This window comes from Bacillus rossius, chromosome 1 (genome assembly GCF_032445375.1).
Source record: "Bacillus rossius redtenbacheri isolate Brsri chromosome 1, Brsri_v3, whole genome shotgun sequence".
Lineage (NCBI taxonomy): Eukaryota > Metazoa > Arthropoda > Insecta > Phasmatodea > Bacillidae > Bacillus > Bacillus rossius.
Window position 1 is genome coordinate 347,722,979 of NC_086330.1, and position 72,089 is coordinate 347,795,067.

General features: G+C 36.1%; 1 protein-coding gene across 1 annotated transcript; it reads right to left on the bottom strand.

Moving 5' to 3' along the window:
• Positions 1-3,959: 3,959 nt before the first annotated feature.
• On the bottom strand, positions 3,960-37,671 carry LOC134528193 (U-scoloptoxin(01)-Er1a-like). Its single transcript, XM_063361583.1, has 5 exons — positions 37,517-37,671; positions 13,182-13,228; positions 12,475-12,512; positions 9,982-10,205; positions 3,960-6,533 (listed from the first exon to the last, which is right to left on the bottom strand). Exons 2-5 carry the CDS (start codon positions 13,216-13,218, stop codon positions 6,446-6,448), a joined length of 387 nt encoding a protein of 128 aa, XP_063217653.1. The 5' UTR covers positions 13,219-13,228; positions 37,517-37,671; the 3' UTR covers positions 3,960-6,445.
• Positions 37,672-72,089: the final 34,418 nt, after the last annotated feature.

Sequence of the window (72,089 nt, forward strand, 5' to 3'; positions counted from 1 at the left end):
ATCGTTCTTCTGGAGTATTACGAACTATGTCTGGTTTCCAAAGGAATCTTGCGTAAAATTACATGAGGTTTTTATTTTTCCCCCTTCCGTGCGGCAACGGTGATTTCAACAACGTCTCGGCCCGCCATCTGCCAGCAGTTCCCGCAACTCCGCGGGTGAAAGCGCCGCCGCCGACAGAGAGCAGGTCGGTCGTGACCGGGCCGCAACTCCCCCCCCCCCCCCCCCCCCAACTCCCTACAACTTTATACAAAGAACAAACATATCTTCGCGGAAGTGGAGCGTAACGACAGCGCAATTTACATCAGGCGCCGAAAAATGGTGGTCACAGCCATTAAATGACTGTGGATTTTGTGGATTTTGTGATTTATTTTAACAACATTTGTGAACTTTTGGTCTATTAGGGTTATAACAACACTGGTAGGCGATATAAACTCGACCTTACATACACTAACATACTTTAGTAACCTACACCCGATGACGACATCCATCAGATGAAATCAAGATGACGGTCTCCACTAAACAAGATGGCTGCTTACCGCAGACTATAATGGTATTTTTTTATTTTGATAATAACTTTATTTTTAAGATGACGAAGTAACGAAAATTGCAATGGGTAGGAGTGGGGAGCTTTATTATGGCAACGTAACGAAAAGTGCAACGCACAGGAGAGAGGAGCTCGATGACCAAGTAATCAAGTTTTTAAATTAAAATTGTATTAATATTTTTTATAAATTTTTTCCGGATTTTCTAAGTTAATATTTGAGGTTTTCAAGATGGCGGACGTGACATCATAATTCGGTGGAATGTTCTAGAAAAAAAAATGGGAGAATCCAAGATGGCCGCCGGGGTCAAAGGTCAAATTCAAATCCAAGATGGCCGCCGGAAGTGACGTATTATAAGATGGCTGCCGCGGTACCCCCGGATCCCGACCCTCACCCCCTGCCCCAGAACATACTATGATTACCTACTGCCAAACAAACACAAGCGCAGGCTCGAATCAGCACCCTATACCCAGTCATGAGTGGGCGACGCGGCAGCACAATCAAAAATTGCTTGCTGCTTTACAAAGCTCTTATCCGCCCCAACAAAACATGTGCAGCCCCTGTCTGGGCAACCGCAGCTCGCACACACTTGCAGAAACTACAGCGAATTCGAAACAATTGTATTCGAATCGCTACAGACCCCCCTGCATACTGTCCTGTAGAAGCTTTGCATCGCGAAACGGAATCGGAAACTTTGCAAGACTTTTACATTCGTACAACACAAACATTCTACGATAAATGTGTAAACAGTTTAAATCCGCATGTTTCCCCACTCGGAAATTATGATCCCGACATAACACAAAAATACAAAGGCCCGAAATCAATCCTCGCGCATCGCCCCCCGTAGCGATTCGCGATTGGCCGAGCAGCCGGCCAATCACAGCCGCCTGCGACGGCCGAGGCCGGACCCCGACCACGTGGTTGCGGACTGGTGGGTAAATTTCACACATTCACTTCTGTTGCTGGCAGTTCGTCATAAATAGATGAAGTATTTAGCTGTTATAACACTAAAACTTTCGCGTTAAACATGCGAAACTCCTCCCCTCTCCCCCTTAAACTACACACAATCGCCATAAACAAACCATAGTGCAAGATTCAAAATAGTGCGAAACACGCAGGTGTAGGAATTGACCCCTTCGGGTTCTCTGCCTGTCGTGTTAGTACTGACCCTCATGTCTGATGGCATGGCTCGCCTGGCAGGCCTCACCGCCAGTGCCGGCTGTGTGCTGAAAGACATGAGATTTTGAATTACAGCTCAAACAATTAAATAATCAAACTAAATATTTTTCTTTCTTCCTAATTGAAGTGGGCTGGCTGGCAGCCCGGCGGGAAACGACTAAAGTCGCCCCCGAAACAACCAGTGCCACCCAAACCAATGCGGACAGCAATATCCAAGCCGCCAACCCCCCCCCCCCCCCCCTCCCCATCCCCCCGCATAGTAGACTCTTTTCTACTCTGTCCAACTCTTCTTCCAGATCAATCCTTCCGTTTTCCCGTAAGTCTCCTGCTTGATATTAATGCATGAAATTTTGCATCCCGCATGTCAGAGCCCAGGGTTTTCCCTGTGTCTGTGCAGGTTTTACCTGGGCTCAACCTATCTAGTTTTAGTCTAGTATATTCAGTGAGGGGAGTTAGTCATGGCGCCAATCGCTGCCATGGCTGGCCAATCCCCTCCTAGCACATGATGCATGCTACCCCTCCTGCATGGCTTAAACCCTACATGATTAGAGCGTATAGGCATCGGCCTGAGACGCACTTAGTCTCCCTCCCTAACCCAGAACCCTCCCCAACACGCTTAGTTTTAATTTTTAATGTAGGTTAGGAAAAAACATCGTAATAACTTCAGTAGGTAACTCTACCCTGATGATGTCGACTGCAATGTCGACCGAAACGTGATATCGGTGATATATTCGCCTTGGACGCATCTACAACCCAGAAGCCAAGCTAATTCAGACAATGGCCGTGACAGCCTGCGATCTTTATAAATATTTAATAAACCCTTTCTCTTTGGTACATCTTAATATCTTAATATATATAAATCCAGTGTCTTGATGTTTGTTTCCAGTGAACTCTTCACCAAGTCAACCGATTTCGATGAAAATTGGCATTTATGGGTAATTTTTTCCAACTTGAGAGATAGGATAGTTTTTATTTCGATTAATGGTCTTAATAATTTAAAATTTATAATAAACTGATTATCAATGTTGACTGGTATTAATCGTAAGTTTCATAAGTCTCAAACAGATGGCACTTTAAATCAGTTTTTTTACAGACAACTGTTGTACTGTCTGACATAAATATCTCATAGATGGCGCTACGTTTCAATTCAAATTTTATTTTTCTCCATGTTGTGCACATTTTCGTTGATCAATGTACTACGTAACCTCGCTTTTTTTGTAATATTTACGATTTTATTCTCACGTGTTTACAATTATTGATATCTATCTTCAGCTGCCAATCTACAGATATAACAATAAAACAAATAATATTAGCTAGAGAATCAGAGTTCATCAAATTTTATTTCATGTTAAAAAATTTGTAAGTATTAATTAATTCTACCTTTCCTGCAAATTTTATAATCTAAGTTTATAAAAATTACAAAAATATCTATGTATTAAGTGCTTGCTTTTTATATTCTCATTATAAGTAAAGGTAATCAGAGTATTTAATAAAACAAAATAGAATTGAAAACGTTATGTTAATCTGTGTTAAATTTTGTTTTTTAAATGCCTTTCTAAATCACTCAGCCACAGCAACGCGTGGCCGGGTCTGCTAGTATATTAATAAAAAATAACTGTACTCATTTTTTATTTAAATAACTATGAAACTTATTCTGTCCACGCGAACGAATAAAGTCACGGTCTCAGTTTTTAATAATAATTATAATAATTTACCTGCACGGTAAAAAATGTAAGTACATTTTGGAAAATATTTTTTTAACTAAGTTGCCAGAATAATTAATTGTGGTGCTAACAATTAAGTGTTATAATTTTGTGACACATTTCTGTGGAAATTGCTGCATGCATACTGAAATTACATGTTTATAACAATTTGGGGAAATAAAAACCATAAATCTTTTTAGCAATCATTTTTCTAGGGATGAATTTGTAAGGTAACATAACAATTTTTATTGAATTTTTATCATCTCAGTTGAAAGCTATTGCTTTTAAACATTTTTATAAACTAGGAAAATGAGGAAAAATTGTGATTCATATTAATTAATTAATTTTCATGTAGAATACTTATTGATCCAAGAAAACTAATTGACAATTCTCATTGTGACATATATGGTTTATAAAAGAGCGTGGGTATTTTAAAGCTGATAACGTCTAAATTTCCCTAATTTGTGAAGATTTTACCACATTGGAATAAAGACGCATAGGTTTATTATGACAGAAAATAAGTTTAATACAAAAATGATGTTTGATGTCTTTTATTCATTTTAATCATTCTTCATTGGAACTGGGTCGTAATTTTTCCCCTTCTTTCTTGAAGTAACCACACCTAACAAATTTTAATTGTACTTACCATGTTTTTATTTTTAAATGTATTAATTTTCTTAATTTCTAGGCAATTTAAATGAATAAATACTGCAGTATGTTCCATTTGCAAGCACCTTATTGCAATATATATGATTTCTTCAAAATTGTGGTTTATTTCCTTTCACAATTAAGTTAGATAACTCAAATAAAATTATTTTCAAGGTTCATTGTATTAATTGAATTGAAGCACAGTGAGGTCACTTAAAAATGAAATTTATTAACATGCGTAATTTTATGCTAACAAACTATAATACAAAAGTTTTTAAAACAATATTTAAAATATAACATACACTGGCACATTAGAAGACGTTGAAATGTTCTTGTAATTGAATGGTTGTAGTTAAAAAAAATTATATACAGATTATTAGGTCTATCAAATATTTTTTAATCTTGTAAATGCGTACCTGCGCAATTAAAAAAAAATTAAATTGTGCAAGATTTAAATAGGTTTTATTTAACAACATTTATTACTTTGCTTTATTTTGAATTCATCTTATAATTCATTATTACTTTGACCGCATCACAATACCTTGAGAAAGTATCACACGCGTATTTACAAACGATACGTGATATAATATCATATTTACCTTTTAGACAAATTTTTAAATAGATTCAAAATATTTATTCTTCATTACATATCTTTACAAACTACGTTATTAAAAGTGTCGTAATCTTTGTATTTAATCGAGTGAAGCACGAAAAAATGTGTTTAAAAAAGTAAAGGTTTCTCCCACGTCTCAATACAGGAGAAAAATTTTACTACCCTTTTATAAGACACAAAGATTTTGATTTTTACATCATAGGTATGCCAACGACGTTTTTTATCACTTTCTTACACTAAGATTCTCTTACAGTTACATACATCAGTTCAAATGTAGGTAGAAAAGTTCACAGCAAATAGCACTAAACGGAGTATACAGATCAATCGTCATAAACACACTGATACTATTTCCAAACAAAACACACACAACGGCGTGAGTAAAACGAGGGTGAAGTTGTATGTCAATTGCTCTTCTGAAACATTTAAAATTGCCAAATTTACGAACAAGTAAGGAAATAATTTTTTCGTGAAGGGGAAGGCCCAATCAAATCAGACAGGCACAAAATTATTGGACGGTTGAGTTTCCTCACAGTTGGAGAGTAGTGACCAGCGAAATTTGCGTTGTTATTTGGCGAGCCTTTTCATCGGATTATCTGAAGGACTAGAGGCCAATGACAAAACACCTTAAAAACAGCTGATCAAATCATGTGCAGAGAGAAGAACTATCGCGGAATCATTTCGTGATATGCTAAAATTCAGATAATTATAAGTTTGTGATGATTTTTCTATTGGTTAACTTTTTAACTGTAGGACTCGGGGCCAATTAGAAACTCTCGATCAAAGAAGTATCGAATAACAAGAGACCCAGGCTGCATCCGAACACTAGCCTAATGAATCCCTTAGCTAAGAGATCCACTAAGAGTGCATCATACTGGACGTGGCCATATCTCCGTTGCTTCCGAATTCTCACAAGGAATGCCGATGCATCCCTATATGCGTACATCCACAAAAATTGAGATTTCTAGGAATGCGACACTCGCATTACTATAAGTTGTTTTTTTTTTTAATATTTTGGGATTCATAACAAAATTTTAATTTTTATTGCTAATATTTATAACATCCACGCTACATTAAAATATAAGTTTAGTTAAATTTTTGTAGACATCACGACTCAAAATGTCTGTGTGCACATTAGTATGACCAACCGTCAACAGATGAGACAGTTGAGACGCCTCACAAGTCAGCGGCCAATGAACAGGTGACTTTGCCAAAGTTTGAGAGTATTGTAGAATCTACCCTGGATTTCATTTAATCCACGTAAGTTATTTTTTTTTTTTTACCAGTCCCTAATCATGCGTAACCAGGGAAGGTTGGAATGTGGCACACGGCCAATGAACCCGTGCCATCGACATGATCGTGGAAAATAACGCGAATTAAATACTTGCAAAAAAAAAGTTCGACCCAGTCGCGTGCGACCGATACATAATGGTGGCAACTACCAATCAACAAATTTGCAACGTCCTGATTTTCCTTATTGTAAAATGGCGTCCGCCACGGTGTCAGAAAAAAAAATTACCGCGAATTTCGCTTGTCACTAGCCTGCGGAGGGTCGCGTATTTGGCTGTACGCGTCTAGTTCGAAGGATGTGAATTAATGGAAGGACGGGTGCGGAAGAGGAGGGGAGAGTGCTTCGCGGGGGGAGCGCCGGCTCGCACGCTCGCTCCGGGGCCCCGAGGTTCGGGCGGCAGGTACAGTCCGGGGCGCGGAATCTGAGCACGCGGCGAGGCTCTCCGGGACTAGACGATGGGAGGAGGGCGCTCTCACTGGGCGAACGGCACGCTCCTGCTGGGCTCCCGCTCGCGCGGCTTGGGCGGGTCCGTCACGTACGTCAGCTCGTTCAGGTAGTACCTGCGACAACAATCACGCAGTTCCAGCACACCAGTCAATCACACCATACATGCACAAAGGATGAGTAGAGACAGGAAAAATTCCTCGGATTCTTTTCGTGATATCCTAAAATTCAAATAAATACAACTTTCATCTAGTTCTGCTTTTTTACAGTTTATCTGAAGGACTTTGGGCCAATGAGAGACCAAGGCCGCCAACAAAAGAAGCATCGGATCACAAAACTACCCAGTCAGGACGTCACATGAGTCAGCAGCCAATGAGCGAGTAATAGTGGTCTGACAGAGAATTTTTCCATTCCTTAAGGACAAGTAGAGACTGGAAAAATTCGCGCTTTCGATGACCTCCAGGATAGTCTCCACAATCCCCTACACACTTGGGCAAATGCCACCTGCTCATTGGCTACTGACTCGTGACACCTGTCAACTGGGACGTTTGCGATTCGATACTTTTTTGGTTGAAGGTTTTCTATTGGCTCAAAGTCCTTCCGATAAACTGTAAGCCAATCACAGAAGCAATATAAAGGTACAGTTGTTTGGATTCGATCATATCGTGAAATGAATCCGCGAATTTTTAAGGTCTCTAAGGATAAGTAATTTTACGTTTAAGTCGTGTTATTTCGGAAAACTAGTACCGTCCCTTGAGTAGCTTTCCAGTATTAACTGCACATATTAAAAATCAAAAGAAAAGAAAAAAGTAAAATTGCTGTACATGTTTTTATCTTTTCCATGGTTTAAAAAATGTATGCTTGTATAAAATATATACTAAATTTAAAATTTAACGCCATTTTTCGTAAATGCGACAAGAAATAATCGGTATTATTTTAATAAACGTATTTCATATGTGCAAAAATAACCATAGCAATGTGTTGTGAAAATTAACAATATCGATCTTGTATTATTACAAACTATTTCTTGGCAACGTATGTCCACAGATATCTAGGATTTCCTTTGCCTGAGGCAGAAACTGAGATTAGTGCACTTCCCATTTTTCCAACAGCACTAAACTACGGCATGTATTGTTTTGCATCAGTGTACAATTACATTTTAAGTTAAACTAGTTAATTATCTCTATTTAAAACATGTTTAATGATAATGAGTAAAATATTTTACCATGATATTTTCATTAGCATTTCATTTCACACATTTCACACTTTTTGTAGTGAACAGCCATTTTTATAACATATCCAAGACCTTTTCTTCAATTACACGGAAACGTATAAAATGGCAACCAATGAGATTGAATTTCATAGTTACAACAAATATAATTGTTTTTGAAACAAAATTAAAATACGAGAACATAACGCAGTTAGTGTTTACATATGTAATAAAAATAAACCACAAAGTAATTCTAGAACACTAGTTTTTCTTGTATTTGAAAAAATTTAAAATATTGTAAAGTTACATCCCACTAAAAACTAAATATATATTTTTTGTACCATGTCATAGAGTAATAGGTACTTTGTTTAGTAAAGATTTAAATCAGTTATTTTAAACCATCATGCTCTTTGCAATATTTGTATTCATATCCGTGGCATTAAAAGACGAAACATATCTTGTTCCATGTTTTTTTTTAATTCGATATTTTCTATTTGCAAAAAGACTGTTGTTTATTTAAGAACTTTTTGGGTACTGAAAGTTTTATTATGGATTATGTGAAGTAAAGGTTACTATTTTTGTCTGAAGTAATGCTACAGAAAATTAGTGTAATACATATGGATTATATCAAGAATTTACTGCTGACTAATTTGAATCCATTTGAAACATCTGATACAACTTGAATTTGTAAAATAAAAGGATTTACAGTCATTCTACACTTCAACGAACTGATCATGCAGACCATAATTACTTCTACAGCTACAAGTGTTTCATAATTGTGTTTGAGCCCTATAAGAACATTCTACAATTACTGAATCTACGAGTGTGTTTTCGGCTCTACAAGGACTTACAATATATACGGATTCTGTGGTGTGTCGTCCCTGCAATAAATGCTGACTTCAACGATTCATCACTTCATGAATTGGTTCTACATTCTTCGCGAGTATACAAATCTACGAGAATCTGAGAGATTGTCTGACGAATACTGAACAATTTCTAAGTTATTGCTCCTTTGTATGCTCAACGACTCTATGCTCACAACCACGCAGGCTTTGTAGAGTATTTTGAAAATATTGTGTAATAGTCCTTGTAACATTGTCCTTTTTACATTAACTTTCCAATAATAATTTATCATACATATTTTCAACACTATCTTAAATATAATTTATATTATATTAACCTCATTTTCATTGTAAAATATCTACATATATCTGCATATCTAAACAGCTATTAGAGTAGGTACCCTCTTGGTACATAAGAGTTTTAACACACTTCTCTACTGCAATGAATTTTGTTATTTGGTTTGCACTTGATAATTTAAGTGAAACGTGAATTTCATTTACATTATTATTTTAATTGTGATACAATAGTTGCCTTACTTGAAATGTTTACCTATTGAGATGAACTTGGAATGTTAATGTTACTATCTGTAATTTTCTTAAGTCATTAAAATAGAAGTGAGAAATATTTTATTCTGTTTAGGAACTAATCGTTGTATTTGTTGATGTCACATCCATATTTTGTAAGCGATCAAGTTTATTTAACGTAATACAGAGCTTTGTTATAATTCTCGTGTCTATAACGTTTGCTTCCAGTTTCTGTATCATATACAGTTTAAAATCATAGGTAACTATATAAAAATCACATATTGGCGCCCTATTATTTTATTCATTGTAAATATTTTGAAATTTTCCTGAAAGGGGCGCTAAGTGCAGAGTTTCCCCTCAATATTTTAAACGTAATCTTACATGCTACCCCGCGGACTGATACTCGGCTGGCTATTTGTCGCACGGAGCGACGTAAACGGTGGAGCGGAGAATTTCCGATCTAATCTGCACACTGAATGTTTTTTTACTTTGTAAACGGATTCTAAATATTCATATTAAGTTAGAGGCATTTTTGTAAATTTGTACATTTCCACGAAAAAAAAACTGTCTCAAAACAACAAAACAGTGTTTGCGGTAATACCGGTTTCTGATTATTACGCTTTGTGTTTGCCCATTTGTAAGCCTTTCCCTGAATAGCTTTCAGGTATTGATTGCACACATTAATAAGCACAATAAAAAAATTCAATTAATGTGCCAATTCTCTCTAAGAAATGCTCAGTATTATCTTAAAAAAAATGTATTTTTTTTCATATATGCAAAAATAGAGTAGTTTTGGATGCCAATCTTTTCCATCAAAGCCTTGATATTCGCATTGTAATTTATTTGGTAAAATCCGTTTTGCAGGTGCGATGGAATACGTCCACTACGCAAAACGTCTCTCATTGTTTTGGTTACGTGAGGTTCAAATTTGAAACGTGTTTCTTGCAGTGGCAAGTGGGTTGTTGAAGGTTGTCGGGGGAGACGCACCACTGCGGCGCCTGCTGGCAGTCGAAGTTGTACTCCCAGTCGCACACGCGGTACTCCTGGTTGAAGCTGGTGTCGTTGGCGCAGATGTAGGGGATGCGGCGGCCCTCCTCGTCGCACATGTGGAAGATCTGGCAGTGGTGCTCCGTGTCCGCGTAGAAGCCGACGGCGCGCTCCGAGCAGTCGAACGTGAAGGTCAGGTTCGGGAACTCCTCCCAGCGCTTCGCCTGTGCGACACACGTCACGTCGCTTAGCAACCACGCCCTCAGGGGCGGACCCAGGGGGGGGGGGGGGGGTTAGGCGTTCAAAGCCCCCCCCCCCTTAGCTCCAAATCTTTAATTAATTTCTTATTCATCACTCAAACAAATTTCATATTAAAATTAATAAAATTTTTACCATTACAATATTTAAATTTAAGTACCGAAAACTGCTAAAATAGCACTATTTTACACCTTAAAATCCTAATTTTCCCGGGGGAGGACCCCCGGACCCCCCGCTTTAATACGGGGGGGGGGGCCATGCTTCTTAACACCCCCCATACACAAATCCTGGCTACGCCACTGCGCGCCCTCACTTGTCGACTTCGACCAGGGACGTAACTAGAGGGCTCGTGTCCCGTACACCGCCTTTGTCTGGGAGGCGTTAAACTGGCAGAGTGTTTTTTGACGTGACAACGTCTAATAAATTGATGAACGCCGGCTGCACGCACGAAAAAATGTACCGTTACGCACATTGCCCCGTTACACTGTGTCCCGTTACGCTCATTGTCCGCTTTCGCCGCATATATCTCTCTTCCACTAGATTGGAACAACCATCGATTTGACTTTTTCGAGGCACATTAAACTTGAAACACTCCCATTCGTTTCCTACTTTTCTTATCATCGTCTTATCCTTAACAGAATAACACAGATTGGAAGAAGTTAAATAGCAAACCTGTATGAAAGTAATAGTTAAAATAATCTCTTCGTTAAAGTAATAAACATATTTTAATTAATGAGTGCAAATAAAAAGTAAATTTATCAATTAAATTGTAGATTTCATTTCACTCCTTCTTTGCATCCATACATAATAGTGATAATTCAATAAAAATTATTCAATTTTATTCATAAAAGTATGCAATCATTTCATCAATATTTTGTTATGACGTCACGTTAAACTATCGTCCATAAACCGACTTTAAAGACAACAATTTTTTTTACTGTAGAAATTTACTTGAATGTAGCAGTGTTAGAAAACGAAAAAAAAAATTTATTGGAAGACAGATGAACTAAATTATTTGTATTGAAAGATACATACATGCATATCGTCAAATATGGAAGAAGAAAAAAAACGGAATTTGTTCGCGTACATTCCATCTAGAGATGTATTAAAAATTAAATGACTGCAAATAAATCTATTTATTTACCATCTTAGTTGAATTTAAAATATTTGTATGTTAGGAGTTGTGGGGAAAGGTTTTTGTTTGGTTGGTTTGAAAAAATAAAATGGATCACCAAGATGAAATCTTACCCCGGGTTTGAAATTGATCTGGTTACGTTTCTGACTTTTAACACATTCCCTTCATTTACTGCTCGTGTTAAAATTATTTTTACCTTAAATTAACGAAGAACGCTGGTTACAAATTATCCTAGGGATCCTCGTAAATTCACGGCTGGCTATCTTTGCCAGTTTACAGAAACTGGGTTCACTTTCTTTGAACGTGAATCCCATTAAATATATTTGGTTTTTTAACAAATCATTTCAATAACTGGTTTTAAGTCTACAGTAAGAACGTTCTTTTTCTGTCCACGTGTGTGATATACTTTTTCTAAGAATAGGGATGGGTCAATCAAGATCTCAAATACCATCAAATTTTTAGGAAAAATATCTGAAGATAAATATCAGAGGGCATGAAGTAATGTAAAAAAAATTCAAAAATGATAACGTTTGTAATTCACTAGGGTGATTTGGTTTAATACTTATATTGTAATCGTTCCCCAAAATATTGTACGTTTAAAATTGAATCTACAAATATAACACAAAATGCATTGATTCTGAAAACTTAAATTCCTTGTTGAAAAGTACATAAATTTACTTTAATTTCTAACCGTGAACTAGAAAAACCAGTTCACAATCTATAACCGTTTGGAGTGTGGAAGGCAAAATTCTTACGAAAGTGCTCACGCTAAGCATAGTGTCTCCGGCATGAAAAAATATCGTAATTAAAATTGACTCCGCCAAAGCTTATACAAAATTTTACGTTAGAGAATTTATAAATGCATAAACATATTATAGGTGCATAATTATTGGTGTGTGACTGCGTTGTCAGGCCAGAAGTTTTTCGTTAACTACACTTGCTTTTTTTTTAGAAACACATTGTGTTTTTGAATTATTTATTATTCTTATAAAATATTTACTCAGACAAAAACAAAAATATATTTTATATAGTATAACACAATTAATAACCAATTTACAAATATACAAGCACCGTATAGACATTACAAATGAAACACTTACCCTATGTAATACAGGTGACGAATATACATACGCCAAAGCTGAAACACAAAAATTTTAATATCACATAGCTGAACACATGCTACAAATTAAGGTAACTTTCTACAGGTATCAACTGTTTCAAGAAAAATAAATCAATGTTTATTTTGTTATAATTACTTTGAGGTTCTGTAAATGATGTTAATTTCACTAATTGTTAAATTCTTAATAAATATTTTTGCACGTAATTCTTAAACGTTTCTAGGTTAGGTCATGAGATTAAAATTCTGTAAAATGGTGCGTAAGTCTGGTTATTTAAGGTCAGTGAAATCCTAATATTTCAGAATCTAGTAAGAATAAAAAAAAATATTTTGTTAGGATAAGGGAACATTAGAAGATTTGGAAAATTTAATTTCTGGATTTTTTTTTTAAATTTTTTCTTGAAAACTTTGTTACTTAAGGAACCAACCAAAAAGAGTTTAAATATTTTTCTGGCAAATGAATAAGTAATTGGCTAACCAGTTATTCTAAATGGAGTATATTAATAAATCAATACATAACGAATCCTTAGTAAAATAGTTCAACTCATGATGAATTATTAAAAATACTGATGTAATGTTTATTCTATTGGCTATTGGAAAAAAATAGTATTATTCTACATGGTTCTGCAACTTTAAATCATTGTATTTGAAAATTTAAAAAAAAAAAAAAAAAAAAATTAGTTGACTCACCGACTACTGACGCAACCAGGAACGCCTGTCGAATCATCCTTGTAGAGCTGAAAAAAAAAAGTTTTATTAATTTAAGGTATATATATTGCTTGAATTATATAAAATATATATTTATGGTATTTGAGGATTTTAGTAGCTACAAACGTGCAAGGTATGTTTGTTTATGGAGTAGGTACTCGCTTTTAGTCAAATATTTTCCCCACATAAAAATCAATTGAATATTGTTTTCATTTAGACAGTTATATTAAGGTCATTTAAATCGAAATTTCAGTACGGTATTTCAAGTATTGACGTTAAGCTGTCCCTGAGTAATGAAATTGTATACATATATGTACATATACTTATTTTATAGCATAAAGCTATAAGATACCCTTTACGTAATAGAGTAGATTGCATTTGTATTATTTTCCACTGGTGGATCGTTTTTAACTGAAAAGTATCGTGCCTATTCAGTTGTAATACAATCCTTGCAGAGCTTATTTCTAAGCGAAACTTTATCAGCGACTCAAGCGTAGTAAAACTTTGCCGTTTCATAAATTTAAAAGCAGTTTATGAGCTGGTCTTGGGCATAGTCATAACAATTATTCACCTTTGTAAATATAAATCGTAATAGACAGTTTTATGCAAAGCTCTAACCAAACATAAACTGTGTGGCTGAATGTCAACTTGTCTTGTAGTTAGCGTCCATCTTAGTAACAAGATTTAATCTTAAGTACTTTAAGAAAACTAGTTATGCTGTATGCTTTCTCTCTCTATCTCGCTCTCTTGTGGCCCATAAAAATGTTATTGTTCACTTTGCGTCATATGAAACAGCCAGAACAGAGAATTTATTTTTTGTGTTATCTGTGCAATTGAATTTGAAATTTGTAATAATTTGCCTTTTTATATACTGAAATTACAAACGAAAAGATAAAAGTTTTGAAGCATGGCCTTTCTTTGTTTTGATCGTTTAGTTAAATTTAATTATAAAGAAACACAAATTGCTAGAGATCAGAAAAATTCGCGGATTCATTTCGTGACATTCTAACATTGAAATAATTATACATTTGTGTTGATTCTACCATTGGTTCACTGTTAATCAGGAGAACTGTGGGCCAATGAGAGACCCTCAATTTTAGAATTATCGAATCACAGGCTACCCAGTCGAAAGACTCACAATTCAGCAACCAATGAACAGATGGCATTCGCCCGAATGTGCAGAGGATCGTGGAGTCTATCCTGGAGGTCACTGAACCGCGGATTTTTCTGGTCTCTACATATTGCAAATGTACAAGCAGACAAACTTACACGCCCCTTTTTCAAATACGACATTTATACTTGGTATAAATTTTTTAAACTGAAGTAACCCTCTATGAAATAAGTATGCTGAACCGTCATTTTTTTTTGTACGATGACATTGGTTTCCTTTGATTTTCGATGATATGCGTGTCTCCGTGATACAGATATCTCTTTGGAATAGTATTTACTTTCTTTTACGTATTTTAACGTTAAAAATGTACGTTGTGATTTAGGTGGATCGATGTTTCGTCTCTGAAAACAGATATTACGTAAAAAAATATATATATATATTCAAAATTGTTGGAACCGTTTAAGAATAAGCTAGTTAGTGCACAAGTATTTGCCCGTTTGATGTTTGGGATTTAAAGTAGCGTACATATTACTGTAACTTTCAAACTTATTGTTATAAGTGTCATGTCGCCAGCTTAAGAGGCCATTCCAGTGTTTCAGGGGCACTACGCAACCCGCGTTAACCTCATAAGATTCAATGATATTTTCATTTTGCTTATAACTTATTAACTAATATATATTTCGAAATGATGCTTGCTTGATATGTAAGACAACGATGCTCTTATCAAAACCCCTTTCTTCAAAAACGTGCATAAATTATTGTTCAAACCTAGACATTACACTTATGCATATTAGTAAATATTAGTATAAAACCATAATTTAAGCACGTTTTTGAAGAAAGGGGCTTTGATAAGAGCATCGTTGTCTTACATATAAAGCAAGCATCATTTAGAAATCTATATTAGTTAATTAGTTATACGCAAAATGAAAATATCATTGAATCTTATGATGTTAACGCGGGTTGCGTAGTGCCCCTGAACCACTGGAGTGGCCTCTTAAGTACGTTAGGCTATGATTAAGGTCACGAATGTTTCGCGGAACAATCTGAGCACTCGTTAGCCTGCAGAAAAGTATTGCCGTTGTAACTAGCCACTGACAGCTTGGATCAGGTGGGATAAGGTCCGTGGACGGGCATCGGGCGAGAGAAACCATGTCGTAATCATATCGGGAAACGCGGGTGAAAGCACTTTCACTCCGCCGTCTTCTGGTATGACGAATGCCGTGGTTGGAAACCAACGCGAGGTGCGTTCCAGAGGAATGCGTGACGCGATCTCTAAATTGGTGGTCTTTTTTTTTTTACTTCCTCTCAGACAGTGATTACGGACGCTCCCTGGGGAGTGTTATGTCACCATTAGTTCGAATGGATAACTTGTTATTTTACAAAACCGTTGACTTCTCTCTCTCTCTCTCTCTCTCTCTCTCTCTCTCTCTCTCTCTCTCTCCTCGGAGATACAAACAGGTTCCTAACTCCAGTTCCTCTGGCAACAGTAGCTCACAGCGGCTAAAGCAGAGGTGATTTTAGGCTGATAAAATATTTATCTTTTTTTCATTTAAAATAAACCCTTAAAGTTGTTATAGTTTAAAAATAAAAAAACGAATTCAGTTCACATTTGAATGATTTGAACGTTGTTGACAGAGTAATGTTAGGCCTACTTTATTATTTTGATACATTTTAGTGTTGGCAATTTCCATATGTATCAGTTCAATTCGCTTTTAATGAAGTTGACATTCTTTACAACCAAAAGTAAACCAAGTACAAACTGCTAGCTACAAGAGTCCTCTGTTAAGTGGTTGTCAGCGTGTAGAGTACACGAACATATTTGTTAGGGATAACAAAAAAAATATTTTTTGTTAGTAATAGACCTTTTTTTAATGACTAAAAAAAATTATTTTTTTGTGCTTGCTGAAATTTTTGTTCTTGTAGAGCAATGATTGAAATTTTTGATGGGGTTTCAACTCACAGCCTTGATAATTCAAACAATGACTGAAAACACCGCAGAGCGTATGTCTTGCGGCAGCCAAAAAAAGGTTTTTCACTCAGTGCTACTAAATCACGGCACGAGGGGTTGTGGGTATGTATCCTGGGCACTGCGTGGACGTGCGGGCTGATTCAGACAGTTCTTACAGGTAGAGACACCTGTATTTCGCGATTTCATTTCATGTCAAGGTATTCCACAAAATACTGTAGCTTTTCTCCTGTGGTTATTGGCTGAAGTCGGTGAGAGGTGTCGTCCCGCTCTTGACGGGGCCAATGAGAATGTGGTCACCGTACTGCTGCACCCTCACAATTTGCCTTGACTCTTAGAAAAAGCTACAGTGTTTAGTGAAATACCTTGACATGAAATGAAATCGCGAAATACAGTTGTCTCTACTTGTAGGTTTGGTTTGGATCATAAGTTAGATATCGTAGTTTATTAAATTAAAAACTGTAATAAAATATATTTTTTAGAATATTTTTCTTAAATCAATAAAAAAAAGATTTTCCCAAGATCATAGAAATCAGAATTTTTTTAGAGTTTGGAGAAAACCTAACGTTTATTGATTTATGAATTATGTCTGATGTGCTAAAAATTAAGAGTTTCGACAATGGATACAAACGAATGGTTAATCCAAACTTGCATTGCATGATTTCTGGTTTTAGGACATGTTAAGAATAACATTTTAAAAATGCCTTGAATTTATTAAAAATTATTATATGAGTACTTGTTTAGTATAAAAAAATTTTTTAAAAACCTCAAAATTCAGTTTATTTTTAATTTATTTAAAAATGGTGTGCAAAATCCAGAAATATCAAATCAAATTATTTATTTTATATTGCTACCTTAAGGAAATCCAACATGGTGTTGCAGATTGGACTTGAAAGTAACTATACGCAGTATTTTTTTTAAATGGAACGCAAATATTCAAGTAACAACACAGACATTTGCAAATTTTTACATTTACATGCAAAAATCTGTATCACTACAAAATAGTGTTCGCAGTAATACTGGCTTCATATTCTTACCCGGGCATTTAGGCGTGGTTTTGTCCCAGTACCTCCAATATTTAAAGTTATTAAAGTCTGAATAGTTTTTTCAGTATTAACTGCGCACATTAGTAAGCATAATAAAACAAAATAAATGTTAAATATTAGAGTAACTTTTCCATGGTTTAAAATTATAATTGAATGAAATATATATTAAAATATAAAATAATTAAACCATTTTCGTAAGAAATACTCAGTAATAACATATTTCATAAATGCAAAAATAATGCGTTATACAAAGTTACAACATCTTTCTTGTAGTATTACAAACTATTTCTTTGGCAACTGGTTTCCAAAGGAGTTTTTTTGTATAAGTAGAGAAATATTTTTTTCTGCGTGTGGCAATACGGGGACCGTTGTGACCTTCTTGCCCGGCCGGCGCGCCAGACAGCGACGATAACGGGCGAAGATGACACCCGCACTATTAACAGTGTTGCCTCCGCGTTACGTCACAAGACCGCGTCGCGTTCCGGTTGCTGGGTTGATGTTGGAGTGGGGAGGGGGTTGGTGGGGGGTTGGTTGGAGGGGGGGGGAAGGAGGAGGATCGAGGTATCCCCCCCCCACCCCTCCCCGAACACCCTCTCTCGACCAAACATATTTCCTAACCCGCCTTTCTTGCGTTTTGACACTTTCTCCGTCCCCGCGGGACCTGTTACGCAATTCGCGTCGCAACTCCGCGTCGGAGGCGATGTCGTCTTCGTGGCTTCGCGCAGGGAGGAAGAGACGATGATGAGGGGAGGGGGGGGGGGGGAAATCGGTGAGAAATAACTGCGACTGACCCCCAACTGAGAAGCACGTAGGGAATAAATCCCTCACGGCTGTCATCTCGTGAGCTACCGGGTTCCAGACGGTCGTGGAAACGTAATGGTTGTCGAGGATGGGGGGGGGGGGTATTTATAGGAGGAGGGGGGCTTCATCCTCCCCCCCCCCCTAGAAGTTATGAAAAATATTCCAAATATCAGTGAAGACAGCATGTTACTGCGTGAGAATTCATGCCGCTTGCAGCTACTACTGAAGGGCCATATGTCAGTTTTCAATGAAGATTTTTTTTTAAATACATGTGTTCGAATATTAATCATTTTAATTTTTTTCAAAACCCCTTTCCCCCCCCCCCCCCTTGAAAAATTAATCCTGTATACGCCACTGTATAAACGTTCTTCTGTCATCCCGAGCACAAGCAGAAGAATTCGGTTAACGCTTGTTGGTAGGTTATTTCTTTTTCTTCTTATATGACTATTATTTAAGGGGCATTCATAGTAATTTATCACGATACCACCATTGAATTTTGTGCATCAATGCTTGGTAATTATCTGATGATGAAATTTACAAACAAACAACAAATGCACGAGAACTATTGTATTAATAGTATTAATGACAAGAAACCAAATTATTCAACACGGCTCGTGGGAAATGGCCCTAACGCCGGAACCGCGATGGAAGTGGCGCGAATTTTAATCACGTCATACACATCTGCAATGTCCGCGCGACAGGACGTAATTACCGATTAGAAATATGCCTATTTCATTTCCATTGCTTCCGTGAGCGCTGCGATACCGAAATGAGCGTTATAATTTCGTTTTCGAAAAATGGTTAGACTTGAGCACTGGTGACATTTTTATTCGTTTAATATTTTAATATTTATTTTTTTGTGAATATAGCGTTGAAATTTTTGAAATAATACTCAATTATAGCGTTTTTCGTTTTCGAATGAACATATATTAGATTTGAACAGATTTCTTTCAAACATATCGAGTTATAAATACTTTAAAATATTACCTAATGGATTTCATATTTTCAGTGCTCATGAAATGGAAAATAAATATAAGTTATATGAATTTGTATGCGAGTTAGAACAGAATCTTTACATTAACGTGATATTTATCTGTCGATTCGCGTAGCTTTACATTGTGTCGCACCTTATCGTTATTGCAATTCCGGCGTATTGTGGGTAGATTAATTTAGTATATTTTTCTCAGATTTATTTTAAAAGTTAACATAAAAAAATAAAAGCTTACGATGAAAATACAAACACCTCAAACAAATTTTCCGGTATTGACGAAGATTGATTGATATTCGTAATTTATTGTAAGAAATAAGACAAATGTAAGTATGTATATATATATATATATATATATTTTATTATTTTTTTGCTGCGGTAAGAGAAGAGACAAAACGCACTACAGCTAGATTCGATTTTTAAAAGAAAACACTTAAATTTATTTGTGCCCTGAAGAGGCCAGATTTTCAAAACAATTAGTTATAAAATTCAGTTATAAATAAATGTACAAAAATGCATTATGAAATATTCTCTACCCCTTTAAATTTAGTACGGAATGTATAAATTGAGATCGTCGTCATTAGAGGCTGTATTGAGTGACAGGGTTGGAATGAGATACAGGAGTACCCAGAGAAAAGACACTGGCTATCCGCAACGTCCGCCACGTTTCACATCCACGTTTTCTATGAAAAAACACTCAAATTTACATAACGGACAAAATTAAACGCCTGTTCGCGTAGTGACTATGGTGAGTACCAATACTTTTTGCTCTAGCGTTTGATTTTTAACATATGTATTAGCTGTAAATTAATGTAAACCAGCTATATTGCAGTCTAACCTAATACATGAAACAAAATCAGTCGATACAATAGAATTGTAATGATTTGTACCCAAATGTACTTAAATAAGTAAAATGAAGTAGAAAATCATTAAAAAGCATCAAAAGAACCCATTTATAACGAAATAAGTGTACTTTAATATAAACGAATTTCAGTGATTAAATGCAATAAAACGAAATAAATGAATGGAAAGGATTGAAATGTGTGGAAATGTTATCTACTTGAAGATATTATCAAAAACTCCTTACTTTTACAATTAGCCGTTTGTGGTTATGCCCGTCACTGATTGTCAACAAGGGGGGAAAAACTGACTAATATTCATCAAATATGCTCAAAATAGTCCAACTTGTTCGATTCCCAGCCGGGTCTGATATTTCGCATTTGTGGAAAATGTCTTTCCCGCCTCTGGGACTGGGTACTGTTTCGTCGCTTCACCTCTCTACTGCTGAAGGCACTGTACAATCACCCTCCCATAACAGCCACAAATGCGTCGTGGCTTCCACCACCGCAGCATTATCTGGGCAACCACGCTCAGAAATGACTCTCAGAACACGTCACGCACCACGCTCAAAATAAATTAACTCTATTTCATATCATTAAATATGCTTTACATAATATTAATTATTGAACTTTATTTAAAACGAAGCTGATAAAATGCGAGACTTAAATCGATTTTCATCGGGACCCTATTAAAAGACAACTTGTCAGGTTTTTAAGTTTAACTTTAACAGATCACAAGTCATTTTCGAAATTTTACAGTGTGAGCAAAGTAATATAGAACGTAGCCTTGGTGACCAGAGTAAATACTACTTTTTGGCTTTTTTATAATTAATAATTTTCCCGACCTTTCGGAGTACTTAGTTACAGCCATCTTCAATGGGAAATTGACAATTACCCTTTAATACAGCTACAACTTTGCACACCAAAACGCCGTGCACGCCAAAAAAAACTCAGAAACCAATCTGTTGTTACGGGCAAATTAGCTTAAACGGAGTATGTTTGTCATTTATTTTACTAGTTGGTATTTTTTATGTGTAACATCTTGGCCCACGGTTTACGTGAATGCGACGGATGTCAAGGAACGGAAATGTGTAACAACCACGATGCTGTCATCTGTGGCGGATGGCGCAAACAAAAATTCAAAAAGGAAAAGGAAGCTTTTAAAGTAATAACTGTTTAGTGAATTATAGCAAGATGGGCTGTATTTTAATAAATTTCCTGGTCGAAAATCAGGTCCAAACCAGAGGTTTTATATATATTTTTTTTCAATCCATTTTCGATGTTCTCAGACCCGTTCCATTATAAGGTTATAAATTTCTGTCTGTTAATCAAATTATTCGATATTCGACGTAGTTACTCCGGCAGCGAATTCTAGCGGCAGGTGTGGAAACCACGCTCGGCATTATTTTTAAGAATTCTACGTTAAATTCCACTTCCGAGTTTCGTATTATAAGGGTATTTGCAACGTGAAAAACAAACTAAATTGCTCGTTTTCGTGGTTAGATGATACACATCACTGGCGAGTACTGAAAGATTCGCTTATATATATATATATATATATATATATATATATCACACGAATAAACATTTATTATCGTGGTCATTTTATAACATTCCGTGGTTGACTCGTGACGTGAAACGGGCTTAGGATGCTTTGGTAAATGCTCGTTGGCACGCTGTCACTTCAGTCACGCATCCCCCCACCTCTTTGGCTTTGATCCCCGCGACCTTTGAGAGGCGAGAAAAGGTGGCAGGGAAAGGTGGCAGCGCTAAAGAAGCGGGCGTGCTCGCGAGAGACTTGAACGCTTGTACAGAACAGCTTTTCCGTTCGGAGATACACACGGGGGGAAAAAAAAGTGTTTTGTGTACTTTTACAAAAGATTCCTTTGGGAAACCATTTGCCAAGCAATAGATTTTTGATACTACAAGGAAGAAATTGTAACTTTGTACAACACATGGCTATGGTTATTTATGAACATATTGAATAAGTTTTTCGAGATATGTAGCTATGAGAATTTTTCTTACGAAATTAGAGTTTTTTTTTTAATTTAATTGATGTTTCATTCAAACGTAATTTTTTAAACCATTTTCTTATTAACATTCAGGGAACAGTTTACAAATAACTTTAACTATTAAAGGTACTGGGACAGCACAACGCATAAATGCCCGGGTAAGAATCCGAACCCAGTATTACTGCAAGAATTGTTTATTTGTATTGAAACAGTTATGTTCATGCAAATGTACAAAGATACAAGCATCTGTAATTTTACATGAATATTTCTGTTACACTCACAGAATAAATTCCATTGCATCACGATCTTCTTAAGATGGTTTGCCTCTTCTTCAAGGCTTCAGAACGTCTTTTAATTTTTTTTTACGTTAACGAAGCCTCTTTTCTCGTGAGCTTAAAAATACTCGATACCTCATTTTCCACTAAACACAGATGGTAAAGCAAGATTTTATTAACGTATACGTTGATTTTGCACCTTGATGGCTCTAAATGACTGTGTTTTGTTTGACATGAATTGACACAAAAATTTTTGGAGAAATATAGGAATCGAAAGAATCCATTAAGAGTATTATGACATAAAAATATTATCTCATTTAATATGAAAATTTTGACTCCATTAAGTTTTGGTGTATATCTTTAAATAATTATTGCTATGGAAACAACTGATTTTAAAATAATAATTTATTTAACATAGCCTACGCTATATCTGAGTTTTCCAACAGTGACGTATGTCCAAATAATTGTTTTAATTTGTCTTTTGTTATAGTTGAAGTCGAAATAGTAAATGCCAGTAACGTCACTGGGGGAAACTATAATTAGCAGCCAGTAAACGTTTACTCCAAGCATTCCAATAAATAGCATAGGCCTACTTCACTTTAACGAAGCCAAGTTTTCACAAATTCATTGATACAAAATTGTAACGAAATATAAATTGTTGAACCAACATGACGAGTTTCGGTTCTTTCCTATCTCTCTTTCCTTCCCCCCCCTCCCCTCTCTCTCACTCACCCTCCTTAAAATCAAACACTTCCTTAATGTATTGGTATTTCTGGTTGGGTTCTTGAATTGTCTTTTTATCACTTTGTACATGATTACTAGAAGTAATATATGCATTAAAATCGTGGCTTATTTATCTTAATCTGTTACCTCATCAACAAGATATATTTATACAATTTAAAAAAATAATAATCGATCTAAGTTACACACAATTATTAATCGTTTAAAAATTGGATTTTACGGTAAATGAAACATTTATAGTGAATTTTTTATATTAAGAGACCGGAAAATTTCGTGGAATCATTTCGTGATAGGCCAAAATTTTAAATACATATACCTTTAAGTTTCTTTAGCTATTGGCTCACTGTTCATCTGGACACTCTGGACCAATGAGAAACCCTCAACCAAAGAATAATCGAATCACAGGCAAACCAGCTGAGACAACTCACAAGTCAACACCCAATGAACTGGCGTTACTGGCCCCAGTAAACAGAGAACTTTGTAGTCCATCCGGAAGGTCATCGAAACCGCGAATTTTTCCAGTCTCTAATTAATTGAAATGGATTAAGCTTATGGTCTCGTTGACACCGAGTTCATTGAAGACAATGAATGTCAATGATACGCTTATGGGGCGTTGAAGGTATTAATGGGTGGGGGAAACGGGAATACCCCGAGAAAACCCATAGACACACGGCAACTTTGATGGAAAATTTATTCGAGCATTCCAATGTCTTTTTTTATGTTGCATTCTTTCCCTCACGTAAATTAACAACTTATGCATTTTCATATTTCCAATGTCTGAATTAACGATGATTATTACCTATATTAAAATCCCAAAAACAAAATTTAAAAAAGTAATAAAGATGCAAAGTTAAAATTATAAAAATTATTTTTTCCCCTTGCACTACATTGAAATATCATTATTGTTTATAATACATAGGCTACCTCAGAATATTTTTTCTTCTAATTTTTTAAAGTTTATAGGCCTATTCCCGTCAACTGATTCACGTGTTTTTGCTTCCTGTAATAATGTTCGCAGGCTTTCACGGCCGTTTTCTGAAGCAGCTCGGCTTCTTGGTTGTAGCCGCGTCCTGGGCGAAATATTCACCGACGTTGCGGTCGACATTGCAGTCGCCATCATCAGGGAGCAGTTAGTCAGTAGGTTACTACTGCTCCCTGATGATGGCGACTGCAATGTCAGCCCAAACGTCGGTGAATTATTCTCCGAGGACACGGCTAAAACCCAGAAGCCAAGCTAATTTGCCTCGTGTACCTATATTGTACGTACATACACTGGGGGGGGGGGGGGGGGGGGGGAAATATTATTTGCGTTAAAAATTACCTTTTGTTTTATTTCTGGGTATTTTATCGAGCGTAAGTTTGCAGAATGGCGATGATGTAATATCTCGAGAATAGGGTATAATAAGTGAACGCGGTTCCTTCGCCGGACAGCCACGCCTATTCCCGTTTGTGACGCAGCTCAAAACGAGGCCCGCTTTGGCGCGGTCCCTCGCGGCGAGGTCGGACGAACGCTCCGACAAGGAGCCACGCACGTGCGCTTATCTTCTCGTGAAAACAGTGAAAACTATGGCATTCTCGAGGAAACCCCGTTTTAATGCAGGCGATTCCAACGTCTACTGAGCGATAGACGATATTTCGACGGTGCGTTCGGAAACAAAAATTTTTTCAAGTATCTACATCTAGGTGACAACCTAGCTGTGTCACCACGCACTTTGTTCCAATTACATAAGCTTAAATACTTTGAACAAATATTTGTAATATTTTTATAATTACGTTTACAAGTTCGAGAATTTCACGTAAATTCTCAGCATGTATCAACTTGTGATGAGGTCTTAGCACTAGCAAGTCGGATTTTGTGGTAAACTGCAAAATAATTACTCGCGGTTAAGATTTCCAGTGACATGAGGAATTTTTTATATTCCTTTTTTTGACATAAGCCCAGAAAACTAAAGCATAATTTTAAAGGGTTATTTTAAATTTCATGCCTAAGTTAACATTGAAAATAATTTACAGCCGAAAAATGGTATTTATGATTACCGAACTAAACAATATGTATTGGCCCTAGATTAAACTTATAAACAAATAAACTATGTAAAGAAAAAAAAATTGCATTTCACATTTCGTAACATCTGATTACCAAACTAATGTTTGAAATCGCGTGACTTGATTTTATTACGGTACTAGCTGCCCGGCATGCGTTGCAATTTATCAATCAATTGTTTTTTTGTAATTAGTTTGAAGTGGATACACATATACAAAGCATCTCTTCATCCATCTAATTCTCTTTTTCTCTATTAATGTCTCTATTTATATCTCTATACCTCTCTTTATCTCTCTATATCTGTATCTGCATATATATCTACCGCTCTCTATATCTCTATTTCTTTATATACATATCTCTATATCTATTTATCTATATCTCTCTATCTTTATATATGTCATTCTATATCAATGAAAATATTAAAAATCTATGTCTTTACCTATCTATATTTTGATCTGCCTTTTTTCCGGTCACAGGTATGGCATAGGTATATAAAAACACGCGCACATTCGAATGCAACGTTGTGTCAAAATTTCAAAACAATCAGTGAAGAACTTTCGGATACTATTTAAGATTTTGAACGAACGAACATTTATGTTTTTATTTATATCGATTGCGAGTGCTGCCTTGCAAAATATTTTAACTGTTCACCACATATTCCCTAGAAGTGAGCTTGATCATGGTTATCATACGGAAGATTAACTAACAAACACAGCACTATCTACTAAAGTCTAACAAAAACAAAAGAACGTCGTATATAAATAATATGGAGATACGTCTGTGGGAACGGATAGGAACTAAAAAACACCATATTGTTGCCAACAGAGTTTACGCCATAAAAATTATTTTTAGTTGAATATAAAACATTTGACTTTGCTAAAGCAGAAATTGCTCAGTAACAAATTTTATAAGTTCATAATATAGTGTATTTTGACAGAATTATTACACGTTAAGTCATTCCAAAAATTCATTTTGGCATTAAACGCCACTTTTTTCAGAGGAAAGATTTTTGTAGCGGTCAAACACTATTAAATTCAGACATTCCGTAGAACGATATACTCTATGCTTTGACGAAGCCAAATTTTGGGAATCAAACAACAGGAAATTGTTATGGCCGAAAACTGTTGAAAAGAAGCTAGCTATTTATTTATCTCCGTCTTTTAAGCTTAGTGCCCATTAGAGGCAAGGCGTGTCAACAGGCGATAAAGAGAGACAGAGTATGGAAAAGACCGAATGCCTTTGTCGTTGTTTTCGAGTTATTGCCAGGTTGAATGTAGCGAGACAGACATGCCAAACAGCCCCTTGAGAAAGAAGTCTTTCTGGCATCAGAATTTCAAGCTAAGTTAATTTTATGTACGTGGATGCTAACGTCTAGCCTGTGTAATGCAAAACAACGTCTCTGTAACTTCGCTACACATCGTTGTTAACCTCCACGAAAATTTGAATTATTTGCTTGTCAACATTCATTACGAAGGTTCAGCATCCACGTGGCAATAGGCCTTTCGCAGAAGCTGCACCATCCATACGTCTCTCAACACTGTGTTCATGCAGTATAACTGTGATACTCAATACCATATAACTGTGGTACTAAATGTAAGATAACTGTGGTACTAAATGAGATATAACTGTGGTACTAAATGTAATATAACTGTTATCCTAAAAGCAGTGCAGTGCGTCCTACCGTTCAGTCCGATACTCAATATACATATCAATATCGAAAACAAAATAACTTGCTCTTCATTTGTCACAAAATTTATTTCTGATCTTCACACAAATTATTCGCTATAACCTGGTATCACCGACACAAATGCTTATTCCGGATACCTCCTTAAAATCATTTTTAGCCTAAAGAATCCTTGAATGATATCACCCATTTATATTGACCTTCCAAATAGTTTCAATGATCCTTATAGAACCGCTGATGTGGCATTTGATGAAATTATGAAGGATTTGTGGCGCTAGCTTTTAATAAAAAAAATTGTTGCTTAGACAGTTTACTGATGTCCACGATCTTTAACCATTATCACTTACTGTTAAATGATTAATATGAATTTATAAAAAGTTGATGAGTGCCTGAAAAATTTGTGAACGCAAACAAATGACTGTTGAAAAAGTCTTAATTAATTGAAGCACTAGATTTTGTAAACGTAGAAAGAATTCAGATATCTTTTTAAGGCTTTTTTTTCCTCACCCAACACAGCCTTGAAATTAAACCACCCTTTAGTTAAGTCTTCAGCAGACACATCCTTTCTATTTGGGAACAGCAGTACTCTGTGACATTCTTCAGGGACCATGTGAATTCAAATTTTTCCTCATATTTTGACTATTTGTAGGAACCAGAAATATTCGCGGGTTCAATGACCTCTAGGATGAACTTCACATACTTACACTTGGTAAAATTTCACCCACTCATTGGCTGGTGCCTCGTGAGACGTTCCAACGTAGCAACTTGTGATTCAACATAGCTTTGGTTGAGTGTTTTTCATAGGCCCAGAGTAATTCAGGTGAGTTGTGAGCCAATAGTATAGGCAGCAATGAGTTATAACTATTTGAATTGTAGCCTATCGTCAATTTGTTTCAGACTCTAGCTATTGGTAGAGACCGAAAACATTTGTGAGTTCATTTCGTGATAGGCTAAAATTTAAATACATATAACATTAAGCTTCTTTAAATATTGGATCACTAATCATCTGGACGACTATGGGCCAATGTGATACCCACAATAAATGAAGAATCGAATCACAGGAAAACTAGTTGAGACAACCCACAAGTCAGCAGCCAATGGACTGGCGTCATTTTCCCCAGTGACACAGGACATTGTAGTCTATCCTGGAGGTCATTTAAACCGCGAATTTTCCCAGTCCCTAGCTATTGGTAGAGCCACGATATTTTAACGAATTCAATGGGTAGCAAAGTAAACTTGAAGCACCTACACATCTGCTTCACTTTGATTATTGGATTTCAAAGCTCGACGCGCATTTGACGACCCTGAGTCAGTTGTAAACTCGGAGAAGTAGTAGTTACCCAATCTCGCGTAAGCCGCCGAAGGCTGTGATATTTTTATCGACCAAAACAACCATTCTAAAAACCACTGTGAAAGGGTCCGCGCAGTAGATTTTTAGTGAAAACTTTGAAATTTTCATTTCATTTTCGACGCTGCCGTAGCGCTCTCATTCGCTTGGCACTGACCGTATTAGGCTTTCTTTTATTCCTTTTGAATCAGGCTTTCCTCTGACTTGCGTTTTATTTACTTTCGAGTATATTTTCGAGTCACATGAGACGACATATTTAATTATTTTGAAAATTTCAATCTATACAGAATTTCGCTTATATTCCGGCGAATATTCTTACTGTCTCGCCTTGGGTTCTAGTGATGCTCTGAAAGTTCTTCGCGATTACACCAGAATCACTGTCATAGCTACTCCAGTTTATAACTTAACACAAAGCTAATTCTTAACAATCACGCGCATGCGCCTACACGGGAACGATGACGTCACAAGCAAACCAAAAAAATGCGCGGCAAACACGTACAGACATGATCGATCCGTCGTGGGCCATTGTTGACGCTTTATTAGTCTCGTAGTAATTTAGCGATTCAAAACTGACTGTATTCTGTCACACAAGAAAGTTCGACCGACTGTAACGAGCGAATAGACGTTTTCACTTCAAAAGTTTTGTCGTGGCTAGCCTGGATTGAAATGATCGTGATCCTAGCTGTTGCACAGGGGTTGACCAAGTCTGCATGATTACATGTTAAGTGGGTGTAGCCATTTTTTAATCATTCTGTTAATTGCTGCACCATATTTATTAGACGCCCAAAACATTGCTTGAAAATTTGTGTTTGCGTTGTGGAAACAGTTTTAAATGAATTTTTTTTTTAAATGAAAGATATATATTCTAATTCGTACGTACTAACCATCATCTGACGTTATCAAGCACAAATTCCGCAATGTTTTGGGCGTAACAATATGGCGATCGCGAGGTTTAAAAGTGACTTCAACTACGTCACAGAATGCCATCTCCTGACAGTTCCCTACCTCCATGCTGGTTGGACACCTCTGCCCATGCGTGTGCTCGCCGGCTTGGTACTTGAAAGCAAAGGCCGCACGCGTGCGAGGAGTACCGATCGGTAATTTTGGGTCCCCGCGGCAGGGCGCCAACCTTGACACACAACTCTCCTCTCGCCGGCACGAGAAGCCACGCTCACCGCGCCGCACGTACGGTTGTTAAGAACCACGTTTGCCGGCACGCGTGCAAGACAAAACCGGCTGTTGCATCATTGCGCTTTCGGGCGTAATTGCTTGGCATGCGTTCCTTTTAGGTTTCAAGAGGGCGTGGCCTCGCATGAATTGCTGCACTGGCACTGCACGGAACTGCTGCCTGCCCAGCTGATGGTACCACGACGGGTCTGCCGGTCACCCAATGATGGACACAATGAAAAATCCGAGGATTCATTTGGTGATGCACCAAATATCAAATTACTTTACTTTTGTGATGCTTCTGCTATTGGTTCACTTTTAATCTGGAGGACTCTGGAACAATTAAAAAAAATCGCGGTTTCATTGACCTCTAGGATGGACTCCGCAATCATCTACGTACTCGGGGAAAATGCCACCTGCTCATTGGCTACTGACTTGTAGGACCTGGTGTCTTGGCTTGCTTTTGATTCGATACGTCTCACGTTGAGGGTTTTTCCCATTGGCTCAGAGACCTTCCAGCCAACTGTGTTCCAATGACAGAAGGATGAAAAAAAAGTGATCTTGTTTGCCTTCTAGCCTGTTGAGAAATGAATCCGGAAATTTTTTTCCAGGATCTTTAGTGTCGAACAACAAGAGACACAATTGAGAAACCTCACAAGTCAGCAGCCAATGGACAGGTGTCTTTTGCCAAAGTATGCAAAGCATTGTGTTAAATGTAGCGCTTGCATTGTGTAAACAGTTTTAATTTATGCAAGTGAATATGATTAAGACCAGGTCTCATACAACATGTAGGATATTGCATTATGTGCTCATTACTACTATTTGAGCGATTTTTCAGTAAATTTATTGTGATAGCATTGTATTATTTGTTGCTGAGAAACAAATTTATCTAACCCGATATTTATTATAGAATTTAAAAGTTTAAATTTAATCATACTAGCCACTACATGATTATGTTTGATTTTATTTTAGTTTTCTTGGCTATCAATAATCCTTAATTTAAAAAAAATTAAATGTTTTGGAATTAAATAAAGTCATATCATGAATTAGACAGTTGCATTGCTTTTGAACATAAAAATATTTACATCTCAAATACATAATTTTACGCCCAAAGAAATTAAAATATAAAAGCAACTAATCAGGCAAAATTTATGTTTTATATATAAATACGTAAACGTTATGCAACTCAAAGAGTCTGCAAGGTTAACGTTAATATAAAAACATCACTTGAGATAAGATGAACTCCCTTAAGAAATAAAAATCGTCAAGTAAAAAAATATATATTTAATTACTGGAAGGTTTTAAGTTTAACTGGTGCTTTGAGTAAGAATTAGTTGTGTTGATCGTCAGTGAAAGTGCTAAATGGTCTCTTAATGTCTTATAAATCTCATTCCGACTAAATATATACAAACTCATGCACCGCGTAAAGAATTAGGGTGATTGTTTTTTAAAAAGTATATATTTTTCTATGTTGTTATAAGCGTACATGCCTGGCTCAATGTATTAAGTGAGCTCTATATTTTTAAAGGAATTTCTAGCACAAATATGCTAAGTGTTATTTATTACTTAGGTGAAGATTGCAATTAGATTGATTTTATTGTTAGTTTGGATAAATTGAAACAAAAACCCTTGTACAAGAAAATAAATCGAATGGGATTAGTCAGTTATGTGAAATCAAATTATAATCCTTCAAATGCTATTCAGACCTGAGATATTTATTTTTTAGGTAAGGATTGAAATAAAATTGAATTTTTGTCAGTTTGGATAATCAGTGACGCTGTGCATTGTGTATGTATTGTGTGCTATTTAGAAGAATTAATCCAGTAGGAATGATAACATTCGGAAGTATACGTATTCAAGCAACTTACGTCTCACGTGAAGCATGGCCTTAATAGCGTGTGATTGCAACTTGGTTACAACTTTTTAAAACACACACCAAAATAATAATAATAATAAGTACAGTGAAACAAAGATTTTTCATTAAAAATATTCAGCTTACCCGAATCATTTAATTTGTGCATCGGGTATTAATTGCGCACAAGAACATTTTGCATTATTCATTCAAACAGTGTTCAGAACGTGTTCATATAATAAGAAGACGCAATTCGAATAAAAGAAATGCAATAAAAACGTTCTTTTGTCGACTGTGTTTTTTTTATCTGTAAAGTTTTTCGTAAAGCAATTTAACTAGCATATAATTTTAAACGAATTAGCCTCTGGATACCAACTATATGTTCTCCCGCGTGGTGAATGATTGCTTCAAATTATTTCTCCATTAAACCGCAGCATTTTACCCGGAAATCTATCTTCGAACATTATTTTTTCAGCTGAGATGCTACTTAAGCTCTCGTGTACCGTTTTGAATACTTCACGTATCCAATCGATAGCCCATAATAATACTGCATTAAGCCAAACCTTCAATCTTCTCGTGAGGCACCATCTCCAGGATTTCAACTTAGGTCAGTAAAAGGTCTCTGGCTTGAGGAATTTCAAGGTGCAGTGGAAAAAAATTTATTGTATTGCAATGCAACATCTCTCTTTTTTCTGCTTCCAAATTGCGACTGTCATTCATACCTTCACTTTCATTTTATTCTAAAGAATTATTGCGCTGAATCTTAGTGTTAAAGACACCTCACTGGAAGGCCAAGAGTTTTTTTATTTAATATTCTAACTGGTCGGAAACTATGAATTTTTCCTAGATTTTAATTCCAGCGATCAGGACAATAGCTTCATTTACTTTTGAACCGCATAACGAGATAAAAATTCACGTCGATACTGGCTGCCGGTGGCCTTTGGTTCAGGATATGATGTAACTCATGGAAGTTACGTCATTAAGAAGAAACAAAGCAATTTATTTCCATGTATTCTTAGTACTGCCGAAGATTACTGCGTGTAGTGTGGAATCTTTGGAAGTAGTTCATAGCAAATGATGAACTCTATCACTGTATGTAACAGAAGTGATCACTCAAAAACTTAATAGAGATAACATCGTATATTATCGAAAACATTTAAATTTAGCAGCGTTTGAAAACAAATATGTCGAATAAAACTGCAATAATGAATTAATTTTGTTTTATAAGTAGCCGGCGTGTATAAACAAACTTTACAATTTACGTGACGAGTCATATTTTTAATAAAATTACTATTGTAGATGAACATATAATGTGAGGAAAGTTAATTTTGTAACAGTGTCTTAGCCCTTGCTAAAACGTTAGGCTAACCACATTTGGTGAGTAAAACTGATTTGTTACACCTAACAATATGTGCATCTGAGTTGACAAAATCACATTCTTGGGTTTAAAAAAAAAATCTTTCTTACTAAAAAATATATGTTTGAATCAACAAAATATATTTTTTCGCCATGTAAACAAAAAAAATTCCATTTACCAAATATCTATTTGTAATCCAGTTGCAAAGAAACAGCTTGTAACACTGCAATAAATATATAATGGAACTTTGTACAACACATGGCTTGGTTATTTTTGCATATATTAAATAGTTTTTTTTTTTCAAGATAATACTGAGTAGTTCTAATTTAACATGGATGTTTCTGTTCCATTAAAAAAGAGTGTATTGGCTCAGGTGCCAGGCAATCAGGGGGAGGTCTTTCCTGCCATATACTTCTGTATCGGCGAGAAGTGTTTAGTATCTTCTCATTCGCTGGGTTAATCATTGGTAAAAGGACACTGTGAGGCTTCACACTTCTTGCTTTCTGATTAGGTCATTTTTTTCTCCCATAAATGGTGCTCAGGTTTGGGCCGCCTGAAGGAGACCCGTGGCAGTATACAAAGAGTCTCACCGCCTTCCAGCTGTCAGTTGGTTTGTCAACCCTGATGATGCCTGCTGAAGTGCAGAACGAAGCGGCCGGGCCCAGTCTGGGAAGCTTGCAATTTATTTCCACAATTTTCAATGACTGCTTTTTTACGGAAGCCATTGTTTGTTAACGACGTATCTGAGTTAGTGAGACGTCATGATAAATGCTACGCTCGCTGGTGCTTCCAGCGGGATATCGCCTCTAAGCGCTAAGCTTTGAACTGGCGCTCAGTCGTCTCGCAGTGCACAGCACGACTATGAGGTTCTAGCGGTGACCGCAACATTATACGGCGGATAAATGAAGATATAAGATGATGCAAGTCCCTGGGATCTTTCAAAAATCTGTACCTGGGTGTTTCATGCCTTAATTGTTCTGAAAACATCTCGTTTTAACCACAAAATACTGAACACCACTCTGATACATTGGGCAGTTATAAAATCGCGTGTTTTTTTTTCTTCTGATGCTCTGCACGCCGTCAGTCGTGGTCAAGCGTCATTCCCACAATAATGCTTTGGGAGTTTGCAAAGTGGCGGTGGTGCGGGCAGAAAGTGCGTTCAATTACGTCACCTGAAAATTCCTTACTCCGTGTCTTGGAGGATAGTGACTACATGGTAGAGAATTTCTAGCAGCGTGTGTGGGTTTCGGAGAACACAAAAAAAATCCCTTGTATATGTTAGGCTCGTAATACAATGAGCTTCTACAACAGAGCGCCGGCGGAGACGGACCCGTACGGATCAGCTCGGCAATGCTGAACTCTTCCGTGTACATTGCTCCGTGCGACCAATAGCAGCCGAGTACTTGGCTGCGGTGGTAGCCATGTTTGTTCATGTTCTAAATACGTTAAAAATGATTTTAAGTAGAGACCGGAAAAAATTTTCGAAATTTTATTTCGCAACAGATTAGAAGCCAAAATACGTTTACCTAATTCCTGCTTCTTTTATTGGACCACCAGTTGTCTAGAAGGACTTGAGCCAATGAAAAATACGTACGACGTATCGAATCTCAAGAAACCCGAACACCAGGTGTTACAAGCCAGTAGCCAATAAGCCCGTGGCATTTTCTCGAGTACGTTAAAATAACCCGGAGTCCATCCTAGAGGTCAAAGAAACCACGATTTTTTTTTCAGTCCCCAGTTTTAAGTACAAGAATATCTTAAGTTCTCATTTTAACTTTGTCGTTTTTTTTTTTTCATATACGCGGCCATTTGTTACTTTTCCCCGTGCATGGCGGGAGCAGCAGACGTTGCATCAGGGAAATGTTCCCGTGCACGCGCCGTTGCAGGACGGGGCTTGTTGGCGGCGAAGTCGACTCACGACCCGGAGAGTCCGGGCGAGGAAAACAAAGAGCGCTGTACGTCCAGCTCGCTGTACGGCGCGACCTTGCGGCGAGAGAGAGAGAGAGAGAGAGAGAGAGAGAGAGAGAAAAGCCTCTCCACTGAAGAAGAGCCTTCCCTAAAGGTCGAGAGGATTGCGTAGTGGCTGGTCGGCAAGGCTGCGCCGGAGAAACTACACTCCTCCCCCCCCCCCTCTCCAAACCCCCTCACCGAGTCGTGGTCCGGCTTGGACCAGCTCACGAGGAATTAACGAGCGCGCGTTAATTAAACACTTTCTTCCCAACCCGCCTTCTGTTTGCTCCCAGGCCCACCTCACCACTTACACGTAATAACGCATTAAATCATTTTTTTTTAAATTGTTGTTACGTCAATCTACCTCTTTGCCGGACAGTCGGATAGTTTAAGTTTTTGCAGCATGTTTAATCATTGTTTTTTTAGCCACTGAGAAAATGTTAAAACAAACATGTTAAAAACACGTAGCAAATTTAAATACAACTCCAGTTAAAAAAAACTATTTATAGTTTTAAGATTTATGGAGTGATTAATATCTTACCACTAACGTATAACTAGACGAAAAAATTAGATTATTTCATTACTACGTATTTTTGATAGCCAAATTGTAGATTGAATTTCATCGATAATTTACAATTATTAACATTTATCGCATAAAAGATTGTTTTCCTTATTTTCTACATTAAAAATCTACGGTTCTCTGAACTTTAACAGTAGAAAAAAGTGATCACTTACTTTTTCATGCATAGATGTAGGAATAAGTAAACAACAGTTTTCTTTATTTAAAATTTCTCAGGGTTGCGTCCGTGTCAAAGAAAATATAATGTAGCTCCTTGGCGGTATTTGATTCATTTTTTATTTGATTAAAATGCATGAACTTTTTGTTTCTTGATTAGATATTTTTTTTAATACGCAGATTACTGATCTGTTACGCGACTTGCTAATTTAATTTTGTATGCGTTCGTAATTACATCTTTCAATGGAAAGTACCTGCTGTGTTAATATCACAGCCATGCAAGTTAACATTTATACATATTAAAAACATTACTAAAACATTATATATTCTACTTTAAAAACCTATTTTCTAAGTTCCTTTTTTTTTAATTTAAGAAGCCATCAACGTGTCCGGCGTACAACATGACCACACAAGCAACTTACTTGCAAATCAATAAAATAAATTGAATTTTAATAAGTGCTGATCGATTGCCGTATGAGAAAGAACATCCTATCCGATAGTAATATTAAAGATTTATCTTAAGTCCCTTTTGTCTGTATCTAGAGATTTTACAATCTAACAATGGATATTTATTTGGCACGGAACTCAACTTTGAAGTCATTAAAAGCGTTGTTAGGGTTATATATACATATTTATATACATATATAAGTCATCTGACTCCACGATTTTTCAATACAATTTTTCAATTGCCTTTTTGAGATATGTTAATGTATTAGCACTGAGAAAAAAATTTTTTGAATTCGTACTTTCGGAACACTGTTGAAGAAAAACTCTCGAATATTAATTAAAACATACTTTTGGCATTTTATTGGTCACTAAGAACAAATTTTCGCGTATTTAAATATTATAAAAATACGTGTAAATTGGTGGCTACTACAATAAATTTTTGACGTGATAACGTCTTATAAATCGATGAACGCCGGCTGCACACACGAAAAATCATGACTCATTGTCAGGTTCCGCCTGAGCCGAGCGTGTAAGAACCGGCCAACCACCGTGCGAGAAAATCTTCTATTATATCAAACAGGCTAAGACGGGTTTTTTGACTAATTGTTCGTGATTATATTTAAACAAATAATTTAAATTAAATTTGCAAAAACTGTAAATAATATTTGAAAATTAAAAAGTATGCAATTTTTAATAAATGTTTTCTTATGACGTTATCACGTAAAATTATCGTTCGTAAACCGACTTTACAGACTTTATAGTAGATTAAAAATTATTATAAATAAATGTAATATTTATGAACGTTAAATTTCATTTCCAAATTTCTAATGTTCTATGAATACTTAACCGTTAGTTTAAAAGACAGAAACAACGTAGGAATATTGTACTGGAAAAAAAGAAACATTGTGTGTCTTGTCTGCCTTGTGTGGTAAATGAAAAAAAAAATCAACTATTGTTGCTAATTATACGATTTCTTTATGATTAACTTGAAGCAAAAGGATGAAAAGTAAGGTAAGATATTTGTCATTAATGTAAGTCATCTTGTGAGCAGTCATGTGGTCACCCCCACCACTCCACTGCCTCAGTCAAGGTGCGTGAAACATGAGAAGCCCTGCCGGAAGCGCAGGCCACCCGCAATACGCAGATGTTCGACGGGAGTAATACCATTCAGAAGCAAACAAAGTCCAGTTTAAGGAGAAAAAAATCTTTCTTTGTAAGCCGCGAATAGCAATCATAATAATTTGAAGGATAAAAAGTAGCCTGATCTTTAAAAAAATTTATTTTAGTTATTTTTTCATGTTTAATTTTTTTAATTTTATTATTTATAAATGATATTAAATTTGTTACATTCATTAAATGTATTATTAAAATAAAGCAATTAAATTCATAAATAAAATAGAACAGAATGCAATTTAATTTTTTGTTAAGTTTTACATCGTGTAGTTGTAATTACTTGTACCTTTTCTGAAAGAATCGTCTATTATTATTTTTTTGTTCACATTAAATATTAAAAATTATAATTGTTTGTTAATTTACAAGTCGAGAAAATCTATTTACGTGTAATGTTTCTGTCTAAATATTGTTAATCGTTTATTATATTTTCTTTTACCATTTTACTAGGTTTTTATTATCGGCTATCAGTTCTTTTTAATAACAAATATATTTGAAACATAACGCACTACTTAGAAAGAGATACTAGTTAACACTTTGAAACTCAATTTAAAACCAACACGATAAGACAGGAAGCTAGTTGTTACGAATAATAATTCTAACGGCTTTGCGCTTTTACTAGTGGTCGACATTATGTTAAAAGTCAACCAGGCCCCGTGCTAATTTCTACGTGTGGCGTAAGGGTATAAGATTCACAGAAAGAAGAAGAAACTCTAAGAAAGGTCAGCAGAAGTTCTTAGTTAAACCTCGGACGAATAAATTACTTAATATCTGATGGTAACTCACCTTGCCGCGAGCCACAGAACACCACCGGGAGCACTAAAAAAAAGAGTTATTCCCTGAGCTGCGAGCGGAGAGAATATATCACGGGAAGATGATGTCCTCGTGGTTTATATAGGTGCTTCGCCCCCTCCCCTTCGGCCATCCCTTTCCTTGGCCGATTTCCGACCCTGCGTGGTTCCTTGACAAAACATTTGCCCCCTTCTCCCCCTCCACAACTTACCCCCCCCCCCCCCCCCCCTCCACATTCTCCTCCTCAAACACCAGGCGCTTCCAACGGCATCCCGCGTCATTTACATGTTACGTGCGGAGATGAGCCAGCATCCCACTACCTCTTGTCTTCTCTCTCCCCTTCTTCCCCCCCCCCCCCAACCCGACAGACTACCCCTCTGCGCAAGCATCCTGGCCGACTGGCTCCGAGTGCAACAACGGCTCAAGTCACTGCGCGCTAACAGCAGCGTTTGAAATCATCTTCCCTAGCTAACGCTAGGTTTCCTATCACCGCACAAAAAAAAATCCACTAAGATCGCAAGACTTCATCAACCCTAAAAAATAAAACTGTAAAACTGTGGAAAAATAAACCTTATTCCATAAAGATTATTTTCATAATTCTTTTTTTTTATCATAACTTGTGAAATACTTAGTAATTTAATTCAGTGAAAATCTTTGTTTTCCTCCCATGCGTGATAGTTCAATAAGTGCAAACGTAATGCATGTGATAAAAAAAACATAGTCTTCTATACAACTTCATTTCAAATATATAATGCAATGCTTGCGCTGCGTTTTTTCGTCTTGCGTAATTATTAAAAAAGGCTATGTCAAAACTTTGTTATTTAACATTTGGCGCTTTGGATTTCTTGCGTTATTGCGTCTCTTGCGTAGTTCAAACCAATGATAAAATCCTATTTTCGTACGTTCTTTAACTTAACAGGTACTCTGACCACGTTGTTTATTCTAACAAATACCAGGATTATTAAAATTGGTTATTAAATTTAAAAAATCAGATTATAGTAAAATAATTTCAACTAATTAATTAAATAACTGCTAGCATATATAATTATTAATTTATTTAATAAACATCAAACATATTTGTTGCTGTTAAAAGTTGTGGTATGCACCGAAAAATATTAAATAGTTCTTTTAAAAGTTTTCTTTTAATTTTTTTATTTTTCTGAAGTCAGGCCTAAAATTATGAGAGAATTTTTTTCCAAATCCACATAAATTTCTTTATTTAAATGACTTCAAAAAATACATCTTTAATCACTTTTAAAATTTATTTTTTAAGAAAAAACAATGAAAACAAAGCAAACTTATCTCAACACTAAATCCCCTTAAGAGTGTCAATTACTACTATAGCTATAAGACAATGTAAACATATAAACTAAAACTAGTAAACCTATGTCAAAATATTTTTTAAAAACATATTTTTGCATTTACACGCATGAAAACATCCCGATTGGGGCATTAAAGGCCTATTTATTAATATTTTAATTACTTTAAATATTTTCTCAATTGAGTTTTTAAACTTAAACGAACATTATATATTTTACCCTGTAACCTTCTCTGGCCATCGTGATTTTAGTTTTCCATGTCTTCCGAAATCCAATCAAACGCTATGACGGGTTCTCCCCCAGGTTCCACGATATGTATTGTTCAAGATGGTTATCGGGGTCAAAGTGAAGTTCAAAGGTCAGGGTAATGGTAATCCAGATGCCGTCGTGATATCAGTGCGGTTTCTAATTGACCCCATTCTCAATCCTCCTCCAATCTCCGTGAGCCCGGACCGGCCAATGCATACTACTGTTGTAGATAATAATTAAAGTTTTCAAATTAAAACAGAACGGATTTAATAATATGTAAATAGTACTTAATATATTATTTTTTAATCATATTGTTTATTTTTAACCCCTTGAAAAAATGGCTATTAGTCCGGTCAATTTAGACATCCGAGGGTACAAAAATTCGCACCCAGCTGAAAATTGGTAGGATTGTTCAAAACACCATCATAATAGAAATTTAAAAAGTCCTCATCGATCCGACACCTGGAAAAAAATTTACTCTGGGTCAAAGGTAATAAAAACTGGTTTTTCGCGATTTTCAGCAAAACGGTAAGGTTTATCATAAAATTAGTCCAGATAAAAATTGTATATCAGATAATTATCTATAAAAAAGTCTAAATACGTTTTTTTCCTAAGAGCCACCATTTTTGAGATACAACGATTCAAAAAGTTGAAAGAGTTGTAATCGTCATAATATGCACACGTTTCCACGCCACCTTTGTGGTAGTGTACTTGCGCGTTTTTTTTTTTTTTTTAGTGGTTTCCCCGGTAGGCCTATTCCACGGATCTGTTGTGATTATGTTTAAATAGCTGCAGTACCCAGCGTTGCCCTGGCTGAACACAGGGTGAAGGGGAACTGTTTAGAGATCAGATGTAGTTAGTAATTCTCTTCTTAATTTGAATGTCAAGTGTGCAAAATAATTTATATGACTTTCAGATCCCGACAGACGTTGCTCTGCCAGTTTATAGTTATTTACCTGGTCTGTGTGTAATCTAGACTCTATAAAGCAATATAGAAAAAAACTGAAAAATAAGGGATTACTAATATTGAAAAGATTCCATTATCTAGCTAATGCTCGGCATGCATTGCAATGCTTCATTCAGTTTTGTTTTGTAATATGTTTGAAGTAGTTACACATATACAAATAATCTATCCATGTCTCTAAATATATATTTATCTCTATCTACATCTATAGTCCTATATATCTATGTATCTCTCTATCTGTATTTATCTCTTTATATCTGCATATATACCTCATACTATCTCTATGTATTCTATATGAGGGTACTGATTGCTTCGTTGTTCATATCCCACGGGTGTTTTTTACTTGTATGGGAAAATTAAGAATGATAAGGCATTTAGTGCGTGGCAACAATGTTAATAGGCAATAGGAAATAAACTTCTAGCGCCTGCGGCATTGTCAACACACACTTCGTACGTGTGCTGCATGTTGTATCTAACCCCCTACAACGCATTTGATTCTAAGTTGGACTTTTAGTAAGGATTCCTAATGTTATTGATAATATAATATAGCATATAGCCTTCCTCGATAAATGTACTATCCAACACTGAAAGAATTTTTCAAATCGGACCAGTGGTTCCTAAGATTAGCGCGTTCAAACAAACAAACAAAATTTTCAGCTTTATTATATTGGTATGGATTTGAAACTATTGAATAATTAAAGATATTGGCAAGGGTTGAAAATGATAAAAGTGATAAAATCTGTGTGAATTAAAAAAAATAGGGAAATTTATCCATCTGATTCATCTAATATATAAAATTCTCGTGTCACAGTTTTCGTTGCCATACTCCTCCGAAACGGCTTGACCGATTTTGATGAAATTTTTTGTGCTTATCCGGTATCTATGAGAATCGGCCAACATCTATTTTTCATCCCCCTAAATGTTAGGGGTAGTCCACCCCTAAATTTTTTTTTTATTTCCAGTTTTTGGTAGGAAATCACCATGGCAACGGCTGTTGCTTTGTTGATGCTTCATTCGTCTCTATGGCAACGGCTATTTCATTGTTAGTGCAGTCCTCATCACCGTTAAAATTTTGCAAGTACTTTAAATATCAAAAATTGCCCTTTTTTTTCAAGTATATATATTTTACAGACTTGAAACTTCACAGTAATGTTCCTTATGTTACGCAGGATGACATTTTCCGAAAATTAGATCCCATAGCATAGGTGGTTAAAACCAGGCAACAGTGGGTACTTTGTCTGCATGAGAACAGTATTTTGCATTGTTCATGCCTTCTGCGTCTCCATGGCAACAGGCATCGCGCGGCAGTGGCGTACCCACAACGAGGGGCATGTATTATGAGCGGCGCAAGAGTGATCTGCCTGTAGACTGCCGTAGCGAAGTACGGGTACATCAGTTGTACGTTGCGTGCACGAGTCGGGAAACCATCGGTACATTATACAGCATTGTAATAAATTTTCACGGAATTTTTTTTTATTTACCATTACTGTAAATGGGAGATGTGGCATAATTCTTTTTCCATTAGTATAGCCGTGCGAAGCCGGGTCGGGCAGCTAGTAATTCTCTAATACTTCTGCTTCCTCTTCTCCTTGTTCTTCTTGTTCTTCGTGTTTAACATTAATAGTTGCAGCAATAGAACACTTTCGAGTATAATTTTTACGACACTCCACATGAATGGTCACAGATTTCAGCTGTTTAATATATTCTGAAAATTCATCAGCTCTTTCAGTACTTGCATTGATTAATGTCTTCATACCACGTACAACAGTAAAATTTTCACCTTTAGTTAAAAAGTTTAGCACAAATAAAACAATATTCTGACATTTTTGTTATAAAACTCAAAACAGCACGAAATAGGTTAAAAATTAAAGGTTAGAATAAACACGTGTTTTCACTCCGGAGTGGCACTCTAGACTAATAGTATTGAATGTATTGGGCATTCTAAGATAAAGCAGGTATACGACCCTAGCCACGCAGACAATTGAATGGGAAACAGATGTTGCTCAAGGTTACACTGGCGTATAAAATGAGGAACTGGGTTTCTTTTTACCCGACATTCTCATATTTATAATATTTTATATGTGTAAGTTACACTGACCGATAGAATAATATTTTTACTTGTATTACAGCTTCAGTGATGTATATACGTGGTGTACCTACGTATACATATTATGATGATTACTACTCTTTCAACTTTTTGAATATTTATATCTCAAAAACGGTGGCTTTTAGGAGAAAAAGGATTAAGACATTTTTATAGATAATTATCTGGTCTACAATTTTTGTCTTAACTAATTTTATGATAAAACTTACCGTTTTGCTGAAAATCGCGAAAACCCCTATTTTGTGACCTTTGGCCCCAAGTAAATTTTTTTCCAGGTTTCGGATCGATGAGGACTTTTTAGATATCATTTATAATGGTGTTTTGAACAATCCTACCTATTTTCAGCTGGGTGCAATTTTTTGTAACTTCACTCCTATTTTTTGGTCTAATTTGACCGGACTATAATCTTATAACATTTCTAACGATTTTGATAGTGTTCCTACTAAGGATGTTATGATTTATTTTTTAAATTTTACCCCTCCTTTTTTAACCCCTTGCAGCAATGGTTCGTCTAATCAAATATTGTTTAGACAAAAGTTTTAGATAAAAATTATTAGATTAAGAAAACATTTCGTACGAATTCAATGTTGTACCCATTAAGGGAGTTATGATTTTTTTTCTCCAACCCTTCTGTTTTCAACCCCTTGCAGTAACGGTTGATCGTACCCAAAATTTATTCAAACAAGAGTTTGGCATTACTCCTACGAATTATAATACTTCAAACGGAAGTGATATTTTCTATATTATAGGCGTTACAGTGAATTTTCTGGTTTTGAATAAGCCTTCGCCATTTCTACCCTTTTGGTCGGAAATAACCCATTAACGAACTCGACCGAGGTTTTCAACTACTAGATTTTATATATCAGTTTTGAAGGGATTTGCGAATAATTGCGGTATTTATCGTTTCCAACCTAATTTATAAATATAAAATTTTGAGTTAATGGGTTTGGCGTCAATGGACCATGAAACGAAAAACTATATAAAAACTTTCCAAAAGTCGCACTATGGTTACGGTTGCGATAGGTAGTATTTCTTTGAAATTTACATAAATTGATTGAGAATTTTCTAAATTAATTTTTTGTACATGGGATGTAATTAAACTCTTGAAATTAAAAAAAATAAATACAAAATTACATTTTCTTTGGCCAACATTTATGATAAAAGTGTTTGTTGTTTTCATGTTTTGAATACTAACTAGGCGTTCCCATGGAAAAAGAATTAAAAATTTCAAATACCCACAACATTTATATAAAAAAAAATGTTTATGATTTTGAAGAAAACAATATGTACATTTTATATTTTTGAATAGTTATGTTTTAATAAGTAAAATAGCATTAGATTTTAACTTTGAAACTACTTGTTTAATTATTTCTTTTATGTTTTATTATTAAACACATTTGGGTGTAGTGAGTGTGAAGAGAGCGAGTGATAAATGCAACCGAACTGCCAAAAATACAAAACTAAAAGCTTCGATAAATAGAACAACTGCTAGCTTCGAAAAATGACGGGGGGTAACGCAAAGCCCGGCCAAGCTTCACCTCCTTTTATCCTAGAACTGAACCCATGAGGGTGTGCTAGGAGAACGAATGACGTCACTGTTTTCTGGCCCGAAGGCCAGCTCACCCGCCTCCTCCCCTCCTCTGTCAACGCCCTTTTAGGGTAGAATATGAGTCTTCTTACAAATCTTACTAATCCATAGTCTAGCATCTGAATTAGACTTGGAAAACAGGTCCTCTACGCTCTGTCCGACTAGCGGACCGCCAAATGACTACGCAAATCAGTGGACAGAGTTTCACAGAAAGTTAGCCTTAGGTTTCCGCCACCCAGCAGGCACATACCCAACCAGTACGCACTAACTTCGGAAACTGGTGACCACCAAGGTCTGCCACCAGACAGGCTTCAACAAACTAACTTTGTCACCGAACTGAGTCAATCCGGGTAGGAAACCAAAAACCGAGCTCTAGAGATGAATGCCACTACACACCCCCTCCAAGTACACCATTTAAAGCGGAGGATAAGGCTAATTCTTCAATCAGGGTGATCGGCGCAGACACTCCAGAAATAAGGCATGATTCCAAATGACAGTCAAAAATGGAGCATGACTGGACAGAGCAGCAGTTACCAAGATCCAGGCACTACACACCCTTTCCTGGTACACCATGACGTCAGCCAGATTGATGTGATAGTCAGTGTCGATTCAGCGGCCTTGAACGCGACATAGTCGGACGGGAGCCAAGACATTTGGTTTCCACCGCCGGGTCAAAGCGTGAATTCTCTGCCCTAGGCAAAGTGGCGACGCACTTTCGCAGCTCACACAGTTGCAAATTCAATCTGAAAAGTCACGCAAAAGTAACGATACTGTGGTCACGAAAAAGTAACGAAACTGAATAAATAGTCACGAAAAATGAACGAAACTAAAGAAATGGTCACAGAAAAGAGACGAAACTATAGAAATGGTCACGAAAGTCAAGAAAAAGACCCAAAATAAACTGTAACTTTGCTATAGGTCATAAAACATTAACTTCCTTTACTCTTATACCTAGGTGCAGTTTATTTTCTTGAAGCCTCACTTAACTCGCATACACATCCTATATAGATGAAGATTATTCACATAAATCGCTGTGAGTAGCAGTTCCAAATATATATTTTTAACTTTTCTCATTATATACAAATTATATACAAATGACCATGTGATGTAAAGAGGTTTTATTGAAAGGTCCTGAAAAAAGTCCTGAAATTTGTTCAATTGATAATTACTTCGTAATCATCATACACGAGCGATTTTCTACGTCCATGATATTACATTAAGTTAATAGCTGCGGAAATAATATTTTTGGCTGAACAACACGTGGAAGGGAGGTACCGAGTTATATTTTAGAAACAGCTATAAAAAAAGTAATGACGAAAAAAACCGAAAGAAAAAGCAAATTAACATGTCGTGTGAGACCAAGCCTTAAGACTCGGATACACTCGTATTATTGGCTTACTTCGTCGGATGTTCTACCTTATAAGCATTGCACTTTGTGTGTCCTGAAACACCAAATTGTGTGTGCAAGGCAAATATGTGTAAAATTACAATTTTAAAAGTGAAATCCGTGGGAAATGAGTTTCCAAGGGATGTCCTTGAAAACGTACAAAAAAAAATACTGTGAAAGGTACTGCCTACTCGGGCACCCATATGGTGTGCAGAGCTTCAGAAGAACCCGCTAGATTTAAAAACTGCTCGAGATATCTGAGTGGTGTTTGTTTACGAAAAGCATTTAAGAATACTCTGAGGGCGGATGAGTGGTTCTGTTCCCGTATTTCGTTTTTAAACTGTATTTTTAGTAGAGCGAAGAAGGCTAAAAAGCGTGTATTCATAGGTGGAGACCTGAAAAATTCGCGCATTCATTTCACGATAGGCTAGAATCCAAAAAATTTGCTTCGGTGATTGGGCCACAGTATATCTGAAGGACTCAGGGCCAATGAAAAAATGTAAACTAAAAAAGTATCGAATCACGAGCATCCCAGTTAACAGGTGCTGCGAGTCAGTAACCAATGAGCAGATGCAATTCGCCCGAGTGCATAGAGGATCATGGAGTCCATCCTATATGTCATTGAAATCGCGAATTTTTCCGGTCTCTATTCATAGGTAGTTATAATTGGAATTGAAACGCTAGGTATATATTCTTGAAAGAACCCAAACGACTTTCATTACAACTTTAACCTTCATTTCTCCGCCATCTAATGTTATGGTTACCACTCGAATCTCATAGTTTCTATATGCATAACGAGAAGAATACGCTCCAGTTCAGAGCCGATACCGCGCTATAAGCACAAGCGATCGTCGCATTTATCATCCCGCCTCACTAACACAGACACAACCGCCTCCAATAATAAGTTGGTTTATTCTTTTTCTCGTAGTTGATGTTGTTTCAGGTTTCTTTCTGTCATTTCATAATGATAGCTATTTTGCTTGTTAAGTATTGTATCAAATAATCGCGATAGATATTTTGTTTGTGATAGTGCTTACTTGCAAGAACTTTGACAGCTTGAAAATAACGTTTATTGAATATATGTTGAGAATATTTGTAACCTAACTACACGTTGGAGAGAGTAATGGAAAAACAATTACAGGAAAATCCCGTTACTAATAGTAATTACATGAAAATGAAATACCGAAATCAAGAATGACGTATTTTCAAGATATGTGTTGAATCGATCTTTCCCATTGAAATATCATTTTGCGGTTCTATGGGAGTGACGAGGGGAGAAATTGCTTTCCTCCCCCTTTTTTTCTGTCCCATAAACCTACTTATTACAGGTAATTCATTCCAATTCGCTCGTAACCTTTAAAGTCAGTTCAATTTTTGTTTTTAAAAAGTGTATTATTTTACACTTTATAGTGCTACTGTATACAGAAAAAGTAATATTCTGTACTTTTACAAAAGATTCCGTTGGAAACCAGTGGCTTAAGAATAGTTTGTAATAATACATGAAAGATATTATAACTTTGTAAAAACACATGGCTATGGTTATTTTTGCAATAGTGAAATACGGTTTTTTGTAGTTTTTTCAAGCATAAATGGTTTTTCTAGCCATTTTAAAAGATAATCGAATATTCAATATTTTAATTTTATTTGTTTTATTATGCTTATTAATTTGCGAAGTTATAGTGGAAAGCTATTCAAGGAACGGTTTACAAATAACTTTAACTATTGGAAGGTACTGGGACAACATAAAGCAAGTCCGTGTAAGATTCCGAACCCAGTATTACTGCATGTATTATTTTACACAGATATTTTTGTAGTTACATAGTTTTGATAAGGAATTTTCAAGGGTACATAAATGCGTTAAAAGGGCAGTTTGAGAGACTATTTATTTTTCTTCAAAATTTTGGAAGGTGTCCCATATTATCCGAAACTCTTCGCTGATGCTGTGCCGAGTCCGTCACCGTGGAAGAACCAACACAAGAAAGTGCCACGAAGTTGTTAGCGAAATGTGTGAGGTTGCACTTAGCCCGCTTTTGCAGAGATGGTTATGAAGGTCGAATTCCGAATGGTTTTTTTTAACTGCGGGAGAACTAGACAAATAGCCATCCTACCAGTCTCAGGCTGAGACGGCCTCCACTTCTCCAGAGACTCCAGAGCCGAGAAGCGGTCGTTCCAGCAAGTCTGTGCCGCGGGTAACTGTTGAGGACCTATGTCCCATTCAAGGTCATTATTGACGTGACAACACGCACGAAAAAGTGTCCCGTTACGCTCATTGTACGCTTGCACCGCATCTATCTCTCTTCCACTCGATTGGAACAACCATCGATTTGACTTTTTCGAGGCACATTAAACTTGAAACACTCCCATTCGTTTCCTACTTTTCCTATCATCGTCCTATCCTTAACAGAATAACACAGATTGGAAGAAGTTAGATAGCAAACATGTATAAAAGTTATAGTTAAAATAATGTCTTCCTTAAAGTAATAAACATATTTGAATTAATGAGTGTAAATAAAAGTAAATTTTTCAATTAAATTGTGGATTTCATTTCACTCCTTCTTTGTATCCATACAAAATAGTGATAATTCAATAAAAATGATTCAATTTTATTCATAAAAGTATGCAATCATTTCATCAATGTTTTGTTATGAAGTTGTCACATTAAAATATCGTCCGTAAACCGACTTTACAGACAAACAATTTTTTTTTATATTTAGCATAAAACTGTTAAACTTGTAGACTTTTTGATTGGCCAAACTTCAACAAAATGTCGACAAATATCCTATATTGAGCATACTTTTTGAATTTCTAGCTGGCAAAATTGAATTTTTTTTCTGCACATTTTTGTGCAGGGTGGATAACGAGGCTGATATGAAATAACTGAAAATAGGGCCTATTTGGGTTTAAAGGCAATGCTGGTGGCTAGAGCGTGATAGATTTTTAATTCTTTAAAAACCAATTATTTAAATTTTGCTGTTTTTTTAATTATAAAAATTTGACGATTTAAGAAGGCTAGGAAAGTTAATTTTTTTTTCAGATATAAATTATACCATATGACATAGTTGCAAGTAAAATCGACTTGACTATAAAAAGTTTCAGTTTTATATTCCACTAGCTAATGCCCGGTATGCATTGCTATGCCTCTTTCAATTTTTTTAAATTTTTTAAGTATTTACACATATACATTGAAGCTCTCTGTATCTCACTATAATATGAACCTCTATAAATATCACTATATTTCTCTATATATATTTCTCTCTCTATATATATATACTTATATATATACTTTTATATATATATAACTATATCTCTCTATGGATCTATGTTTCTATCTATACGTCAGTCTATCTCACTATATATCTCTATTTTTATATAAATACCTTTCGTTCGCTCTATCTCACTATCTTATATATAAAATTCTCGTGTCACAGTTTTCGTTGCCATACTCCTCCGAAACGGCTTGACCGATTTTGATGAAATTTTTTGTGCTTATCCGGTATCTATGAGAATCGGCCAACATCTATTTTTCATCCCCCTAAATGTTAGGGGTAGTCCACCCCTAAATTGTTTTTTTTTTCAATTTTTGGACAAAAAATTTTATTTTATTTTTTTATAATGTGGCATTAAAAAATATATACAACCCTAAATTTTCTCCCTTCTATCACCAACCCCTAATTTTTAATAGAATTTTATATTTTTCAACCCCGGTCGATAGCTGATCAAATTAACACTTGATCAACCTTCCCCGCCTACAGCGAGCTCATTACCTGGATTAACACATAGACCACATATTAATATGAAATTCCATCCCTAAGGGAGTGAAAAAGTGATAATTTAATTTTATAACAGAAAAAAATCATAGGTCATAGACATACAAATAGTGAGTGAGTGTCATTTCTTTATGTATGCCACACGATCATACACATAGTAAGGTCTGGCAAATTCATATTTTTCTCCTTGGTGAGACCAGCCCGCTTAGTGGAGCTTGCAGCGGCTAGCAAAATAAAGGCGCTCATAACAGTTTTGTTCTTAACTTCATCAATAGATAGAGGTAGTTGCCTTGAATTTTAAACGCACCATCGTTTGATGCGTTTGTCATGTCTTTAATTTTCGTTTGTTTGTGCCGTATGCGTTCCTATACCATTCATCCAATGGCGATGAAATTTTGGTGAGTTGTTATGCGCATGCCCGTGAAGGTTTCTGAGACGGTATACTAACTATTTTGCAATAGTTGGAGCACATATCGTGTCAAAAAATGTGTTTATTTCATATTATATAGCGGCACTTCGTCTGTTTTTGTTGTATAAGTGCGCACGCATGACACAATTTATTTAAATATAAAATAAAGTCAGAGATAGAGTGATATATATATATAGAATGAGATAGAGATAAGTTGAGATAGAGCGAGGCATAGAGAATGAAATGGGTTAGATAAAGAGATATATAGATGTATAGAGCTATATAGAGATTTATATATAGAAGAGATAGAGAACAACGTCTGTCGGGATCTGAAAGTGATATAAATTATTTTGCACACTTGACATTCAAATTAAGAAGACAATTACTAACTACATTTGATTTCGAAAAAGGTCCCCTTCACCCTGTGTTCAGCCCGGGCAACGCCGGGTACTGCAGCTAGAAATTCCCTAGAAATAATTTATATGGCAAAACAACGTTTGCCGGGTCAGCTAGTATCTCTATATATGTGTATCTACTTTCCTATACCTCTCTCTCTATGGTTATATCATAATATCTATATATTTACACAACATTTATATATATACCTATCTATATATTTATCTAATTTTTTATCTATCGCAGGTGTGACATAGGTACCTACCTATATAAAAAGATGCGCGTATTCGAATTTAATGTTGTGTCAAAATTGCAAAGCGATTTGTGAAGAACTTTCTGAGATTTAAGATTTTGAACGAAGATTTACATTTTTTATTTATATAGCTTTCATTCTCCCTATCCACACTGCACGAAAAACGTTAAATTGCAACTTTGCCAGTTAGTTAAGCAAAATGTATGCGATGTAAGTGTGTGTATATATATATATATATATATATATATATATATATATATATATATAATTTTGTAGAAGTTGATACACTCAACAAGTCAGCGAGTTTAACCACGTGGAACGTAAGTATGAAATGATGACCTGGAACGGGACATACACACTTAAACACGTAACATTCCTCCGGGAAGGAAGAGGGCGATCTCTCCGACACAGCGCACAGTGTCGACATGTCTTCTGCTTCCCTCGCCTTCGAAGCCATCCGAGCAACGTTAACGTCACCGTTGGGACTCATAAAATCAAAACACCTCGCGATCGTCGGTCTACTTGATGGGGCACGCGCAGTTTCATGTGCTTCGTGCATTTTGACGTGACAACGTCTAATAAATCGATGAACACCGGCTGGACGCACGAAAAAGGATGACTCATTGTCCCGTTACGCTCATTGTCCCGTTACGCTCATTGTACGCTTGCGCCGCATCTATCTTCCACTCGATTGGCCTATGAATCTACTATTATATTAAATAGGTTAAGGAGGGCTTTTCAAAAGTAGCTTTTAAATTTAGTACTTTAACTAAACTATGTTTTTATTAATTAATTTTTTTTGTTATTTTTCCATTTTTCAATTTTTTTTCCAAATAAAGAGCAATAAACAAAAAGATACATAAAAGAGAATTAAAAAAATATTTAGAAAATTTAATATCAATTTAAACCGCCTAACCGACGTGCAAGGGAATATACTATTTTATGGAGCCAATTGAACATTCCAATTAAACAATCACTCTTATTCAAAAAGTTATAGTTAAAATAATCTGTTCGTTAAGGTAATAAACATATTTGAATTAATCAGTGCAAATAAAAGTAAATTTATTAATTAAATTGTAGATTTCATTTCACTCCTTCTTTGTATCCATACAAAATAGTGATAATTCAATAAAAATAATTCAATTTTATTCATAAAAGTATGCAATCATTTCATCAATGTTTTTTATGACGTCACGTTAAACTATCGTCCGTAAACCGACTTTACAGACAACCAATTTTTACCCCAATCTACTTCCCCACAACAAACAAGGTCGTTGGTTATTGGCTACTTTTCCTGTCAACCCTTATTCACAGATAAAAATCTCTAAAAAATCGCTTCCCACACAGCCTACAACCGTAGGTAGATTTTGAAGTACCTATTTCTTCTGTAAATATTTTGGAAACTCCTGGAACATTTTAAGAACTTATTATAGCCTACATAACATCCTATATGTCCGAAAATATTTTTAGAAAAATTTATAATTATCATTTTCTCTTATTCCATGCTGTGAAAATATTTTTAATTTTTTTAATCTAATACATCCAGCATTGAATGTCTTAACGAATTACAGTTTATGCCTGCTAATGTAGTCCTGCAATTATTTTTGATCTTCAAACACTATGTTTTATCCCTTGCACTAATACGTGGTCATATAAAATGTTTTTGGTAATGTTTAAGTTGATATTAATATGATCATTAATACATTCCGACGAATTTGATACTAACACAGTTTTATTTATTTTTTTAATTTCAACCACTGTTTTTACGATAAAAGTTCGTTTCATCATAAATCGTTTCAGTCAAATGTTTTAGATAAAGTTCAGGCGTTTAACAAAAAGTTATAATGGATTCGATAGTATATCTATTAAAATAAAAGTAATGACATTTTGTGTTTCTATCATTGTTTCAGATAAAAGTTTTAGGTTAAAATTTTAAGATTCACAAAGAATTTGAAAATATTTTATAGTTTTCTTACTAAGGGAGTTATGAAAATTTTTTTTAATTCTTCCCCTCAATTTTTCAACCCCTTGCAGCAATGGTTCGTCTAATCAAAAATTATTTCAGACCAAAATTTTAGATTAAAATTATTACATTAATACACAATTTGTACTAATTCGATGTTGTGCCTACGAAAAGAGTTAAGTAAGATTTTTTTGTTCCCTCTAACCATTTTGTTCTACCGTTTGCAGTAATGGTTAGTCGTAGACAAAATTATTTCAGATGAAAGTTTTAGATGATAATTTAATGTTTTACATTAAAACAGAACGTGTTAAACTGTGTAGCCTACATGGTACGTAAATTATGATTTTTTTTTTAATTCTACCCCTTTATTTTTTCGACCCCCTGAAATAATTGTTCGTCTATTCAACAATTGTTTCATACAAAAGTCTTAAAAAATGAAAGGTTTATACACAATTCGTACTAATTCCATGTTTTGCTTACTAAGGGAGTTATGATTTTTTTCCTCCAAACTTTGTTTGTTCAATCCCTTGCTGTTATTGTCAGTCGTATCAAAAACTTATTCAGACAAATACTACGAGTTATAAGACGTTCAAACGGATGTGATAATTTTCACATTATGGGAGTTACAGCGATTTTTATGTTTTACAAAAAGCTTCCTCATTTCTACCCCTTTGGTCGGATATTTCCCATTAACGAACTTGACGGAGATTTTCCACTAACAAATTATATGTACCAGTTTGGAAGTAATTTGAGAAAAATTAAAACAGCTATCGTGTACACAATATTGTTTATATATATATATATATATATATATATATATATATATATATACCTTGAGCTGACGATGGTTTTGAGGTCTGTGGACCATGAAACGAGAAACTATATAAAAATTTCCCGAAAGTCGGACCATGGCATAGACTACAATAGGTAGTATTTCTTTGAAATCTACCTAAAACGAGAAAATTCGTCAAGTCTCATGTTGCAAATACACTTTAATACGGAACTTGGACACAAAGTTTAGCGTTAAAATTCTTAAAAAAATACTTCCGATCGTGATAAATGTACGCAAATTGTGTTTTTAACTACATCTCTTGGCGCGAATCACACGTAGATTCCACACCCGCCTCTAAAATTCGTTGCCGGAACAGCTACGCCGACTATTGAATCATTCGAGTTTCAGAGAGTGATTTTAAACTACATGATAAAACGGCAACGATAAAAGTGAAAGTGATTATAAAAATACTACACTTCAGCTCTGGACCTGATTTGCGACAAGGAATTACATTAAAATACCTCCGATCTTGTTAAAATTCACTAAACATTTATTATTATAAAGTTTCCTATTTATTTTGTGAACTTTGATTCACAGTTTCCGCCACAGATGGCAGCACCGTGGTTGTAACACATTTTAGTTTCACGCGACTTCCGTTCCATTTACAAAACTACTCCTACCAAATGTCATATACCGAGAGCTAAGATGTTATACGTCTAAAACACACCTCGTGATAGTCGGCCTACTTGATAAGGCCCGCGCTATTTTTACATTGTTCTCCTTCCCCCAACAACCAACAAGATCGTTTGTTATTGGCTACTTTCTCTTCGCTAGGGGCAAGTATTTTTTTAAAAAAAACCTTTTCCGAGAATAGCTGTGAGTTAAAACACTGTAGTATCGTTCGTGTTTCGTAATTGGTTAAGTTTCTTTCAGGTACCAATTCAGTGTTGTTACACGAATCACAGACAGTCAGTGTGCAAGGAAACGCATCCTTAATGGTCCGATCAAATAAGGCAATGGCTTCTATGAAAGACGGTCAACCAATTGGAAGGGAGAAACCGCTGATGCGGGCATAACTAGCTGCAGACTAATGAGCGTTCAGATTTTTTTCTCTCTAAAAATACATTTTCCTACCCATCACACCTTTTTCACAATTATAATTCTATAAAAAAAATTCCGTCTAAGGTTCAACAGAACAGTTGTGATAGGTTTTGAAAGGTGGCACTTACCGTATTCATAACATCCCGAAAAATAATTTAAAACATTTCAATGCGTTGTAAGCACAGCTCTACGGTTATCAAAAACCAATCAGAGATTAACTATGGTTATTTTGGCACGTGAGTTTTGGCCACGTCAAAACTGCATAGTTCACCGACGTTCCGGTCGGAATTTCAGGAAACTAGGATCCTGATGATGGTGACAGCAACGCCGACCGGACTTTCCTCTTTCGACGTGGCCAAGCAACTTCAGACAATGTTCGCGAAAGTCCGTTATCCTCGTCCTTTATATAACTGTACCTTTAGTAGTATTATATACAGTGTGATCGGTAGGGACCGGAAAATTTCGCGGGTTCAATGACCTGCAGGATGAACTCCATAGTTCTACGTACACTCTGTCAAATGTTACCCACTCATTGGCTGCTGTCTTGTGAGACTTCCCAACGTAGCAGCTTGTGATTTGATAAAGCTTTGGTTGGGTGTTTCTCATTGGCCCAGAGTCATCCAGGTGAATTGTGAGCCAATAGCAGAGGCAGCACTGATGTATAACTATTTGTATTTTAGCCTATCGCAAAATTAATTCGCGAATTTTTCCGGTCTCTAGTGATCGGTAACTAATGGGGGTAAGTTTAATAGGTTGCAGGAAATGCCAAAGCAAGCAGTTTTTGCTTAGGAACAAATTTCTGGAAACCGGTACGAACAAATTTTAATTTTTCGCACATCTGACTCCAGTTTCTGAGTTCCCCACATTGTGTTGTTACTGACACGGCCCGGGTGCTAGCTGACGCATATTCATTCGATCACGAAATCCAAGATGTATCACACGAAACGTGGAATTCTTAAAAGTTATTCTGGCGCCGGCTTCAACCCTTCGTGAATGTAAACTCCCTGTTTCAAGCAGTTGCTGGTCAAGACAATACAAATGTAGGTGTTCCTAGTCGATGCACTTCTGTTTTGAAAGCGCCCTCGGTAAATACTTACTTCGACTGCAGTTCATTTGGCCCCCTTCCAATCTTTCCGCCCTTCCAAACACCATGTGTAGAGACCTGAAAAATTCGCGGGTTCATTTCGTGTTATGCTAAAATTCAAATAATTATACCTTAGTGCTGCTTCTGTCATTGGTTCACTGTTAATCTGGATAACTGAGGGCCAATTACAGACCCTCACTCATAGAAGTGTCGAATCACAGGCCACCCAGTCGAGAACACTCACAAGTCAGCAGCCAATGTACAGGTGGCATTTGCCCGAGTGTGCAAAGGATTGTGGAGTCTATCCTGGAGGTCATTGAACCCGCGAATGTTTCTGGTCTCTAACCATGTGTTTATCGGCCATCCCTGCGAATTTAAATTTTTAAAGTCTGCCACGCCATTGCTGTTCGTCGAATCTGTAATTGGAGAACCGTCAACTGTGCGCTGATCGCCAAAGCCAAACGTGTGTTAAAGTACCGCAGCCGATCATCGGCTGTGCTGCGTAACCAGACAGTGAGATGCTGCTGAGTTTGGCCTACTTGGCGTCCAACGTGATGTCACTGCGCTGCAATCGGACGTCCTCTAGGCCAACGTGCTGATGACTACATGCGCGCGAAATTCAAATCCGCGCGCTACTGTTCGCAACTGAAAATTTGCAAGTTTGCGATCCTGAATATTTGTTTCTTGACAAAAAAAAAATTATTTTTTTTTTGCATTCCCTGTTGCCCATTAAATTTTAGCCAAGAAGTTACCGATCATTCTGTATGTGCTTTTTGGCACGGAAGTCGGGTACCTACAACCACAATTTTTTTTCTTCTTGTTAGCACCGATATTTATTCGCGTTTGAGAAAAATTACACGTGATGGGTAGAGACCTGTAAAATTCGCGGATTCATTTCACGATGGGATAGAGTCCAAATACTTTTGACATTATTTTGCTTCAGTGATTGGGCCACAGTTTATCTGAAGGACTCTGGGCCAATGAAAAATCTTTAACAGAAGAATTAGCGAATCACGATCATTCCAGTCGACAGGTGTTACGAGTCGGTAACCAATCAGCAGATGTAATTTGCACAAGCGCATAGAGGATCATGGAGTCTATCCTTTAGGGATTTTAAATCGCGAATTTTACAGGTCTCTAGTGATGGGATAAGACCTGAGACCGCAGTGCTGTGAATTAAGCGAGCTGGCTCAGTACGGTAAAAATCTTCCGTCACGTCTGCCGGAGAAAAAGAGAGAAAGTGGGCATGCTAAAGTCCTCACCAAATATGTTCCCGAATTGATGCAATGTGTGCGTGCACCGCCGAGACGTCCAGCAGTTTCCCTGCAGTCCTCGAGCAGACAACTTTGTCAGCGCGCTGCGTGATTCCGCGATGGGATAGAACAGAACTGTTCATGTAAAATTGCCGATATTTGTATATTCATACATTTTAAACGAAAACATCTGTATCACCAAAAAATAGTTGTTCACAGTAATACTAGGTTCGGATATTTACCAAGACATTTATTTTTTTGCGTTTACCAGTACCAATATCCCCCCCTCCCCCAAATAGTTAAATTTATTTGTAAAAAGTTTCCTTGAATAGATTTGTAGTATTAACTGCGCATATTAATAATCACGGTAAAACAAAATGGTCATATTGTTTAACATTCGATTATCATTTTCAGGGTTTAAAAATTATCCTTTTAATAAAACCTTAATTAAAATACAAAATTATGTGCCAATTTTTGTAATAAAGGCTGAGTGCTATCTCGAAAAAAAAAAACATATTGCAAATACGAAAAATAACCATAGCCTAGTGTTGTAAAAAAATACAATATCTTAATTGTGGTATTACAAACTGTCTCTTGGAAACTAGTTTCCAGAGAGATCTTCTGCAAAAGTACGGGATTTTTTTTTTGTGTGTGTGGTAAGATATTGGCTCGCGTTAACAGGTTCGAACTCTGCGGACTTATCACGAACTCGCGCGGAGATATGCGGTATTCTCCACGCGCCGCCGAAACACGCTCAGCAATCGACGATTACGAACCAACATACGGTATTTATATTTTAGTTGCAATCCGACAGACTTTTGAGACACGGTAAAAATTATTGACGTCAAAGGGCCAGCAACCACTAAATAGTTAATGCGTGCGTTGAACAAACTATTTTTTTTTCAGTAAGACGCGACAAATGTTTTTGAAAAAACAAACTTAAAATTTTTATTTTTAGTACTTTATTTTCTTGTTTCGGTCACTTAATATTTCCACTAAGTTATTACATAATAGCAATGGCGTATGTCCAAAAACTTACATCAAGTCATGCACTCCCATTGCACAAATCTTTTAAAGATAACATAATTATTAAAATTAAGTTACAGTACGATATTTTTGTGAAGTCAATGTTGCCAAGCGTGTATCTTGCCACGTGAAGCATAAAACCTTAGATTAGCAAAATAAAAACTTTCGAATAACATTTCATAACTTCAATTACTGTTTTTGCGTCAAAAATCAGTTTCATTAATTTCTGTTTTTTTAACATGCAGAACTATGTTTAAAGTTAACTTACCACTAAATCGTTACAATATTTAATACTTATTTTACCACCAAATTATACACACGTGGGATGTGTAGTAGCACCGGTGCGATAAATATCACCCGGAATGTTGTTCATACTCAACGGTTACCATATGTACCGTCATGACGTCATTAATCATCGGAGTTTAACAAAAAAAAATTGGTTGTCTGTAAAGTCGGTTTACGGACGATAGTTTAACGTGACAACGTCATAACAAAACATTGATGAAATGATTGATGCAGAAGAAAAGGAAATATCATATTCGGCCTGAGACTGAGCCGTAATAGGTTTTTGCAACCAAACCATTTAGGCATTAAAAATATTATATTCTTTGAGGAAGAATTTTTTTTAAATTTTTCTATCTTTTTTATTATAACATCTACCTCTGCATACTTTTATGAATAAAATAGAATAATTTTTATTGAATTATCACTATTTTGTATGGATACAAAGGAGTGAAATGAAATGTACAATTTAATTAATAAATTTACTTTTATTTGCATTCATTATTCAAATATATCTATTACTTGTGAAATGTTATGTGCGCCGTATTTGTTTTTACAAGTAAAGAAAAAACTTGCACCTGCCGGGATTCTAACCGTCAGCCTTACGACTAGAAATAGCGCCGCTGACCGCTCAGCCACGTGGCCATATTTGGTAAGTTAAAGTTTCAGATGTTATATACATATTCATAAAAATTTTGCTCACGGTAGGGGAATAATATTATTTCGTTTTTATAACTCGATTTTATAACAAATACTCATCCCAAATACACCAAACTTATTTATAATGTGTTACAATATTTTTTTTAAACATTGTGCAAAATATCTCGGTTGTAATTTGAATTATTATGTGTAACTATAAAAAACCATTGTTGGTTCAAAACGTATTTGAATATTCAACATTACTTTTAAATAACAGTACCGATTGTGCTGAAAATCGGTGGACGATCGTTAAATTACATAATATTAATAATTCAAACGACGAAAATATGATTGAAAAGTCAAATCGATGGTCGTTCCAATCGAGTGGAAGAGAGATGCCACGCATGCGTACAATGAGCATGAAGAGAGATGCCACGCATGCGTACAATGAGCAAACAGAACACATCCGTAGTGGGACAACCGTAGTGGGACACTTTTTCGTGCGTGCAGCCGGCGTTCATCGATTTATTAGACGTTGTCACGTCAAAAATAGGTTGTCTGTAAAGTCCGTTTACGGACGATAGTTTAACGTTACGTCATAACAAAACACTGATGAAATGATTGCATGCTTTTATGAATAAAATTGAATCATTTTTAGTGAATTATAAATATTTTGTATGGATGCAAAGAAGGAGGGAAATGAAATCTACAATTTAATTGACATATTTACTTTTAGTTGCACTCATTAATTCAAATATGTTTATTACTTTAACGAAGAGATTATTTTAACTGTAACTTTTATACATGTTTGCTATTTAACTTCTTCCAATCTGTGTTTTCTGATAAGGATAGGACGATGATAGGAAAAGTGGGAAACGAATGGGAGTGTTTCAAGGATGATGTGAAGGAAAATGGTTTACCCAACTTCAAGATGCAGTCAAAAATAATATATTTGCGCCACGGACTCTGCAGCAATGCTAGGAGGAACGGGTTAGCAAAGAGCAATGAAAATGTTATATTGAAATGCATGAAAACAGAATTACGCCACGGACTCGGTCGCAATGCTAGGAGGTTCAGGTTAGCAAAGAGCAATATAAAATGAGCATAACGGGACACAGCGAAACGGGACAATGTGCGTAACGGGACACTTTTTCGTGCGTGCAGCCGGCGTTCATCGATTTATTAGACGTTGTCACGTCAAAAACGTTGTGTTCGTAAACACGTAAATTCTTCTTGGGGTGGTTTCCTCGACGTCTGTCGCTTACCATGTCTTATATCGCGAAATGTTTGTTTGTAATCACCCGGTGGTTAGGCCATTCTGATTTCCTGAAATCTCACTACGCAAATGCTGGGATGATTATTTCTCCGGAATCCCTGTTCTGTGAAGTTGTGTATTAACTGTCTTTAAAGACTTCGCTGTTACAAAGTAATTTTTTTTCAGATTTTTGTTTAACAAGAACTGGAAAAAATATTGATTCTATCACAGAGGTAAGACTCAAGGAAGTTTCCATGTTAATACTTGAAGTTAAAAGGGGAACAATCCCACACCCCCTTTCCAAACAGAATAGCAATTATATTTTTGGTTCTAATGTAGTTTAACGCTAATTTCTTGCATATGTGTTAGTATTTAGTTTGTTTAGCAATAACCACTACATCGTGGAATATTTACGATTCTTCCTTGCTAGTCCTTTTAAAGCTACTAAAATTTTTTATAGTATAGGGTAAATGCGGGATAGACGCCACAGCGGGAGTGATGCCACACTCATCGTAGTTCTCAGTTCACTTACTAGATGGTGCGGTCATTGCTTCCATAGTATCCTAACAGATGGCACAGTAATCCTCTAGCAGTCAGAGGCGCTTCTGTGAACGAGTAAGAACTGCACTGGCGTTTATTCACTCGTAAGTATTGTTTCTAGCTTTGAAATTTTTTTATATCTGTTCGTTATTTTGCATTTATTAAACAAAAATTAAAATATATCTCAATATTATAGTTGTATGTGTTTGTTCCGTTGTTGGAACATACTATGGTAGTATATTTTGATATATCATCACTGTTAACACACTTTGGTGTAGTATGGTGTCTTTCCTTAGATTTCGGGAGAGATGCCACAGTTTGTTATGGGGAGAGATGCCACATCAGCTATATAAAATCACGCCTAGGGAGGGATGCCACATTTTTATATGATTTAATACTCTATGGAAATAAGTCATGGTTAGTCAAAATTTGATGGATAAGCCTCAAAATATTTTCAACATGAATGAAAGTGGTATCCACTTGACAAACAAACCAGGGAAGGTTTTGAGAATGAAAGGTGCCAAGGATGTCCACATTTTGACTCCTCGTGAGTGAGGCGAAAACATAACTGTAATTGCATGTTGGAATGCAGAAGGAGTATTTCTACCACCAGTTCTTTTGATGAAATGAGTGAATAAGAAAAAAGAATTCGTAGATGGACTCCCTCATGGATCAGATGTTTACATAAACTCAAAGTCGTCGTTCATAACCACAGAATTGTTTTTCAAATGGTTTGAGGAGCATTTCGTACCCCGGAAATCTCCTGGTAAGACTGTTTTGATTTTGGACGGCCATGCATCACATTGCAACGCATTCGACGTGTTGATTCTGGCTGACAAGAATGATGTGATCATAGTATGTTTTCCTAGTCACACAACACAGGCTCTCCAGCCACTGGATCGTTCATTTATTGGTCCGCTTAAGGTATATTACAACAAAGAGGCCAAAGTGTGGATGCAACATCATAAGGACAGAAATATCACTAGATATCAGGCTGGATATCTCATTGGCAAAGCCTAAGAGAAGGCAGCATCAGTTGGTAATGCAGTTGCGGGGTTCAAAGCAACATGAATATATCCCCTTAATCCCGACATTGTACCAGAGCACTTTTATGCAATATCTGATGCATGTTTTTCCACATTGACAACTATCAATACGCCACTTACTTCTAGCAGCCCTGTTTCATCAGCTTCCACAACTCATTCTACAGCACTTTCAGCTGCCATTCCATCAACATTTTGAGCCTCAAATCCCACCCCATCAGGATCTTCCACATTTGTTTCGACAACTTCAACCCCTGAAAGTGAATCTCTCCATACACCAACGAAATATCTTCATGAGGTTAGTCCCATGCCAACTGCTCCAGTTTCTCTCAGCAAGAAAAGAAAACAATCTGCAGCAGTTTTAACATCACCAGAACACATTCAGAAATGCAAAGAGTCCAAAGAGAAGAAGCAAAAGAAATTATAAAGACAGCTCAACACCAATAAATGTTAAAAGAAGGTACCAAAGAAGAAAAGTAAACATGCGAAAGTCGAAGAAGCAAGTGATGTTTACAAATTTGGTATCAACGAGACACTTGCTACAAGTGAAGATGATGTGAGTACCAACAATTGTGTAGAATGCTGGGATAATTACTACACCACCAAAGAGAAGGCAGACTGGATTCGGTGCGAGGTGTGCCACAAGTGGCTCTACGAGTCATGTACGATGTATGGGCACATTTGCAACACTTGCGGAAGAGAAGTGAAGAGACAGGACGTGAATAAAGTAAAAAAAAATCACGTGAGGCATCTCTCCCGATTGCCGTGGCATCTCTCCCTTAGGCTGTGGGAGATATGCCCAAAAATAACTTTCATTGTTATTTTTTTATTGGGTTTTTTAATTATGTTATTATCTTTTAATATTTTATCACAGTGAGTACACTTCTCTGACATTATTTGAGAATTTTTTTTAATGCATTAAAAATAATTTTATAGAATTTGTGATTTTTTTTCAAAATGTGTGGCATCTCTCCCGCAATTACCCTATAATCCTTTATACAGCTACGATTTGTTGTGCTATACAACCGCTAACCAGTTGACTTCAACTTTATAACATTCATCCACTCCATAGACTAATATCTCCATGGATTCTACACTACCTACTTAGAACGACAGCACGGTTAAGCATAAAAGAACACACCCTAAAACACTAAAATATATTTTGTTTACAGCAGTTTTTTTCTAGTATTTGTAAATTAGATTTATAGTAAGTGATTTTTTTTTCTGTCACTAATAAATGTTAAGAGGGATGGATATTATCAAAACCCACATTAGCAATTTAAAAAAAAACACGCTGTTGCCATCACTTTAACATCAAAAATGTTTCCACGAGGATAAAATCATATTAATTTTGTTCTTCGTTTTATTTCTGTTTACTAAAACAACTTTGCACCTTTTGGAACCATATTTAAAAAAATTAAAATTAGCCTAAAATAAATTTATAACACTGAAATAATTTCTGAAATCAAACTTTAATGTTTTAGTTCACTTCTTACAAACACTCTGTTTATAATATAATAACATAATAAATACAGGTTAATTTTTATCTATATGTATAGCTACCACATAAAAACATTGTTTCAATATTTACCAATGCAAACATTCTAACATAACTTAACGTTCACATGAAGTGCAGTCTTAATATATTCACATTAAGATAAAGCAATGTCTTATTTTAAATAATTATTTCAAGAAGATTATTCAGACAAGAATCTAACACTTGCTACCAATATTACAGACAACTTTTTTGAAACTCGCCCGAAATATTTAGAAGTGTTATTTCTTCTGAAAATTGAGGAAAAATATACTTTTGAACATTAACAGCCTGCCTTAAAATTTTAAGGACGATATTCATGCTTCTCACATTAGCGCTGACAGCTTGCAAGATGTATTAGGAAATCTATTGCATAAATGATTTTCACTCCTTTTTCTGATATTTTTTTTTGTCATTATACTACGACATTTCGCTTCTGTGGGAATATTTATTCTTTGAAAATGTGGAGTTCAGTAGTTTGAAATCTGAATGTTTCAAATTGGCTCTGAACCGTGAGGGCTGTGACAAACTATCGAAAGACATAACCTGAGTTTTTCTTCTCCCTAATTCAGTACAAACAGATAGGGTTTGTAAAGGGAAACGTTTTTATTAGTTACGTATCCCACGAGGTCAACATGTTTTCATATACATATCAGAAACATAAATTTGAGAGGTATATTCTAGAGATGCATTTTAACTGGAAAATTCTTAATACTGCTCCAAGGTATTCTGTATGATTGTGGCATTTATGAAATAATAAAATGTCCGAAAAATAGTATTATTGAGCTAACTTTCTTTTATTTTCACACAAAACTGTGTTTAATATTTTTTTATGTAGCTTACCTGAACTACTTTTAACACCATTATTGACTATTTCAAACGTAGCAAAACCCAACAGAACCATAACAACGGTCCAAACGGTTGACAATCGGAAAACTCCATTGCCGTTTTACAGTAATATCAAGTAGAGTTAGGACAAAACAAAAATACAGTTTTTGGATGTTTATTTTTTTACATTAAAAAACGCTTACGCATAATTTTGGAGTAAAAGGTTGGTTGTAGTTCGAAAGCATCAAACAAACAGTTCGTAAAAAAAATTGGTTGTCTGTAAAGTTGGTTTACGGACGATAGTTTAACGTGACAAATTCATAACAAAACATTGATGAAATGACTGCATACGTTTATCAACAAAATTGAATCATTTTTATTGAATTATCACTATTTTGTACGGATACAAAGAAGGAGTGAAATGAAATCTACAATTTAATTGATAATATACTTTTATTTGCACTCATTAATTCAAATATGTTTATTACTTTAACGAAGATATTATTTTAACTATAACTCTTATACATGTTTGCTATTTAACTTCTTCCAATCTGCGTTATTCTGTTAAGGATACGACGATGACAGGAAAAGTAGGGAACGAAAGGGAGTGTTTCAAGTTTAATGTGCCTCGAAAAAGTCAAATCGATGGTTGTTCCAATCGAGTGGAAGAGAGATAGATGCGGCGCAAGCGTACAATGAGTGTAATGGGACACAGTGTAACGGGACAATGTGCGTAACGGGACAATTTTTCGTGCGTGCAGCCGGCGTTCATCGATTTATTAGACGTTGTCACGTCAATAAAATGAGCGCAGCGGAAATGTCCCGTGCCGTTGGGGCTGCAGCTTCGAGCGGGCAGAACCGGCAGAAGTGTTCGGACGAAGCTCTGGAGGAACGCCGCCACTCCGGGCCGCCGCGGCATTGCGCAAGCGCAGAACAACAGTCGGCGGACGCTTTCCCGCCCGGTGTGACACACGGGAAGCCTTCTTTTTTTTTTTTTTTTGACGTGACAACGTCTAATTAATCGATGAACAGCGGCTGCACGCACGAAAAAGGATGACTCATTGTCCCGTTACGCTCATTGTACGGTTGATCCGCATCTATCTCTCTTCCACTCGATTGGAACAACCATTGATTTGACTTTTTCGAGGCACATTAAACTTGAAACACTCCCATTCGTTTCCTACTTTTCCTATCATCGTCCTATCATTAACAGAATAATACCGATTGGAAGAAGTTAAATAGCAAACATGTATAAAAGTTATAGTTAAAATAATGTCTTCTTTAAAGTAATAAACATTTTTGAATTAATGAGTGCAAATAAAAGTAAATTTATTAATTAAATTGTAGAATTCATTTCAGTCCTTCTTTGTACCCATACAAAATAGTGATAATTCAATAAAAATTATTCAATTTTATTCATATAAGTATGCAATCATTTCACCAATGTTTTTTTATGACGTTGTCACGTTAAACTATCGTCTGTAAACCGACTTTACAGAAAACCGATTTTTTTTTGTTCATTGTAAATATTTTTAATGTAGCTATAATTACCTAATATAACCAACCATCCACAATGTTTTAAAGTATTTATAATGTAGCTAACCTATCCTAATCGATCGCAAACTTTAATGCCACACCGGTTCATACAATGAGATAGAACGGGAAAAAAAAGCGAGCATGAACTTCGGGGAACTTCGGGTGTGGCTCTCTCGTCTGTGAAATGAAGGCTTCCCGTGAGACACTCGCGGTGTCCAAAACAGTTTTGCTATCATAATTCTGCGTTTTTTTTTGCTTATTTTTTAATAAAAAACTTACATAACTTTTGTTAGTTTTTTTTTAATTTTTCTATAAATATTAATACGTATTTCTGCAGTAGCTTAAAAAATTAATGTTGATTTACATGTAAAACCTACCACGAGCCAAAAGTATGAAATCGCATCGCGTTGTTTAGAGTTAGTAAATAATCGTTTGAAGGTAACCTTTGACATGTAATACTTAAATTTTTTGTGTATGATTTATGAATTAATAAAAAAAAAATGTTCAATGTTCTGGGGTAAACTGAGATTCCCAAGAGTAAGAGAACCTTGGTTCTCAATGAATTATCGACATAGCTCAGCTTTATTTTTCACTGCAACACGCCCTAGCTTAGCTCGGGCCGATTAATATTTTTTTATCATAGAAAAAAAACTATTTTGAAGAACCTTTTATGAAGTGGCATTTTTCATGCGTGCATTATAAATGATCTAAAACATTTAAAATCATCCTCTAATATTTACGTCTGATTATGGTAATGACCTTCATAAAGTCCGTACGAAATCGCGGACAGGTCCACGCCCGCTGTGTGTCAGCTTTATGCACGAGCTTGGTGGTTTCATCCCGAAGTTCCCAATGATATCCGTTCGGCGCTCAAAACCAAAGCACTGTTTTCTTTTGACGTGACAACGTCTAATAAATTGATGAACGCCGGCTACACGCACGAAAAAGTGTCCCGTTACGCACATTGTTCCGTTACACTGTGTCCCGTTACGCTGTCGGCGAGTGCAGTGATAATAGGCTACGTTACAATTGACTAAACAATTATGGTGATCCATATAATTGATGATAGATATTTGATTATAGTTTATTTATATGAGAACTTGTTCATAATTATATTTAAACTTTATAGCTTAACACCAGTTTTTAAAATTAATTACAAGTCATCTACCCGTGAACTGTTTCGTCGACTGTTTATAAAGTGAAGTGAAAAGTTAATGTGGTTTTTATTGCTTATTACAACAACAATTTCGGCAATAAAGGTTAATTTATCTTGCATTTTAAAAATCTGATTACTAGTATAATTTCAAGTATTTATTCTTTTATTATTAAAATAAAAATGATTCAATTTTATTCATAAAAGTATGCAATCATTTCATCAATGTTTTTTTATGACGCTGTCACGTTAAACTATCGTCCGTAAACCGACTTTACAGACAGCCAATTTTTTTTTGTTGAAAAATGGTATAGAAATATTCTTGTAAAATTACTGATATTTGTACATTCGTACATTTACATGAAAACAATTGCATCACTATAAAATAGTGTCGGCAGTATTACTTGGTTCAAATTCTTACCCAGGCATTTATGCTTTATGTTGTCCCAGTACCTCCAATAGTTGAAGTGATTTCTATAAACCGTTCGTTGAATAGCTTTCCAATCTGCGCACATTAATAAACATAATAACACAAAATAAAGACAAATTAGTTAATATTCGATTATTTTTCCCCAAGGTTAAAAAAATTATGCTTGAATAATACATGAATTAAAAAATAAAATTATTCGCCATTTTTCGTAAGGAACGTATTTCGTATATGCGAAAATATGCATGGCCACGTGCTGTACAATTTTACAATAGGTATATTCCTTGCAGTGTTACAAACTATTTCTTGGCAACTGGTTTCCAGACGATTGTTTTGTAAAAGTACAGTCCAGTACGACAGGATATGTGTCTGAACCATGATAAAAATCGGTTTGTGAAAAGAGCTCATGCTAGGACTGTAATGGCGAAGCTGACCATCAGGGTGATGTGGGATGACACAAAGAAGAAGTAAAATCTATGGCCTTAAGTGGCGGAGCTTTGCTCTCATTGGTTGTCTCCCAAAGACTATCCTCGTCGGAAGACGCGCCTGGGATTAGTTCTTAAAGATCAGAAGTACCACGGACCTGAAATATTCCGCGTTAATTGTTTACTGCTAGTGTTCTGAAACTCCAGTGTCGAGCTTCTTTTGTCGTCACTAAGCATTTTATATCAAAATTGGTAGGTTGTCATCTAAAACCATAACTTGATGTAAGTTTTTGGACATACGCGTATGTCTAAAAACTTACATCAAGTCATGCACTCCCATTGCACAAATCTTTCAAAGATAATAAAACCATAACATTCAAGGAAACCTTTTATTTTGCTTCATTGAGGACTCGTATGACAAAAAGTCTGTTATTACTACATTTTTACTCTATCTGTTTTTTATACGATTGTTGAGGAATTAACGTACTGTTATTTGTTTCTGTGACAACGATTTCAATTTATTATCTCACGTCCACTGATGATTAATGTCAGTTGATGAAATTCATGGCTTATCTTCTGAAGTGAAGCTTCTTTGCTGAGGGGGGCTACAATTTTTGAGTGCCCCAAAAATTCTGATCGCGTGAGGGGAAGTTAGGTACGTGGTGGGGGAACCGGTAGAGGAGGAGAGTGCGTCAGCGATGACGCTACTCCAACGCATGCGCTAGCGGTCGAATGGGAAGGTGGTAAGGGAGTGGATACGTACGTTGCGTAGCATGCTGTATGCTAGTTGTAACGGCTGGAAGAGGAGATGGCAGGGGAGAGGTATAAATGATGCAACAGTGAACCTACTAAATTCTCGTAACGCTGCTTGTGCATGTCTACTCCTCGTTTTTTTTTTTTTTTTTTTTTTTTAATTTTAGATCGTACCCTCAACCTTACTATTCTCAATTATTATCTCTTGTTCAATAAAAATAATACTAATATTTTATCTCTATACCTAATAAGCTTCGTGAGTGGATTTTAGGCACACACTTTTTTTTTTTTTGCCGATTTTGAACTTAAAGTTTTTCTTGACAAGGTTTGACTCCTGCTTGCCACATCCAAAATATGTGTCAGGCACGGTCAAGCAGTCTATTTTACGGAGGGAAATTTAATGTTCGCAAAATGGTACTTACGTTACGCAAAGAAAGATTCAGTCGGACAGGCAAAACGGTGACTTTCTCGCCGGGGAAGAAAATCGCCGGCGGGATTTATTTTCCGACGCGACGGCGGGAGGGCGCTAAGTGCGGCAGTGACCTTTGACCTCCGGTCAACAACGTCCTCGTCTCCAGCCGCGCTGACCACGCGAGCGGCGGCAGTAAACAAACATCGTAACCGACGACTACTCGTTTCGCGCGGTGTTTTACGCTCTTCCCAGGACCGGCCAATAAAACACTAGGCGCGAAGCCACGCTTCTCAACTAAAGATCAGGACTACCGGTGACGACAATGTCCAAGTACAGTTTCTACTAAAATTTTAATACCATTGCTTTATTCAAAAAAATTATAAATTTTCAATTAGAAATAACTTATAATGATTCCATGAAAGTTATATTTGTACAACAAATTTGCTACAGCAATAGTTCTAATTATTGAAATGTTTTTGAAATGATGGTGAGTATAAATTATTTATATTTCGACATAAAATGTGGTAAAAATTACCTTTAGAAATAGCGTATGATTTTTTTAACTTCAATATTTGAAAAGAAAATATAAGTTATGAAGAATATTGCTATCAGTTATTTGTTGTTTTTTAATCGGTTAACTTACTTTAATGCCGTGAAAAAGTAATTTTTTTTAAACTTTTTTTGGTTTCGGTTGTGTCAGATGAGCTACAGGCGCAAATGTTTTCAGGCTGTGAAAATAATTTAGTATAGAAAATTCAAGAAGCGAGTTCTAGCAGGTGCTTAGAACCGACACATAATTATCTTAAACCTACTAAGTGTCTTGAACTTATGGTAGAACCTGTAATGTTACGGGCGTTTCAATTGGTGTGATGGAACTGTCTGAAATTTGTTACAAGAGATTTGACGTGGCAATCACACGTTTAGCTGTTTGCCGTATGTTGTTGCCTCGTTACTGTTGAATTTTAACCCCCGGCGCAAAAAGAGGGGTGTTATAAGTTTGTACGTTTGAAGCCTGCCTGTGTGTGTGTCTGTGGCAACGTAGCTCCCAAACGGATGGACCGATATCAATCCGGTTTGTATTATTTGAAGGCTGATTTTATTGAGGTGGTGCATCCATGTTTGATGAACATCTATTCATACGTTTAAAGATCTTAAGCTCTTTTATTCCGATTTTTTCGTTTCTATGTTTTTGAATACATGACAAAAAAACATTACAGTCATCACTCCACGTAGTAATACTTTATGAAAATAAATAAATTTTAAAAATATATCACAACTAAATAAGGACCTAATAATTATGGGGTTACTATATAACTTTATGTGAGTCTCAATACATTAGCATTTTCAGTTTTTCAGTTAAATAATTTCTGCAGATAGGTGGCAGAATAAAAAAACTATGTTAGATTCTGCTAAGGTTTTTCGTTTGCGAATAGGAAAAATACTTTATAGTTTGTAATACAAAAACCACAGCCAGACACAATTTTCTTCATTTATGTTGATTTATGATTTTAATAATTTTGTTAGACCAATAGTTTTGTATTAACTTGCTATCAACAAGAAGGGAAAAAATGTAGCAAAATTTCAATATCATAAATGATTAATATTTTCTTGACGGTAATCCATACATATAAAATAGGATGGTTAGAATGTATGTATGACGTTAATAAACTCCGACACCGTTTGACAGATCTCCATAAAAGTTGGCACCTCTGAGTGTTTTTCATGGAGAAGGTTATTATGCTATCCTGTTTGTTATAACTCGCCACTAGATGGCGCTGCAACGCAGCAACTTCTATACCGTTCAACCGATCGCCATGGGAATTTGACGTTCAAATTAAGCAGATGATTTCGTAAAAAGGTTCTGTACACCCTGTGTTCAGCCAGGGAAACGCCGGGTACTGCAGCTAGTCGTGTATTAAATCAGGTTGCCAGTTTTAAAAGTGGAATGTAACGAAAAAAGAATGGATTTTAAACGTAACAATATATATAATGGATTTAGTATGTTCGAGTTGCGCATATATATTGGCCGGGTAAGATTTTCCGCTTGCGACATTATAAACAATTTTTGTATATATACAGGTCACTACGAGTTACTGTAGATGCAAGTTTCTCTAACTTTTAATCCCGAATGACTCATCTACTTATAAAGCAGATTTTAAGACATGCTTTTTCAAATTTGAATAAAATAAAAATTCTTTTTTACAGAGAACAATGAACTATTTAAACCACGTTAAAAGTTCCTTGTATAAGTACGTAAATAGGTATTTATTTTAAAGCCAAAATACCATACTGCAGAAAAAACTGAATAACTGCTGAGCATACCCTTATACAGGTAATACAGATCTCAGTTCCACGAATTTTCAGCACCTTCTTCCAGATTTTCGTTCGTAAGATATTAAATTTATTTCTTCACGTTTTGTGAAACAGTTGAGCATTACAATGAAATTCTCCGCAGTTGAAACTTATTTCATACATATATGCGAGTTAACAACCTTTACGAGACCTTTGGAAAAAAATAAACCAAATTATTATAGCACGGTAGGTGAGCGTGGGACCTGATTCATTAGATCATCGATTCATTCGTTCGTCCAGTTTGGACAAAGAACTGGCGAGAGCTTCGGAAGTCGCGGCGCCCGTGGATGCCTCTGCGTCGACTGTTCTCTCTCTCTCTCTCTCTCTCTCTGTGTGTGTCTCTCTCTCTCTCTCCTGAATCTACTTTCCCTGTCAGCTGCGGCCGTTTCCTGTTCGACTGCCGCGTGTTCCTCCTCCACAACCTCTGCCCTTCTCCCGGCGGCGCCGGTCGCGCGTGACGGCCGCCCACTCGCGCCGACGGCGACCCGGCCGAGCAAACACGCAACACGCGGCATCGTCGCCTTCCGCAGACATCCGCCCGGTGAACCCTGTCCCGCCACGGGGGCGCACCACAACGCCTAAATGCCAAATTGACCACAACTCCGACAGCTAGAAAACTGCTGTGTACCACAGCGCCGAATTACCACAGCGCCGAAATACACTAACGCCGAAAAATGTCATTGCAGGACTGCCACAAAGGTTAGGTTAGGTTAGACTAGGTTAGGTTAGACTAGGTTAGGTTGGACTAGGTTAGGTTAGACTAGGTTAGGTTAGACTAGGTTAGGTTAGACTAGGTTAGGGTAGGCTAGGTTTAGGATAGGCTAGGTTAAGTTAGGTTAGGTTATATTACGCTAGGTTAGGTAAGGTTGGGTTTGATTGTGGTATTTCGGCGTTAAGGTACATTTAAGAAACACACGCAAATTCATTCAGTTTTTATTTCGGCGTTGTGGCACACAGCAGTTTTCTAGCTGTCGGCGTTGTATTCAATTTTGACATTCGGCGTTATGGTGTTTCAGCGTTGCGGTAACGACCCTTCCACAACGAGGGCTACGCGGGCGGCGCTCCGCGGCCTGGAACACTTCGCCGGTCCTCGGGTTCCGGCACGCGGACCACGAGGCCCGCGATAGCTGTGACGGCACTGCCGTGCATGCAGTGTTGTCTGATCAAGCAAACAGTACCTATGAGCACGCACACCCCCTTCCTTACCATTACGATCCACAAGTGCGTCTCAGTCCTCCCACTGTTTGAATTTTCAAAACTTAAATTTACGAAGAAAATATGGTCACAAATTATCCAGGGGTCTTCGTTAATGTACAGATACTATGTCCACTTACTTTAAACACGAATCTACAACTGTAATATTTGTCGCATTATTCACAAACATTCACAAACATGTTAATTACACATGCAAAAAAATTTATTCCACGTGACTTTATTACTCTCAAAACAAAACCTTGGAAATAAAATAAATCTTCGTTGATTTGAGGTGAATTCTTCATTGAAAAGTCTGTAAAATTTATTATAATTTCTAAAAGTTTAGCCAACTACTGCTGTCGTAACTTGGCAGTACACAAAACTGGTACAAATTGCATGTGTAATAATTCTTCCACTGTTGTTCTGTTCACGGAGCTAGGAATTGTCAGTAGACGACATGTTGTGGCGTGGTTGAAGTCACTATTTTTATCTCGCCAACTCCTTAATCATCCGCCCAAAGTATTCCGGAAATGGTGCTTGGTTTGATGACGGTTGGTAA

Excerpts from the sequence above, each read along its gene's own strand:
- LOC134528193 (XM_063361583.1), bottom strand. The coding sequence starts at position 13,218 with ATGATTCGACAGGCGTTCCTGGTTGCGTCAGTAGTCG. Across the intron at positions 12,513-13,181 it reads CCTGGTTGCGTCAGTAGTCG|CTTTGGCGTATGTATATTCG; the intron begins GTGAGTCAACTA and ends TTTGTGTTTCAG. Across the intron at positions 10,206-12,474 it reads CGTCACCTGTATTACATAGG|GCGAAGCGCTGGGAGGAGTT; the intron begins GTAAGTGTTTCA and ends TGTGTCGCACAG.